The sequence below is a fragment of the Drosophila novamexicana genome, unplaced genomic scaffold, assembly GCF_003285875.2.
Source record: "Drosophila novamexicana strain 15010-1031.04,08,12 unplaced genomic scaffold, DnovRS2.1 tig00004555-arrow-pilon, whole genome shotgun sequence".
NCBI lineage: Eukaryota > Metazoa > Arthropoda > Insecta > Diptera > Drosophilidae > Drosophila > Drosophila novamexicana.
This window is the reverse complement of record NW_020825052.1, coordinates 4118214-4175783: the sequence shown is the minus strand read 5'-3', so window position 1 is coordinate 4175783 and position 57570 is coordinate 4118214. Positions and strand designations below refer to the sequence as shown.

The 57570-nt window shown below is 41.0% G+C and overlaps 1 long non-coding RNA gene across 1 annotated transcript; it reads left to right on the top strand.

Annotated features, from left to right (window-relative positions):
- Positions 1–26636: 26636 nt before the first annotated feature.
- Positions 26637–42121, top strand: LOC115770454. The gene is made up of 3 exons (XR_004018852.1): positions 26637–26923; positions 26988–27114; positions 40631–42121. It is a non-coding gene; the product is annotated as an uncharacterized LOC115770454 (long non-coding RNA).
- The last annotated feature ends 15449 nt before the right edge of the window (positions 42122–57570 follow it).

Below are 57570 nucleotides of genomic sequence, written 5' to 3'. Positions count from 1 at the left end.
CATAATTTGATATTAAACATGCGCCCCGTATGTAGAACTTGTAAATTTGCAAATTGCTAAAACACATGACAGGCGCAGAACGAAGGCAGCTGCCTGATTCTTTTGCTGCTCTCCTCCCCTTCTCGCTACCCCTGCATGCCCTACTTCTTGCACCTTTCTCTCAGTCCGAATGCTGTGCCACACAGTTCAAAAGGCATTTTGCCCGCCAGCGCTGCGTGAATTTGCATTTACATGGCTCGACCCAAACCCAAACCCAAGCCCAAACCCAAATCGAAAGCCGAACCCGCTTAGTGGCAGCAAGCAGTTAAATGCAGCCACGCCCCAGCCCGCGCATTGCCCACAAAACGTCGCTCAATTGACTTTCAATTGCAAAACAAACGCAACACAAAGCAGTCGAAAAACAAAGCAAAAAACAAACCAGAACAAAAAGCAGCTGAATTTATTTCAATTTTTTGTTTTCGTTTTTCGTTCTTTGCCATTGACTGGGTTATGATATGTTGATTTCCAAGTGCGCATATAGTATATGATTGACATACTCATGTTGCCCGATCAATTGAACGCCTGCGAGTGGATGTGGAAGCTGCCAAGTGTTTATTTTGCAATTTTTTTTTGTTTGAAATTTTATTTCTTAAAGATTTGTTAATACAACATTTTTTGCTTATATTACACTTGGCAGCGTTATACAAATTATGAGTCTCAAGTGTGTTCACGCTTTTCTCAACGGAAGAGTGTCTCGATATTTGGCTTAAAAGCAAAACGTAAACTGAGACTGGCTGATAGTACTTTAAATATCTGAAGAATTCATTTATAAGTTTTTGCCAAAGATAGAAATAATAATCAGATTATATATTTTCTACTTCTCTCTATATCTCTCTGATTTGTTTTTCTCTAATTTTCTCAAATTGTGAATCTCAAGTGTTTTCTCACGGGAAAGTAGCCCGGGACTAGCATTACAAACAAAAAAGTAAACCCATAAGATTGTCCATAAGATTAACTAGATTTTTCTCTACTTCTCTCTCCCTCTCTCTCTGTCTCTCTCACACTCTTTCTCTCTCTCTTTTTGTCTCTCTCTCTCTCTCTAATTAGTTTGTCGCCAGTTTTCTCCGGCTAGTTCTAATCTGCGAAAGCAGTTTTTAAATTAGTTACATTTCATTTGCTTGTGATTTATATGAACTTAGGCCCAGTTGCCACCTCTGCCCACTTGTAATTAAGAGCGTCGTGTAAATGGATAAATTTGATATTTGGGAGTTCTTTTCGGCTTATGTCAACAGGCGGCAAAACTTTGTTACTTTTCAAGCAGAGCTCCAGTAATTTTTCCAACCTAAAAAGCACGCAATTAGCCATTAATCATTTTTATGAGACATTTCTGCAAAAGGAAACATAACACAAACAGACGAATATTTAATAGTCACGCAATGTGGCAAAGGCACAGATCGCATTGAGGGGCAAACAAAACATGGCTAGAAAGCAAGAAAAGGATAGCGATAAGGTCAAGGCAGCCGCTTCGCTCGCACCAGCACGTGAGTGCTGCTTGTGGAAAATGTCAATCTAATGGAAAACAATAATCAATAGGCCATACTGTAAGGAAAAGGACAAGGACCCAGAACCAACTGTCAGACAGTTGAGCAAGCAGAAGAAAAACATACAACACACAAAGTCGTCGAGGAAGTTGCGCCCAGGATGATAAGAGACGTGTGTGTGTGTGTGTGTGCATGTGTGCGCGGCATGTGTGTTACGCACCCCCACAGGGTACACAGTCATGTGTGTATATGTATGAATGTGCTCGTGTGTGCACTTTTCTGGGTAGTTCATAACTTTTGTGACTTTTATCGTGACTGTTTGTGGTGGTTTCTTGGCCCAGAGCCGAGCAGGACTCACAGTTTGACTGCCATGTTTTTGCCGGGCCCCGTACACGCCTGTGCTCACACACTCGCACACATTTGTAGGCGTCGCCCAGACACTCTGTCTCGCTTGCACCCGCACAGTCTGGAAACTGTGCCAAAAACTTTGGCAAAGAACTTGCCAACTGACACACATGCCACGAGCCGCTGCAACAAAAAGCGGCTAAAAAACGTTGTACATGCGTACACAGCTCTAGTTTACCGAATACGCAATTTTTACCGGGTTTTTATTTTTAGAATACCCGCAACTCACCGCGCGGTTCAGCGAGATCGTTCAATCTTATCAGCGCCCACAATAATAGCACATGGTGTGGCCCGCGGCTTGACATCGCCGCTCGATGAGCAATTGAAAAGCAATCGGCAGCCGTTGCGAAATTTAAATGATGTCAGACCTGGGTCGGCAACGACCGATACTGTCGCTGATAGTCCACGCCCAAGCAGCCCAGGCAGACATCAAAACCCTATAGAAAGCGATACGAGAGAGAGAGGAAACTAACGGCCTATCTGCATATACAAGTCATTAGCCGGTGCGTAGGATTCCTCACAGCTGATTTATGTCGTAGGCTCCCATTGAAATTCATGAGTGATCAACAAGAATTATATTCAAAGTGAAAACATAATAGCCAACACAACATATCTACAACAAATTTTTGAAAATGAATACAAGAAAAAAATGAAGTCAGCTTGGTGATAGAGTTTGTGCTCAGCTAAAGGATACCCTGTAGTCATCAGAGTTAAGCTAGCCATTAACAATTCCATTTAAAGGAAAATCTGAAACTTTGGGTCTACCAGGAGGCACGAAAGCAGGCTCAAGATATCGTATCTTGTTTTCAATTTCAAAATTTGGTTTAAGAAAAACCAAATCACATCTAACTAGGAGGGTTAACAATTTTTATTTAAGATTGTTGTTTGATAGAGATTTCTACTTAATCTCAAATTTTCTCCTTTTCAAGTTTCTTATACAACTTTTTCAGTCGATTTTTTATGGACAATCAACTTTTTTGTTAAGCCATTGCTTCATTTGTGTCTAGTGAACAACACTATAATGCCCGTTAGGTTTATTCTGTACAGGGTATGAAGAGGCAACCGAAACGGGGCGTGTTACGAGCAATGAAAATGTGCGGCCGTTGTGGCTTTGGCTGCACCTACGCGTCGCCTGAAATTTATATATGTATATGGGGGAACAATCGTAGAGCATATACTTGATGTCGCCCTACACGTTAGCATATAAAACAGATTATAATTTATTTTATATATTCAAGTTTTTTAGTTTTTTTTTTTTTTTTTTTGAAAACAACGGACAGCAGCAGCCCGAGCATAATAAGTATAAAAAATAATAATAGTATTAATAATAAATATAAACCTGTCCATAGTTTATGAAAAGAACTGTTGATGTATGAATTGTATGCGACTGTATATGCAGAAACATAAATCTAATGGGCCCCGTCAAGGTGTGCGCTGAAGTGTCAGCCATAAATTACAAATTTATGTTCATCTTCTCTTTTTTTGGTCAAAACGAAAGCTAAAGCTAAAGAAAATGCTCGCTATATTGAGAGATATAGCAGAGATAGAGACAGAAAAAGAGAAAGAAGGTTCCGCTTTTGGGTTTATAGTTTTTCCCGCTGATTGCCATAAAATCGTATAATTTGTATTAAATGCTGCCGCATCAATTGCGTCATTTCGACTGACACATTGGCCCCCTTATGGCGTTAATTTCCTTGGATTTGGAGACGTTGTTGTCGCCCCCTCGTGGCCCAATCATTGTTATGACTTGGCAAAATTGCCGCTAATCGGCGGTCTTGTAGACGTTGACATCTCACATTTATCTTTGTCTTGCCGGCTTTTGGCATATTTCATGTGTACAGCTAGAAAAGCGAAACTTTTTCCCCAGTCGATGGGAATTACGCTATTCGGGAATTCGACAAATATTATTTAACCATGGGATACAATCTTAAGGCCTGCTTCCTTCGAAATGCACTAGTTAGAGGATAAGTAGCTTTTAATTCCACCTTTATTCCATTTCACTTAAGATCTCCTTTTACTTTCGGTGACTTCCAGTTACAAGCAAAGTTTACCGTTTCATGACTAATAAGTCGTGTCGTCAAAAAGTCAATTCTCACCCAATCAGCCCACATATTCACGGAAACGGCTCATTAAACTCTCAGGCCAACAAAATGAAAGAAAGAAGTAACAACTCAAGAGTGTCCGACCAGGAAATACTCTATTTCCAGAGAATAGACGTGACATACACTCAAAATTTCGTTCTGTTCTTTTTCTTTATAGCAATATTCCTAGGCTGTGTGCATATAAACAAAATGACGAGTATCTAGTTCTTATAACGTTAAGTTTATTAAATCTATGGATTCGGCGTAAAAAGCAAACTAGCTCTACAGTTTGTAAACTACACCCACAGATCGATACCCTACAATGAAAGACTGGCAGGCTGCAAAAAAGATAGACCAACCTTCAATAATGTCCAAGAGTAACTTTATGGAGACGAAGATGTCTCATGCAGCCTGTTACAACCAATGCAGCAAACCTTTTTTTAGTCATACAGGGTATATACAGAAAAAAGGCGAAGCCGAAATACATAAAATAAAAGTTGACCTTCAAAAACGCACAGAAATCAAACAGCAATTACAAAAACAACAAAGCAACTCAACCAAGCGAAAATCAAACCCAACAAAAATATAATAGTATGTGTGCGTGCGTGTATGTGTGCGAACGTGTGCTAGTATGTGTATGTAGATGCGAATGTATATTTGTATGTAGATACATTATATAGATGCTGTTCGCTTGGAAACAGGTTGTTGTCTGTGTCAGTTTTTTGTGTTATTGTTAACATTTATTTCATTATGCTTTTTCACAGCCAAAAAGTTGAGTTGAGAGCTACGCAAACTTTCGCACGCACACACACACGCACGCAGCCACACACACGCACACACACTGACAGACAGCCAGTCAAACAAACAAAGAAACTGAAATTGGCGCGCCAAAAAGTAGTGTAAAGCTATGTATGTATGTATGTAAATGTACAGGTAGATAAATATACCCCTGCATATATGTTCACAAAGATTCTAGAATGTGATTGCACTTCAATTTGAAATAAATTTCAATGATTATTTCTGTACAATCTTTGAAAATAATTGTGCAATGTGTGATGTCATCAGCAGCAACATTTTATATGTGCAATCAGAAAAGGGGAACAAGCCCACGTTTGCGAACTAACGAATATTAAATACTCTTTGGACAAAGAATTTAGATGCCGCTTCTTCTTATTGCCCCAAATGGAGCTACATATTTAGATGTGCAGGTAATGTGTCGTATACTCACTTTCTATATATCTCGTAGTTCCCACTATTTGAAGTTTTCTCTAATCCAAATTAACAAAAAAAAAAAAAACAAAGATAAAGTTCTACGTGGCAAAGAATCGGCAAAAAAAAAAAATATTTTCAAAGCGCCAATCAGCGACCGCGGCGAAACAGAGAAAAATGCGCCAAACATTTCTGTTTGACTCGTCAACGCGACGATTTTCTTATCAGAATTCTATTTTTTTCTTTTTGCCGTACTTTCCACTTTAAGAGTCGCGCGTTTTGCTCTGTGAGCGGCTTGTTTTCTTTATGGAGTCAGCTTTCGACGCCGACGGGGTGTGAGTACGCGTCTTAACGGTTAACAGTAGAAAAGCGCGGACGCGTATCTAGATAAATATCTATGACTACATAAATATTCATACAAATTTAGAAACTATTCAAAGTCCGTTATCGAATGCATTTCTATCCGTATACACACACACACACCCGCAGACAGACATTCCTCGGGTATAAAGAAAAGCTACACCTGCAGGCCGCACGTGCCAAATTTGCTAATGAATTGGCCAAAAATAAAAAAACAGCGGCTATGAGGTGTTAATCAGCGGCAGCAGAGAAACAAAAAAGGCGCCAAAAAATGTTTAGTGCTGGCAGAGAAACAAAATAAGGCGCCAAAAGCCGCAGGCAAACGTGCGCGCGTATCTAGATAAATATCTATGACAACATATTCAAATATATGTACATACATACGTACAAACAAACAGTTTTAAGTGTCAATGTGTGTGCATGTGTATCTGTGTGCAAATACACTTGAGGCGTGCTACTGTACATACGCAACGCCGACAGCGCGCGTTAACTGCGCTGCGAGCGTCGTGTAGGCCTATGTATGTACATACATACATATATGTATTTACACACGCTGATTCTGCTGCTGCTCGCGAAGGCAACGACCAACAACAGCAACAATAAAGAACCTCCGCAGCGGGCAATCGACGACGCGGCGAAAAACAATCGTAAACAGATCATCGAACTCCCTTTGCAAAGAGTTGCACTCGATGTTGTTGTTGTTGTTGTTGTTGTACGACTGCTCCTGCTGCTGTTATTGGCCTTGAAATGTGTGCGGCTTTTTATATTTGGTCACTATTTAATTTTCACTAATTAAAAGTTGCTTTATTTTGTTATTAATTGAGTTGGCAACGCGTGCGGCGCCCACGCAAAACAGCAGAACAGAAGCAGTGGGAACAGCAGCGACTGCAGCAGCAACGGCAGAAACTTCAAAGCGACAACCAAAAACAGCTTTCACCGTTTGCCTTCGCTTGCGTCATACTTGCGTGCGCGACAAAGCTACAAATACACGAAGCCGCTGCATCGGCATGTTGCTGCAGCAGCAGCAGCGACAGCCTCACTACTCAACACACTCGCTGAGGGCAACAAACCACCACCAAGCAGCAGCAGCAACATCAGCTACAGAAGCAGCAGCAATAGAAACGTAAGCAGCGACGCAGCAGCGCAGCAACGCAGAGGCAGCAGCAGCAACCAGCCAACCAGCGGCAGCGACAAACCGACAAGCGGCTTCGGCTTCGGGTTTTTGTAGCTTTGTGGCTTCAGTCGCATATTGACGGCGAACGTGCTCAGTTGTGTTAACGGTAAAACGTATGTTGCTGTTGCTTGTTGTTGTTGCTTAACTGGAATTTCTTGATCGTTCAGTTCGTTCGTTCGTGTGGGTGTGTTTGTGTGTGAGTTGCACTTGTAGCGCTGCTGCTGTGGCTGCTAACTGCGACTGGGGGCCCGCGCTGCTGCGTCGACTGCTGCTGCCGCTGCTGCTTACGTGCTCAAGTGAACGTCGACGTTTTCTAATCTGACGATTATCGATTGATAGCAACAGCAGCAGCAGCAGATAAGCAACCGCTGCAACGGCAGCAACACCAACACATACGCACACACATGCCGATCCCGCGGCCAAACAGCAACAGCGACAGCGACGCCGCCGCGCAGCCGCAGTCGACGCCGCACTCTGTGTGCTCCGCTGCCCGATTTCGAGTTATTTTCTGTGCGACTTTGTTGCGTTTTTCTCAGTTCGCTTTTGGAGCTGCCACTAAACGTTTACAAATCGCTCCGTGTTGCCGACGCGACGTTTTTTGCGTGTTCTCAAACATTTCGTATAAAAAACCAAGTTAAAGAAATTCAAATGCTTTTTGCTAAAATGCAAATGATAATATATTAAAAGAAACAAAAAAAACGTTTTGCAGTGTTTTGCTTGCTTTTAACTAAATGTCGTGTGTGTATTACTCAAAAAAAAAAAATAAACTTAATAAATTAAATAAACGAATAACAAATCAAATTAAAATTAAACTTTTAACAAATTTGACAATTAACGCAAATATTCAAAAAAATTAACAAAGAAACATTTTTCAAATGTATTCCCTAATAAATATTACTATTTGCGGAAAAAACGCACAAAACTAGCCGTAAAAAATTAAAAAAAAATGCATTCAAAGTATAGAATAATTTCATTCGAAACGTTAGTAAAATTTAAATTATTCTGTATAACGCTCTTAAATACATTTGTTAAAGTTTCAACTAGAAATATTTTAAACACATATCTTAAAAACTACATTTAAAATTAATTTCAATGACAGGAAACTGAAAATTGAAACTGTAAAAAAACAATAAGGACGGCAGAAAGCAGTGCAAAAGCATCGAAAAAATTCCCCCGAGCACACAAATCCCAAAAACAAAAAAAAAATCAAGAAAAAAATGTTGGATTTCTTAAGCTGTTCTGTGTGTTGGGAAAGAGGAAATTGCTGCAAGAAGAGAAGAATTTGAAAATATGCTACCTGGTTTTTGCCATCAGCGAGGTATAGAGTTCCTACGTTCAATTTATATACTCGTAGGAACTTCATACCGTGCTCTTGGAAGACCAAAAAACAACGAAGAAAACGCGCAGCATACGGAACGGAGAGTGCGAATAAAAACGCACACATAACGCTAGCGACTTTTGCATGCAGAAAACCACCTACGTGCGCTGTACAAAGTAGTCAGAAAATAGCTGGCTAATCAGAAAATTACGTGCTTCGGACCAGCATAACAAGTGCTAAACGAATATGAAATAAAACAAATTAAAAAAAAATAAACTTTCAATCGTGCAACACACGAAAAATGATTGAAATCCATGCAACCCGAAAGAATTGCAACACGAACTACGATTGAATTGAAAAGTCCTAAAGACAAAGACAAAAAAAGATTTATGTTATTATGTTGAACGTTAGAAGCATTAGTTTAAAGTAATAAGACTGGTGCAGTGCTGCCCATTTCCCTCAAAATATGAAGATCAACGAAAGTGCACTTGAAAAACACGAGGGGAAAGAAAGAGAGAGTTGAACCAAAGTCTGTGTTCTATGAAATAATGTTCCGAGAACTAAAAATCACACAAAATTTTAATTGAACGAATGTTTTTGTTTAAATTTGTGATAAGCAGGCAACATTTATTAAGTGCTACCAATGTCTAATTGGATTCCTAAGTGCAACCCATTCTATAAAATTGCAAAAAAGAATGCTTTCTTAGCGATAATCAGAAATCAGGAATAAGAAATCGTTCATAACAGAACTAGCTTTGTTTGGCCCTCTCAATGGATATTCGTTTGCCAATACGTATATTCGCTTAGATTAATGGGCTGTAATTTCTTGGCACAATCATTTGGAGCTTGTTTTCCCATTGCATTGTACATTGGGCCCTGCTATTGTGGCCTGTTGCCGCGCGGAGTATTTACGGCAACAGCAGTTAATGAAAAAGCTTGATTAACAAGAAAATTGTGTAATTACACTCAACACACACCGAACGTAAAGGGAATGAATCTATCTAAATGCGCTCACTGCAATAGCCTGATGAACGTTTTTTATTTAAAAAATTTGCTAAACTAAGACTAAGTTGAATATCGCCCACAAATACATGAAAGTCGCGTTGATATCTTATATTCTCGTATTTTATTTTTTAGCACTTAACAGAAATGAATTAAAAATGAGTAAAAATTTCTTGCAGTTTTAGTACGCTATCAAAATCTATTTTCCTATTCAATATATGTATATATTTCTAGGCAACATTTGTTGCCTGAATTACAGTCAAAGTTTTATGCTAGAAATCTGATAGCCGAGTTGCAAGCGGCGGCTGCAACGATTGCCGTTGTTGTTGTTCTGGTTGTTGTTGTTGTTGTTGTTTTTGTATACCATTCCAAAGACCTTCGAGCGTTGCAATGTCAAAAACCTTTTGGCAAAAACGTCGTCAGGCAGCTTGACAAAAAGACGCAAAAATAATAAAAATAAATTGTAGCATATAAGAAAAATGCTGCAAAAATTGCTGAACGAGTAGACGACTTTCAAAAAGCGCAACGCGCCAAAGCGCCCAAGCGCCCAAGCGCTGTTCGAGTTAATGGCCCAAGAATAAAACAGCAAACTAAAGGCAGGCACAGGGCACAACAACAACAGCAGCAACAACAGCGAAAGCAACTCCTGCAACAACTCCAGCAACAGCAGCAGCAACAGCAGCAACAGCAGCAACAACTCCAGCAACATCATCATCAAGTGCCAGAGACCGTCGCCAGCAATTGCACACGCACATTTTGCAGCTTTTGGGCTTTTGAGTACGTTCCTACCAGAGAGTCTGTGTAACGCACATGTGCCGAAAGCAAAAAATGAAAAATGAAAAAAAAAGAAACCAAAAACATAAGCAAAAGATATGCATTTTATAGATACGCCTCAAGTTGAGTATGGGCGCTGGGCAGCTGCTGCTCTTGTCGCTGTTGCTGTAGCTGAGCTGAACTGAGCTGATATGAACAAGCAAAATGCATACAACTATATTTTTTGCGCTATGCCGATAAGCGCGTTATAAACTATATGTACAAGCTATAACAGCAAACACACACAGATACACGAGCGCGCGCACGCATACACACAGATACTTTATCTATACTTTATCGTACGAAATGGGAATGGAACTGCGACTGCGAATGGGAATGGAAATGGGCATGGGGTACGAGCAGGGCAATGAGAATTGGTTTCCTTGTGGTTCCGAAAATGTTGCCGCTTGCAATTTTCGCAGCCTCGTCAGCAGCAGCAGCAGCAGCAGCAGCAGCAACAGCAAACGGCAAATGGCAAAAATAATAACAATTTCTGTTGATTTCTTTTCTTATTTTTTATCTGTTACTTTTTATTTTTTGTATTATTTTTCGCTGTCAGTTGGCGCAACTGGAACTGGACAACCCAGCTTGGACTTGAGGCATTGTGTTTTGTTGTCCATTTCAACGCTTGAAATTCTTGTGGCTGCTGCTGCTGCTGCCTCTTGCACTCTTGTTGTTCCTGTTGTTGTTGTTGTTATTGTTGTTGTCGCTGCAGCAGTTAATTTAATTTCAGCTCATAAATCAAAACTGTGCCGCGCAAAATGTTTGCTTTTGACGCGGCGTTTTTGTCGCCAGCCTCACAACAGGCCGAGACAATTTTTCAGTCTGAACAATTTTCGGCGGCACGACTGCCAGACAGCCAGCCGGAACCGAATACTGAACTGAACTGCGGCTGGGAACTGTTAAGTTAGTCAACTTTACAGCCGCTTGACGTTTGACAAACAATGGACACAACAAAAACAAGCCGAAATACTTTGGCTTCACTTGGTCAGCTGGCAAACTCAAATTGCAGGCAGCTGCAGCCTGGGCTAAACCGAGCGCAGAAAAAAGCTGCTTGCAAAGAAAGTGGCAAAGAACTGAGCTTAAATACAACAGTTAACTGATAATATATGTGCTTGAGTGAGATTTAGGTGAAAAATATTAGTTAAAGGTCAAGCTGCTGGATTAAAGTATTCTAATCTATCAAAGTATTTTTAATGAATGGCAGAAATAATTGCATAGCCACAGCAAACAACAATATGACAATTGATCTGGCTGCTTGGCCCAGCCCAGCCCAGCCCAGCCCACATGTGGCCCAGCCCAGCTATTTGTGCCCATCGTCAGCAGCCGCTTGAAGCGCACTTGAGAGCGTGACAGTAAATAGTAAACTAAATGACAACTACTGGATAGATAGCTGGTCAGCAACTAATACACACACACACACACAAGCACACACACACACTTGTGTATCTACTGGGTGTGTTCTGCTGCCTAAATGCTAACCCTAGAAAGCGCATTGGGCGCCAGCAGTCACAATGATAACTCAGAGTCGATACTCGAGACTCGTTAAATGTTAATCGCTGACACGACCAAAATGCTGACTAAGTCCACTTCCAATCCTAAGTGGACACTGACAGTGACTCGCAAAGGATGACGTTGGCCATGTTCACGTTGAACGTCGGCAAACTTCTATGAGGCGGACAAACCGAGCCAAATGTACAGAGGGCAAACGTACTAAAAAACTTAGTATATATGCTAAATATGTTGACAAGCGGCAACATTGAAATTAACAGTAAGGGTTTGCATAATGAAATGGCAATTAAAACTAAATAATATTCTATTTTATATTCTATCTAGGCACACATACAAATAAAAAACCTTATACAATTTCAAACAAATGCTTTTATTTATTTAGTTTCATCTCAGTTGAAAAACAAAACACATTCCAAGTTTCATTTAAATGTTTTGGCTCCCAAAAGACATGCGACTCTTCTCGGCTGAGTTGAGCTGAATTCAATACCCGTTCCCATTATCCAGCCCAACCCAGTTTTAGCACAAATGCTGACCCATATCAGCACAAAATATGCTAATTACCGATGGGGTCCAGTTAGCTGGGTTAGTTTACTTCATAGTCAGCCAGTTAGCCGGCCAGTCAGTTAGCCAGTGAACGACAACACAGTGTCGACGGTCAAGGCTATTGGGCAAAAGCTCTATAAAATGGTCTACAAAGTGAAGCCGACATTTTAACACACTCACATATGAACACAAAATTGTGCATACAATAAATCAGCCACGTGCAATTGTGTGATTCAGAGTTTGAGCTTGACTCGAATAATCCGTATGGCAGTCGTGCTGGTCCCACCGAGATTTTATGTAATTACCGCCGACGTCAGGCACGGCAATTATATACAAGAATCAATTTTCAATCTACCAGTTAACAAGTAAATATACCTATCTGCGACTATTATATACTAGACGCGATTGTAAATCGAGAGCCCCTGGGGCCAACATGCTGCTTGTCACATCGGAAGTTGACTCAGAGCAGCTTTCCGACTGTACGTAACTTTGACATGAAAAGATGCCTTTTCTAGCCCTACCGATTGCCCTGAATGAGAGAGAGAGAGAGAGAGAGAAAGAATTGAGAATGTATCTAAATGTTGCACACGCTGAGGAAGTCATTTAAATCATGTATAGCTGGCCACATTATTGCGCTGAGATACATTTGTATCTTGTATCTCACATGTGACTTGTACTATTTCGCTGTCGGATTTGGCCAGTCAAAGCTGCGCATTGTTTGGCATCGGCGACCTAAGCCGATTTTAAGCTATACCAGACCAAAATATACACGTATTACCTGCCCCAGCAACAGCAGCAGCAACAACAACAACAACAGCACACAAAACCCCTCAGTCAATCTTTACATATATATGCCTAACGGTCTACGTCTACGTCTACGTCTATGTCGCTGTCGATGTCTGCGTTAGCGGCGACATAAGCTTTGATGGATTTTGACATAAATATGAGTAGGAATTTAGTGCCAAGTTTGGCGCACAGAGAGCTTATCAGGCGAGCTCCATATATAGACGATCGCCACGGATCGATCCGATCGCTGGAACGCTGGATCGCTTGGCAGCCAAACTGTCGACCACTTGGCAGGCCAGAAAATAAAATCACAAACTTTGCCATGCCAACAAACTGGGCCTGAACCTGGCTCTGGCTCGGACTCAGACTCGGACTCTGAATCGGGGCTGGGGCTGGGGCTGGGGCTGTTCACAATTTATGCTAATCCGTGTGCCATAATTTGTGTTGTTGTTTTTTTTTATACTGCTGCCAGCCCTGGCTGAAGAATATGTTTCTGTGTTTTTTTTCTTTTCAGCTTTTTTTTTCTGTTAAGCGTTTTTAGCGGGCAAAGCGCGTGTTGCGCATTTCCAAGCAGGCATCGGTCCATTTGGGTAAAATGATTAATTTACATAAATATTTTTATGATTTGCCAAGGCAGCAACAGCAACAAAAACCAAAAAACCAAAAGCAAAAATAACAAAAACAACTGCTAGCTGGCCAGCTGCCAGTCTTATGCAATCAGCCAACAACAGTTTGGGCCCCTTTTTTGCCACGTGCCGCTGCCTCTGGCTCTGTGGCTCTGAGGCTCTGAGGCTCTGAGGCTCTATCGCCGTCTCTGGCCTCAAAAGGGAACTAGTTCAAGCAACTGTAAATACAATTGGTCAAAGGCTTGCCTGGGTGTCATCAACCTTTTCAAAACGTCCTTTGTCTTTAGCTGGCAACAGATGACAGCAGCTACTAACAGGACGTGCGCCACATGTGACTCAATTTCCCAATTCTCAAAGCTGCAAATGCCAATGAACCCATGACCAGGCAACCAACTACCAAAGCAGGAAGCAAAGTTCTGGCAAGTGCAACAGGTGTTCGCCGCCGTTTCAGGTTCTAATATATTGATCTCAAAAAGCCCATGTACTTATCCATAGACGCACTTTAGCGAGGCGCCAATGATGATTTCATTAGCATGAAAATTTATCGCATTTGTTGAGTGCATTTGTGGAAGAGATGGCGACGTGTCGGATCGAATCGACACGAACACGAGCCACAATTTTAGAATCAGAAACACGTTCAAAGCTATTAACAACACGCTTCGACACGCCCAACAAGTTATCTTTAAGTTTTCGCATAGATTTTGTTTAATGCAGTGAATTATTAACTAATATTAGAATGTATTTATTATTTTGCAAAGGCTATAGTTATGCTATTTTATTGTAATTTTTTTTAAAATTATATATTACATTCAAATAAGATTTCGTCGATCAACTGTTAACAAAATGTGCACTGTGCCCAGCTGAACTAAGGAAACTAGGGTCACACTGGAGGATTTAATGAATTGAACTTTATTTTCGACTTATATGATTTTGTGACCGTTCTCTTTGAAGAAAATAAGGCAGCCACACTTTGAATTTTTTGTGAAATGAATATGTAGAAGGTTGTATCTATTATGCATTTCAAGTTTTTGTAATTCAAAAGTAATTTATAACAAGGAATTATATAAGATGTAGAAAGGAAATGAGCTGAAAATGTTCAATCGGCAGCTAAAAATAATGGAAAATAAATACAATTCCTGTAAGCAAACGAATATTATTGAGAGGTTTAGAAAAACAGCTTTCTCTCCCCATTTTGAGAAATCTAACTAGTAATATACAAATAATAATAATTATAGCTATAATAATAAGAAAAATAAAAATATAGACTGCCTGGTGAAGGCACAACATCCTCGAAATTATTATGTCACGAGAGAAATCACGACATGGGGCCAACTCTAATTCAGGCAGGCACCTTAACCCACACACCGTCGCGAGTGCGCGAATGTGTGTCTAACGAGTGCAATTGCACTGTAAATGTTGTGATTGCTTATCTGCATAATAAAGTAAATATTGAATATTTATAAATATTTTTGAATACACAACGGGCACAAGCCCTGGAAATTTGAAGATTTTATTGTCCACAGTAAATATGTTTGATATATGCCCATTCAAATGTATCAAATAAAGATCTCGAGCTATTCAACTTACAATAAGCTGCGGCCTAATGCCAAATATTTAGAATACTCGTATATTTATGTGGCCTAAGCAGCTTTCGGCTTGTTATCTCTCGTTCAACAATGCACTAAGCCGGCAAGAATGCGACAACTATTTTATTTAGAAATTGGTATATAAATTGATTGTTGGCAAAACTTTAATTGTTATTTATATATAGATTTGATTATTAATTTCTCAATTTCCAAGAGCTTACATTGTCAGAGGCTGATTGCTCAAATGAATTTTAGTTCTTTCGTGCACTGGGGACTTGGCCGACTAGCCCAGGGGGTTTGTTAGGCCCCACCCTGTCCAGAAGAAGCCCCGCCCGAAACTGGCTGCTTTAGCTGTATGTTTTTGTTGTATTGCTGCCAGTTAATCTTCAGTTACTCAACCCTCTTTATGCAAATGCGGCTTTCAAGTAATTTAGAAAAAATACGAGTAAAAAATATACACACACAAGAACAACAATAACAAAAACAGCCACATCAAGTCAATGCTGTATAAATTTATACATATGCGAACATATATGAGTATCCATATATATATATATATATATACATGTATTTATAAGTTCATATGTGAGACTTGTAGATAAATTTGCATATTTCAGCCGTTCATAATCCAAGTCTTTCCTTAAGTTGAAGTCTCTCTCTCTCTCGCTGGCAGCGACTTGAACTGCGACTGGGACTGGGGACTGCGACTGGGAACTGAGGACTGGGCCTGGGTCTGGGTCTTGGGACTGGAACTACTGCGGGCTAACAGCTAACCCAGGAACAACAACAACAACACCAATAACAATAGCAACAACAACAATGACGACCCGCGTCACTTGCGAGGCGTCGAACCATTTGAAATGCCACACCTAACTACAATTTTGTAGTGTGTTAGTTTTTTTCTTCTTTTTTTCAAGTTTTATTTTTATTTTTGCGCCTACTACCAAGTTTGTCGCTTATTATTTTTTTTTTTTTAGCTTATCGTTAGTAGGTTTTTCTAGTCTCTGGCAACAACTTCTGCTCTGCGGAAATTTATGTTTAAGAACTCTCGGACTCTCCCCTCGGTTCAATTAGCATATTTGTCGCGTATTTAATTTGATTTTATTGAAATTCATATAAAATTATCTATCAACATGCTGAACCACTTAGGGCCCAAAGCGGGGCTTAGCCAAGCTGTGAGCGCCGTGCGTTTTCCAATAGGTTCGGCTGGCTCCTGCCAGCTTCATACCTTGACAGAGATATATAGAGAGATAGAGAAAGAGAGAGTTCTCTAGCTACTTCATTGGGATGATAAAGTGCCGCCTGTCCACATCATCGCGCCGTTTTTAATGTTTAATTAATTTTGCGGCGTCAGCTGTGATCACAATCTATGCAGATTTGTATTGACCACAATAAATAGCGCTGTATCTACTTTTTTGTCATATGTATAGCTGCAGCCGTGTGCTGAAAGGGGATTTACGCGAATATATATATACACTATAAAGCCAATACAAAGCCATGCTAATTAATTGTTCGATCAGATAAGGCTTTACTATAAAGACATTTAAAAATTGATATTTAAATGAAATAAATTTTTAAAACTGCAAGCATAGTGCGTTGTTTTTGTTCCTTTATCGTCTTTTTTCTTTTCTCCATTTAGTTTCTTTAACTGTGTTTGTTAATTAATTTTATTTATGGCCGGCGTTGTGCTAAACAAAATGAGCTGGCTAATTTTGTGATCCGCTCGATGTGATCCGCTGGCATGGGAACGTTGCATATGGAAGGAAGCAGCTATTGAATCTTGATTTTAAATGTGAAAAGATCTGAGCTATAAATTTCAACAGATTAAAGATAGACTTGGCATAAAAAAATATCAAGAATTTCCAGTTAAGGAAAACGATAGCAGCATTTAAAAAAAAATCAATGACAAGGCTATTGACTATGTTAAGAAACCAAACCGAATCCAAAGCTCTTTTTTGGAACACAAAAGAAAATGCTGTTATATAAAACTTGGATACTTCTAGTATTGCATCGTCTGGTATCGAAAGTATCGTATTATCAACACTATTAACAACTCGATTTTAGCCCATTTGTATGCTCGCTTCTAGCCATGCCACCTTCAGCAAAAGTAATTGGCAGAGCAGGCGAAAGATTTGGCAGCAGAGCGCACTAAATCACCTCAGCGCGGCGCATAGAAACAACATGACAACAAAATGAGCACTTCAACAAAATTAAGCAAACAAGAAATAAAGCAAAAATTAACAACAAAAAAGTTTATATAAATAAATCAAAAAAAAAAAAGAAGAAAAAAGTATAGTATAAAACGACAGCGAAACAAACGAAAACATTATTCATTTAAACGTCTATAAAAGCTGCGGAAAAAATATTTTAGAAATATATGTATAAAAAATAAAATAAAAATTATTCACACATATGCAGCACGCTGACAAGGGAGCTGTTGCTGTTGCTATTGTTGCTGTTTATATACCCTTGTATGGGGTATTATAATTTTGTCATAAAATGTGTAACGCGTGGCAGAAGTCTTCGCTAAAGCTAAAAAGAATAAAGAAAATATATTTTCATCAAAATCAGCATTTTCGAACTTCACTACTCTCATATATCTGAACAACCCTAAGGTAAATACAAGAGTATTACAACTCCGACTTGCCAATATATCCTTACTTTCTCGTTTTTTATTTATTTTTGTTTTTTGCTTAAATAAAAAATCTGCTTGGAAAACAAACTGATTATAAATTATGACCCTGCCAGCTGACTGACAACTGTTTAAGATTCATACATTTATGATTTATGATGGTGTGTGCGAGTCGCTTGTGTGTGTGTGCGTGTGTGACTTATATCCACACACTCTTAGCCGATATATAAAAATTTATATATATTATAGCATATAGCCTATAACTTAGCGCACTTCAAGTCCTCAAATTGGTGACAACATTTTGAAAAACTGACCAATCGCCAAGTGCAGATTGTGAGTATGAGAATGCGAGTGTGTTTGTTTTTATTGTACACTAACCACGCTTAATCAACACCAAAAGTAAAAATAAAAAAAAATGGCAATAAAAAACAACAACAAAGGCATTGTACACATCAATCATGCAAAAATTAGTCATTTGATTTGGCGCATATTTGGTGGCGTGTTCAAGGCATTCGGCTCGGCATGTTTTGGCTGCTGTGTAGCCAGCTTTTGGCAAACTTTTGAGACAGCCCCCGCACCCATACATTAAATACAATGTACTCATGCTTGACATCTATGGCTTTATAATGAGTATTTAATAGACCACTTTTACAAGCAAGCGACATATATGAAGCTGAAATCATGAAAGTCAAGTTCAAATTGCTTCACCTCCAAAAAAAAAAAAAACAAAAACAAAAGAAATATAAATAAATTATACAAATAATCGCATTTGTAGAAAACTACTACATTAAATTGGTATTTGATAATATGTTGAATATTTGAATTATTCGCGAAGATTAGCCTTTAGCTAACAATTCTTTCCCAGAGGAACAGCTTCCCATGAGCACAATAATTCTTGAACAAATTTAACGTTTGATTATATTTAACTTTTTTGTTAATAGCTGAAACCAAATTTTTTATGATACTCTTTATTGGACATGTCTTGCGGTTGGGAGCTCTCGAATATATAGAACATTTCTCAAATTTTGGGCGATTATTTTATCAAAAAAACTCAAAGAAAATCGGTTGCAGCTGTTACTTTACGTTCTCATATTTTTATGATATATATAATGCTGTGTTTGTGTTTTGCAAAAATACATAAAGACGCACATATGTATATATATTATGTATGTATAGATATATTGAAATCAAATCGTGTGCAGCTGCTGCTGCTGCTGATAAGCAGATAGCAACTAAGTTTTTCATTTTGTTTGGTTTAGCTTAAATAGTAATCAAAGTGATTTATGTGACTGGGGTCAATGCTGTGGCGTTCATAAATGTTTTGAAATTCTCTGCCGTATTTTATTTAGGAATTTGCATGACAAAAACTTGATTTATATGAGACAACGCTGCCAAAAAGCAAAATGCATAAAACGTATTCACAGAATGTGCTGGCCAAAAGTTTTGAAACGCATTCATGGGATTTAACCAGCTCCATTATTGATAGCTTGCCTAATGTTTGCGGCATTTGACGGCACGGTTCGTCAGCATTAAAATAAAGATGTTGTCGGCTGGCATACCAAACCATATTATTTAGCATTTTTAAAATGGCCAAATCCATTTAGCAGCCGGCCGTCTAACACACTGTTCTAGTTCGACACGCTTATTCGCCTGTCCCTAAGCTGATTAGCGGGGGGCAAGCGCCAATCGAATCCCGATACCCAGCACCAACTGGTTCACTGGAACGCATTTGCCCTGCCATGACAATGTTATCATACCAAGTATATAAATACATTCAGCAGGGCTCTTAAAATAGAACAGCTACAAAGTTGCAAATTGCATTTAATTGCGTTCAGGCGACACAGATTAATGAACCGATCGAACTGTGAAGTTGAATATAGCGAAGTGATTAAGGCAAGTCAGGGGCTTTGTTTATCACTTGTTAAAGGCGTTTGCCACATGTGGTGCAAAGCTACCAAAGCTGAGTATTTTTTTTGTAATGTATGTACGTTTCTTTCTTTGTGGTATGATAAGCCCATTGTGCGTTCCTTTTTTTAGCAAAACAAAAGACGCACAGTACAAGACTCAAATGTTCGCATGCGTCTTGAGATATAAGACAAACATCAATAACAACTATTTAGCTAGAAAGGTAAATGAATTGTTCAGACAGTTTGGAAAAGCTCACCCGGAAATGTGTCACGTGATTGACTTAAAATATAAAATAAGTCTAACAAACAAAAAGTTTTCAAATTGTTAATTAAGTTAGGTGACTCATTCGAATTGTTTGATTCACGAAGCATTCATTTTATTCATTCCCATTTATTATCTTCTGCAGCTAAAAACATTTGATTTTTCATGAGTTCAGGAAATTGCACACATTGGATTAATTATGTATTAATTTATAATTAGGATTACGTTTTTGTATGATTAGAATTGTAGGAATAGAATATACACGTTTACATAGGTTCGAGTCCTAGTTTCAATCAGCCGGCACAAAAACCAATTGTGAATTATAAATAAAAGAATACGATTTAAAAGATTCAAAGGTTTTAAACACTCAGATCAATCGTTTTTTTAGGTCGACAACAGCTTTGTCTTTCGTATTTCAACTTTCTTGCATAAATTGGGATGATGCTTAGTATCTGATATTCATGATTAGAATAATGGGAATAGCTAAGGAAAACTACATTTATTAGCAACTTACATTCACTCAAATTACAAATAAAATAAGACGAATTAAACGTTTGCAAATCTAATATGTCATTCTATCGCACATTCTTTTTTGAATTAATTTATAATATCCATGATTGAATTACCAAAAGACCATATTTTACCATATTTTCATGTTTGAATGTCTTTAAGTTATCGGAAATAAAAGCCGCATAAGCATGTGCGTAAGTAATAATATCTTTTAAGCCCAATGCCCCACCTGAAATGGACACAGTTACTCGTAATAACTAGTTGGCAAGAACACGCATACACCCAAGTGCAACTATCTGGAGCTGAAGCCCGCTTATTTGTTAGATGATAGATTGTTCGTTGAGGGCACAGGCACGGGCACTGGCACCGTTATTTGCACATTACTTTACGTTTTAACAACACCCAAAACATTTAAGCCCAAAATAAACAAGTCGAGCGTCATAAAACAGAACGACACGGATATGAACATGGACATGGACACGGACATGGCCACGTATATAGCGCTGGGATTGTTGGAACTGGAACTGACCGATTGCTGGCAATACGAAGAAATTTGCAACTATTCATTTTAGCGAATTTTTCATACTTTTAGTGCGCCAGCATGTTTTAGATGTTGTTTGTTTGTGCTCGTGTTTTTTGTTTATGTTTATGTTTGCATTTGAGTGTTGCTCTTGTTGTGCGTTGCATGTTGCTGCTGTCGTCATCATAATGTGTGCATTACTCTGTCCATTGTTGCTGGCCCCCTTTGGCCATGGCTTGTGTGTTCGCTGTTCGCGCAATTTTCAAATCAATTTTGTTTACTTTAATGCACACACACACGTTCACTGACAACAACTGCGACACACGCACCGCCACTTTTCTGTCCAACACCACAACTCTCTAAACGCAAAATGAGTTCGGGCCTGGTTGCACGTTGCCGTGTGTGTTTAACAACATTTTTATGGTTTGGCACACACCCTAAGCCAAGCGACAACAACAAAAAAGTCGTCAATGTTTGAAAAGTGCATCGGTAGGCGGGAGAAAGACAGGCAGACAGGCGGACAACCTGACTGACAGACAGACTGACAGACATGCACAGGCACATGAAAAGAGCAGCAGTAGCAGCAACTGCAGCAGCAGCAGCAGCAGCAGCAGCAGCTCTGTAACTGTAAATTATACATTTCATAAATTTGGCTACATATTTCGTGATAATCGCATGTAATTGCGTTTTATCTGCACCTTTCATCCGGACATGTGAGCAAACAAACGCGCTTAACGCAAAGCGCCCTTAAACAGCACGTTTTGGCCAACCCCTTGGCCAAAAAAAAGGTTAAAATATATAGGCAAAAACTGACCACAGTAACTAGCAGAGAGTAAGCAGCCAGTTACCAGTTTCATTTGGCAGTCAGCAGGCAGGTTTGGTTGGGCTTTTTTGTTGTTGTGCCCAGGCGCGCTTCAATGGGCTTTGGCCATGTCCAGCGATTTACGGCCAGCGATAGCAAATTATACGAACATTTTCTTAATATTTTACAATAATACAATATTTGGGTTACAACAAAAGCCAACACACACGCAACTTGGCAACTTGGCAACTTGCTAACTTGTTTCAACCCCTCTCGTAAACCCACTCTTGTAAATTGCATTAAAATGTGGCGACGGACAGCTTATGCATTTTTTCATGAGTGTATGTGTGTGTGTGTATGTGTGCGTTGTTGTGATAACAACTCACGCGATTATCAATTTGACACCCAAACATTGTGTTGTTCGTTGGCCGCTGGTCGCTGAATCGCCTGACTGAGTGAATGACTCTGGGTATACTCGTAACTGGATGGCTGATCACGACATCGGGCCAACAACCACAAGAGCAATAACAGCAAGGCTGTCGGCGTGTTGACTACTGTAGAATTGCAGCAGCAGTAACAACAACAACACTGACAGCGGGGATTAGGCAAATTTTGTGCAGTCTGCCCTCCTGCCACGTTTGCGGCCTAATATAGCAGTTATTTTAAGAAACTTTTTTTTGAAGGCTTAAAGAGTCGCAAGCTACACTCAAAAGCTCAAATGCCCTGTACTAAATGCTTGAGAAATAAAATATATACATAAATAAGCAATCAAATATGTTTAATATCTGCCGCGATAAGGCTTAGTCAAATCGTAAAAACAGCGAGACTTTACGTGTTTTCCAAATTAAGTTATACTTTTGTCTAACTGGAAGATATATGCAAAAAAGAAGATATTTCAAATAACTCTCCATCGAAAAAATTAATATCTAAAAATATTTTTTTATTGCTTTTTTAGCTACTTATTAATTTTATTATCTCATTTCCTCATTTCAATTTGTATCCATATGTATTTTTTATGTTCGCTCATTTTGTCAATTTTTGCATAAAATTTATGAGAATTTTATTTAAAGATTATTCACGAAATATGTTTATGTGCAAACCCATGTTTTTTTGTGCTCGATGAGTTGTGTGAATAAAAAATTTGCTTATCAATTTTAAGCGAACCAAACGCATTTCATATAAAATTAAAAAAAAACTAACTATGATACTCCGCCATATTACAATCTTCACACGAACTCGCAATTATTTCAGCGTAATTATCTAACACACATGTGCTCAGTTTCAGTTTCCAAATGCTACTTGACCAGCGTCGACAACATCGACAACTTTTACTTATCTACATAATTTGGTAAAGAAATTTGTTAAAAGCATTTTCAACGCTTTTGAAAAGAAAATGTACTGAGCGACAGCTACACCGGCAACAAAAACATGAGGCTTAATTATGCTGTCACAGGGGCTGAAAGAAGAAAAAAAAACAGACTTTCATCTTTCACCAACGGACAAGATATAAGGCCCAAGTTTACAAGTATGAAAAACAAATACGAATATATATTTCATCGCTTAAATCCGTATGACATGACATGTTAACGGAGGGGCGAATAGTCCGTGTATTCGGGCAATGTTCGAGTGGCATTCAAATGCATTTTTCATCAACTACATACATCAGCTTTCAAGCGTTTAAAAACAACAATTGGCTCGTTTGAGAACTGAGTTGATTCGTGCTTTACACTTCTGCTACCTGCTCTTCTTCTAGCGGCTTTAGTGTTGAGTAATGATTTAAGCGAAATGCATTCGAAAAATAATTTAAAGGCGTTGCTCTGCCGTTGGCTATGAATGTCAATTCGAATTAAAATCACTTTTTTATATAAAACACACGTGTGCATATGTAAATATGAATATGGAGCAATCGATACGCAGCTGGAAATTCATTTTAAATAATTGAAAACGAGAGGCTGGCACTAAAGGATTAAGCCTGTGCAAGCAATTTGCGCAGGCGCTTTCAGCTGATATCATTTATTGTATTACAAAAAAAGAAATGTGAAAAAAAAATGCATAAAAGGCCGAAAAAACAAAAGCCAGCCATGCTGCGGGCAACCGCAGAGTTATTATTTAAATGTGCATTACACACAAACCCACACACACAGACACATTAAATTAACACACAGATGCCTGTCGTTAAAAAATCGACAGTTGGCTGGCCATATTCCCAGTGCCAGTCCCAGTGCCAGTCGAAGCCCCTCTTCCTGTCCCTATCCTTCATACGACATGTTGTCATCGTCATCAACCCTTTTTCTGATGTCCTGACTGCGGCGGCGTCATAATTAATAAGAGAAATCCCTTTTCAATTTGACGGAGTGCATTTGTCATTGCATTTAATTTGCAGAGTACGCGGCCGAATACGGCAAAGAGGATGTCCGGAAGTAGTCGCTGTCGTTGTAGAGTGCGGTTGGTCCCCGGGTTGCGTCTGGATCAGCGTCTGGTGTCAAGTAGGGGCTGTCCTGTAACCGTTTTGATGTTCACACGAAACATATTTAAATGCATAGCGCTTGAGTAGGCAGCGAAATCAACAGCAGCGGTAGAGAAAGAGAGAGCAGAAGTGTGAGAAATGGGGAAGATAGAGAGAGGGAGAGAGAGAGAAGAGTTAAGGCCTCCGCAGAGAAATACATTAATTGATTTTTATATTTTTCGGCAAAAATAAATGGGCTTACAGGGGTTAAAACTGTTTTTAGGACCCCTAATGCTTCGTCTAAAGCTAATGTCTGATGGCTTCTACAAACGTAAGGCTTCTAGAAACATTATAAGAAATAACAATATAAACCTAGCTTATCCCTTAAAGTATGAACTAAACTGTATTTTACACTGAATTTCGGGAAGCTTAATAGATTCGATTATTTTATCAAAATAAATGTTAATCAATAAAGCTGATTTAAGAAATTAATAGAAAAAGTATTTCTTTAATACTTTATAATTTACAAATTAAATTCGAACTAAAGTCTAGATAGTATCAACATACTTTAGATAGATTGTAAATACAAAATAAAATATATATATATATATATATATACACATAGTATATATATTATTATGAATGAATTGTACTTCATTAGGCAACAAAGGCTTTTTGAAAAAAAAAAGAATATTAGCTTTTATCTAAGCTTCATTAAATTAAATTCGATTTAAAATTTAGAAATTATGTCTAGATATTTTCACACTGTTTTTAAATAAGTTATAATAATAAAATAATAAGGAAACTATCTAAGTGCCTAAAATTTTACATCACTACGCTTATGCACATAATATATTTTATTATATTAATATGAAATAATATGAATGGAAAATAAAAAGAAAAAGCTTGAATACAAATTGTTTTATGAAGTCTATTTTAATGCAAAATCAATTTCTTTATCTACGTTGCATATTCGAAAAGCAAATAGTAGCTCATTTTACTTGCTGTTTCTACTGGAATCTCAATGAAAACAGCCCACCTCCTTTATCCCTTAGTTCAAAAGCAAACTACTGTTGCCATAGGCCTTGGTTCTGTTTAATGCTGCATTTGCCCAAGGGCAATGGTAATCACATGCCCAGGCACAATCCGTTTGGAGCAGCGTTACTTTGCCGCCCACAATCGATGCACCCACTGTCTTTTGACGGAAGCGGATGCAGTCAGTCGAGAAGCCGTTTCCCACTTTTATTGACGCATCTCCCTGGACCATGTTGTTTGTATTTTAAATTGGCAGCGCGCTTAGCACATCCGCCAGTGCGAAACGCGAAGAAAGATCGATGCATGTGAAGATGGGGATGTCGATGTCGATGTGGATGTGGATGTGGATGTGAATGTGATTGGCGAACCAGTGTGAGCTCCACGAATCACGCTTACGGGCCAATAATTGATTGCCTTACCGTTAGGCAGCTGCTCAAAATGCGCAAGCGGCAGCAGGTGAACGGGCCAATATCCCAAACCCGACCGCCGGCCACTTTGCACAGATGAGATTTTCAATTTGACTAGGGCCGCCCCGAATGTTTGCGTATTAAATTTGCATGGAAATCTGTCTATATTGACCGAGAATGGCCAATGCAAATGTTTGTCGGGCCAAATGAATGGCCGAGAACGAAGAGACAGCGGCAACTGCTGCTGCTGTTGCTGTTGGTCAGTCAACGGCCAGCGGCCATTGCACCCGGCAATGCCATCGCCTTTGCTGTTGCGATTCGATGATGCCTCTTTGGGCATTTTTAATACGCGTTTCCATTTGCGTTTGCCAAATGTTATCAGTGGAACGACAGCGGCTTGCGCCAGTCTCCCAGTCTCCTGTCTCCAGTCCCAGCCCCAGTCTCAGCTCCAGTCCCAGTGCAATGCCCCCCAATGGTCCGCAGCGATTGCTGTTATCGATGAGCCTACGCTATCAGTGGGGTACAGTTGAGCCCAATGCCCGTGACTGTGAATGTAGTCAAACTCACACTCGCACTCGTGCCCGTAATTGTGATTCTGACTCTCACTCTGACTCTGACTCTGAATGTGACTGTGCTCTGCACTTAGAATGAATGCAAAAACAAACATTTAACTTGAGTAACATTTGTTGCACGTTCAATTCTCTTTTTGTTTTTTTTTTTTTTATCGCAGCAAATAGTCCGGCGAGTCAGTTGCGCAGTTGATAAAATGCCAGAACAGCCTGCGAATGGATGTTTCTGGTTAGATGTGGGCACATATGCCACTCAGCGGACACCGGACAGCGGACGGAGGACAGTGGACAGTGGACAGTGGACAGTGGACAGTGGACAGTGCAATGCCGTCATGTCATCAAGCGTCAGACTGTGCACAAACAGTTTCAAATTAATTATTTGCCACTGCAAATTAAAATGAAGTCATTAAGTCGGACGACTGGATAGCTGTCTGACTGGCTAGCGGACTAGGTAAAAGATGTAGCTGGTCAATGGGCATGCGGATGAAGCTGTTAATTAAGCCAGCTTCGTTCTTGGTCAGATTCATGCCGACACTTGGCTAGCGTTTTTGCCGTAACTAAGCATGCTTCACAATCGAATTCAAATGTTTTAGCTAATTTTATAATATTCATTTAGATTCTAGTTCACCCTACACACTGCCCTTACATTTTTCCAAAAGTCGCAACATTTGTAAAATTAGTACCATTTTATACAAGTATATTGCATAGCAAGCGAATAATATTAGAATCTTATTAACTCCAAATTCCAAATCGATTTACCATGTGGATATTACGTTTACGTAACGAGATGACAAGCTATTGTTCAACTGAATTGAAAAACTGGACTCGTGAGACAAAACGTTGGGAAAGCTTAGGAAAGGCAATGATTGGCATTTTAGCCAAACTGCCTATGCGAAATGTAAGTGAATGGATATAACATGTATATGTATATTATATATGTAACTATATAGCTTTATACACAGAACTCTCAGCCAGAATTTGTACGTCTTTACACAAGTGCGCCGAGTGATCTGTGATGAAGTCAAAACTTATGTGATTTTCAAAATAAACATGTTGACATTAATGCCCCCATCAGGGTATTTGGTCCCGGTATGTGAATAACAAAAACTGCTTTAGTCATCTCGAAGTGTATAGGGCATCTGTGCCGATTAGACTCAGTTTTGGTATAACTCTGTGCAATTGATCTTTGTAGTTCCTTATAGTTGAGAATAGGAACCTTCTTGTGTTGTGTATGGTATATTTTAAGCTATTGACAATATCATAAGGCTACAGCTAGAACAATTGGGCTGAGCCAGGTTTTATTGTGCCCGATCTGTGCTTTAAAAGCTTTGGATCGAATTACCAAATCTTTCGACAGTCATGAGGCATTTAATGAGTTAGTAATGCATTATGGCGACATTGTTTTTCGCACAGCCTTAAAGAATTGTTGTTGTTTTTTTTTTAGCTGGAGCTAATTGTCTTATCAAAGAACGTGTTTAATGATCTTTAGACTTGTTGCAGCTGAATGCCATTAAACAATAGAAATAGCCGAGGGTTGCATTTGCTTCCTTGTTGACCCCAGAATTTGAACCCCAACACGTGCTTATCAATATTGCGGCTCATTGTTCGTGACACATTTGACAATTGCGAGTGACACTCGCACATAAGCACAATATTTATTCATTTTTATTTCTATTTATTTAAATTGATGACTTAATGGCAAACTGAAATGATTTCATTGTTGTCACAATTGCAATCATTAAACAAAACCCAACAATGAGAAGTTAAAGCAACAACGCACTAAATGGGAAGCTGCGACCGTGCAGCCCACACTCTGATAAGAGCATTTTGTAATTGAGCCAACTACAACAACAATAACAACAATAATTGAATAGCGCAAACATATTCATTGGCCAAAATGAAAGCCCTCGGAAAACAGCACGGGGGGCTCTCTCTTGAAAACCCAACAAAAATCTAACAAAAACCCAATGAAACAAAACCAAACAAACAAGCGAACAATAAATCAACAATGAAATTTATTTTCGGTAAATGCATCAAATGCAATTGGCTTAATTTTGCGTTATATACGATATCATATTTTGTGGAAAATGCCAACACACACTCTCCCACACACACACACACACTCACAATAATTTTCATGGTCGTACTTGTGAATGGAATATATATGCCAAAAAGTGCACACTGCCTTGCAAAATTAAGGTTCGCCGAAAACTTCTTTTTAAACAAATAAATTATAATCATTTTTAATTTGAAGAGCTTTTTAATATATCAAATATTTGGTATATCTTTTAATAAAAAAGTCGCCAAAACAAGTCTTGTGTGTATCTTCCACCAGCTCTAGACGCAAATTTAAAGAACTGTAAACTATCTTAAGATAATAATGATAACAAATTTATGCTGGCCAGTGTAATTTTCACGAAAGTATTTCTAAATTTAGCGTTTTAACCGCACAATTTTGCGATGAGCAATTAAATTTTGTGTATTCGCGTTTTGAGTGTGAATGGTCGTCGATGGGGAAGGATGAGTTGTGGGCTTCTAACCATACGCAAACCAAATCATTTTAGACCCCACACCCACAAACGCAGCAGCGAAAATCAAGCAGCCATCCACAGCCGGGCTTATTACCCTCCCCCCACCCAATGACCGAAAAGAGTTAACCCCAAAAACAACAAGAGCCGAGGGAACGATGGCGATGACTGACTAACGGACGATTGGACAAGTGAAAGACTGGACAGAAGGGTACAATTCAATTACATGTTTGTGGCAAGCCGCAATGCTCAATAATGCAGTTAATATTGACGGTCGGCCAGGGGCGGGGTGAGGGCGTGCCACGTGGGAGTTGCCCAGCTTGACAAGGCTGATGAAATACCAGAATGGCGTCTCTGTCTCTCGTCGGTCTTCCTCTATCTCTATCTCGGTCTGCCTATGTCTGTCTGTCTGCCTGTCTGTCCGTCAGTCTGTCTGTTTGTCTGCCACACGGTCTGCTGCATCTAATTCAATTTTCAAAACCGAAAATTCTGTTGACCAAACTGCGATGTGATGCGTTAGCCGGAAGAGGTTGACTGGCCCAAGGAGAGGGCGGTTCGCTCTCGACCAAAGTGTTTATAAGTTTTTAGCCAATGTTGTTGTTGTTGTTGTTGTTCCCGTGGCTGTTGTTGTTGCTGTTGCGGCTGCTGCGGCTGCTGTGGCTGCTGTGGCTGTGGCTGTGTCCATGTTGTGGTCCGAAATGGAATTTTGTTAGCTAATTGAATTTTAGTTGCAACTCATTTGCCATGCACAGGCCGATCCAGCGTCCGGGCTGAGGGAGGGGTGTGATGGGGCTTGGCTTTGGCCATTTAATTGCTGTTTTAATTTTACCAGCAACAACAGCATAAAATCAAGAGCTTCGCGCTGCCGTTGTTGTTTTTATTGTTGCTTTCGATGAAGGTAGCACAAAAAATCAACAACATTTTAAATCGCATAAAGTTAATTAATGCAAGAAAAAAACCACCCACGGGGCAATTGCAAAAAACTCAATACTGCGCCCCTGGGCGTTGCGGGGCGGGCTAAACAACATCCACATGCAAAATTCCCAACTGTTGCTTGTTCTGCGCAAAACGAATTGCTTACACAGAATATGGCTATATACATTTTTTTAGACTCTTCTGAGTGGGCATCTTTTTTCACCTTAGGTACTATTCACTTATGATTCTTTTCATCATTCTTCTAAGCATATGTTTTGAAAAATCTGAATCAATTGCCAAGCCTTTGAAGCTCGCTTCGTACAAGAAAAAAACAAGAAGTATTATGATTTTCTTAGATCCGAGCAACAAGTTTTTGCGCCTTTTTTGCGATTGGGCGCGGATTTTTCAGGATCTCTGAAACACCTATTCAGTAATTTTATTGGGATTCAAAGTTTGGATATTCGAAAGTTTAGCTTTCCTCTCTTGGATCATTGTGAAGAATTGAACACGTGCATTAATGATTTAGAAAGTGCATTTCACGTGCGATACAGACACACAAAAAAAAAGGAAATGGGAAAAATTACTTGGCCCTACCAAAGCTGAGCAAAACCATCTACAAATTTTTATTATAACTGCCAACCAATATTCATATAAAACAATTTCATTCTATTCATATGTCAAAACAGCTTGAATAATAATTTAGACCCGATAATTCTGGCTTGTTCTTGGCGTAGCCAATGTAAAAAAAATGATTTGAATACGCGTGACATGCGCATGACTTCTGCACTCGGCGCGCGCCGCCAAAAAAATCGAAAGCAAAAAGCGCACAAGCCAAGGAAACGTTTGTCCGTCCCTCCCGCACACACACCACACACACACCAAACACACATATGCAGTCAGTCAGTCATCAAAGCTTGGTTCGCCTTCTTTTGGTTTTTAGGCTTTGCCGTTTCGTATTTGTTGTGCATTCTCGCGTACGAATATCGTGTGACTATTTTGGTTTTATAATACCCTGTAGCCATTAATAGCAAGTAAAACAGGCATGATGGTCCTGTATGCATCCAACCTTCGGTCTAGCCGCCCGTCAGCTAGCGTCAGCTGGAGAATTGAAATAATTTATATTCTCATATATTAAGCACAGACAAAAGTTATCTATTATAGGATAGCTCTTTCATTCCATTTCGTTAATGCAAACAAAATGCAGACAAAAGAAGAATAAATGAAATAATTAATACAACCCCAAAAATTAATTAAAGTATACATAGCATAAAATTAATAAAAGTCGTTCCACTTATAAAAAACGTAATGATTCAAGAATTTATCTGCCAGAGTGTGGGGCTATGGGAAGAAGAAGTTTGGATTCTTAATATTTTGTATGCAAATGTGTTTTTGTGCATGTTTCTGATAGCCGCCGCTATGTACAGGGTATTTGGTAGTCGACCATTCTTGACTAAGCACTCTTATTTTTATTTTTTTGCTGGACTCGCGCTGTGCGAATGATTCATGCTGTGATTTCCTGCACAGCCTCAAAACGTGGCCTGAGCTTTGGCTTTGGCCAACAACTAACAGAAACCGAGTTGACGTGACTATGACATGACGCGGCTAATGTTGTTGTTGTTGCTGTTGTTGTTGCGGTTGTTGTTGTTGTTATTGGTATTGCTGATGTTGTTGGTGCTCGCTTGGGCATTATTATGTGCAATTGCCCGTTTGCTGTTGCTGTTGCTGGTCGTTCTAGTTGATATTGCTGATTGCCATTGTCTGCCGAAAAAGCAGCAGAAAAATAAATGTATAAAAACGCGGCACAGCTTCGTCCGCTTTCAGCAGCAACAGCAACAACAGCAATCGCTCCGTCTACGTCTCTGTCTGATTGTGTTGCTCGCTTTGATTGAAGCCTTTCACTCCATGCAAGGCAATTGTCGTTATTCTGTGCTGCAGTTGTGAATGTTGTTGTTGTTGCTGTTGCCGCTGCTGTCTGCTTTTAGTTTTGTAGTTTTATTATTGAAATTACCAGCACAGGCAGCCGCAGCAGCAACATCAGAAATAACAGCGTCAGTTCTTTAGCTACTAAACATAACTTAACGTCTATGAAATAATTAACGAAATGCACCAGCAACAACAACAGCAGCAGCAAAAGCAACAGCAACAGCAACAGTAACAACAACAGAAATTGATGTCAATATAATGGCAAAATAATGGCATAGCTCCCCTGTCCGTAAGCCTCAGATCTCTTAAGGCTATTGATGACGCTGATTGCGGACTGGCAGCAGCACGTTACTGTTGCTTTGACGTTTCAAAATGATTGCAACGAATTACACACAACAGCTTTAGCTGCAATTCTAGCCTTAGCTTTAGCTCTAGCCAAAGCTGAGGCAACTGCAACCTTTCATAAAAACAATGCCAAGCTGACAACGAATCAATGTAACTACCACGCTGTAGAGAATCGAGCTCCAAAGCAGCAGTTAGCAGCACTAGCAAAAAAAAAACAGACGGCACATTAAGCATGCATCCTGTCTGTGCCAAGGTTGCTGCCGGCTCTGGCTCACTGGCTGCCACAGCCACAGCCTGAGCGTCAGCTACAGGCTGCTTGGCCTAGCCACCAACGCCGACGCGAAGAAGCAGGTGTTACCAACAATTACTTTGCACACGGCTGGCTGGCTGGCTGGCTGGCTGGCTGGTTGGCTGACTGACTGCCTGCTCCCTCACAGATGAAGACAAAAAGCAATGTTGTCCATGTTGTTGCTGCAACGCCAGTTGTTTACAACTAGACGACGTCGACAATGACTTCCATAGGCAGGCTGGCGGTTGTGGAGACTCCATCTCTTGCGGATGCTGGCGCATATTAAGCGCAAACTATTAAAAATAAATCATGACACAGTATCAAGATCAACAACGTAGCAGCCACCAACCTTAGTCCCGGCTGTGCATGGTGCTGTTGCTGCTGCTGCTGAGGCTGCAGCTAAGGGGCTCGTTGCGCGTTGCTGTTGCTGTTTCTAGAGTGGCATGAAAAACAAGCGCCGTGTGGCGCTTTACATGTAGCCAACTGACCAGGCAAGCAGAGCAGTAGGAGTTGCCAATAATGTCATTGTGTTGCAATTGCAACTGCCATGCTCGACCTGCAGCAGCACAGGCAACTATGTGGAGCAGTTGTTAAGGACAAACAAAGGGACAAATGATTGCTGCTTGCGGGCAGCATGTGGCTCTGCTCTATACGCAGACAGCAGACCTGATATTGTGCCAGCAGCAATGGGGCTACATGCTGCTAGTTGCTCACAAATGTTGTTGCTGGAAACGCCGAGAAGCGGTTTTTAAGATTTGATAATAGAATTTGTAGTTTCTGCTCGCAGGCAAATACACGAGGCTTGCTTTGTTTTTCTTGCAGCAACATTTGCTCATTATGAGTGGATTGAATGGCTAGTACGGCCGGATATTAATGTCACATTTAACAGTTTTGGCTGCCAGCAACATGTTGCTGCGGCATATCCGGCTGCCTACAGAAACAACAGCAACAAAAGGTAACAGAAACAGCAACGGCGGCATTTAACTGCCAAATCAGCGTTACTTATTGCCGATACGAAGCATGTTGCCAGCAACAACAATTGGTAATAGTTGCAGCCGTTCAACAGCAACAGAAACAGCAACAGCAACATGCAACAGGCTGCTACCGTCGTGCCTTGGACATTTTTAGCTGGACACAACAAAGAATTTATGGTTTCCCTATTACGGCTTTGACATGTATTGGTAGAATTATTTTTAGATTTATTGATTACGCGCGCTCGTCGCGTTCCAGGCAAAGGCCGAGGCAATTGTTGCTGCTGTTGCTGCTGCTGCTGTTGTTACTGTTGCTGCTACTGTTGAGGTTGCTGCCTGTAATCGTTTGGCTCTATTAAATACAACAAAACGTTTATGCCTTGTGGCGCTCTGGACGGATGTGTGGGCCGCAGTGGCAACTGTGGAACACTGAACACCACATCAACATTACTTTAGCTTTTTATGTTGCTCTTGTTGTTGTTGTTGTTGTCGTTGATGAAGGACTACGCAGATGCGTGGTTGCCACTGGGAGCCACCTACTCTTGCTGGGCCTGTCAGTCATTTAATATAGGCAACTGTTGGGCAAGGGCGCCCTAAGGAGGACAGCTCGGACAGGCATACAATGTTGCAAGGACCGGTTCAGGCTCGAGACAAGCAAATTTGTAATAGTCGAGTGCGTTGATAAGCAGCAAAAGATCTTACATTAGCCGGAGACAGTTAATGTCCAACAAAGAGCTTTACAAAGTTTTACGATCTCAATTAAATGTCAAATGAAATGCCAGAAAATTGCTATTTATGCGACAGGCCCCGACCACAGACAGACAGACAACAATTCCCAAAGCGAACCGACACAGTCAACGATAATTTCTAGGCAAATAAAATCAAATACAAATACACGGCCTTAGCGGGTTGCGCAGAGGGACTTTGGCGGGGGGTATACGGGCACACGGATGCCGGTTACCCCTACTTTGGATCGCCACGTTTAATATCACATTTTGATCATGACAATTTCTTTGCAATGTTTATGCAACTGGCTGCGTTCAATTGACAATCGTCGACGCGGCAGAGCGACGGCTCTGAAATTCGATATTTATGCAGCAGGTTTTGCATTTTATACTTATCAAAATTGCTGAGACCATATTAAGTTTCACACAGGTTGCATGCGGGCAACTGCGAAATGCACAAAATGCATGACAATTAAACGACTGCCGATAAACGAACTGTCGGACGGTGGGAGGGGGTGGACGGACAAACATGGGTCAATCCTTAAACTGTTTGTCCCGGCACGATGTGCCAGCCTCCCACTTCTGCTCCTCACTTTTCTTTCTGTCTATCTATATATCCATCTCTTGCTAACATATATATATCTATCTCTGTCGGCGTTGCTCTTCTTTCTGGAATTGTTGGCAAAACAAAAGACTGCCCTGTTGCCTGCTGGGGTGTGTCCGAGACACACAATGTTAACTTTACAATTCAATTGAAAGTTATTCAACTCACGAACTACTTAAGATCCGCGCGTTGCAAAAAGAAGCGACCCGACTCTGGGAAAAGCAAATGCAACACACCAACAACAACAACAACAGCAGCTGCAACTGCAACTGCAACTGCAACAGCAACAGCAATGGTAATAGGAACAGCAGCAGCAGCAGCATATTGCACACGTACAATGACTGTTGCTGCTGGTTGCTGGTTGCAGTTGTTGCCCGCGGCAGCAACAGTTGCCGTTGCAGTAGCAGCCGGCCAGTCAGCCAGTATCTGTGTTGATCATTTGTAAGGCGCTCTACGACAGATATGTCGTTGCAGCAACAAACGAACAAAGGCCAAACTATATTTGGCAAGTCGAATTATTTATTCGCTTACGGCACATATTAGAGCACAAATAAAATTAGCCAGTAATGCAGCCTTATCCTGCAATCAAACTAGACATTGTTTGCGCCCATCAGAAGACTGTGAATTATTTAAAGATACAAATTTATTTTTTTCAACAGTTCTCAAAATAAGGTACATTTAAGCAAGATACTAAAATAGATATTTAATGGTAGCAATTGATCGATTGTTTTTGTAGACAGAAGCGATTTTGCGCTTTACACTCATGTCTTTTAATTGATGCTTCTATAATAATAATTATATAATTATTAATTGTTAATAATTTCCTTGATAGATCAGTTTATCTAACGACTTACTATATCTAACATAGCCAAGGTCCATTAGGGTATATAAATGCTAGCTACGATGGCGACGACGCCAGCAACATGACAATCGATTTGTGCTGCTCTGTATGCGATTGTTGCGGCTACTAACGTGCCAATGCAAAGGTTCAAAAGGGCTTCAAATGCTTGTACTTGCAGCAGTACACGCACACACACATGTGTGCTCCGTAGGAAAACTGGAAAACCCGTGGCAAATATAAATGTGTATGTAAAATAAAAAACCATAGAGAAACCGCTCTGATCTTTTGGCTGGCCCTGTTTGCTCTGTTGCTTTGCTGTTGCTGTCCATCAGATGCATTTGAAATTTTTGCAGATACTTAAAAGCAGTCAAAACACAACCTAACTGGGAAATGGCAGCAACAGCTAGCAAGGAATTTAGATGCCAGCAACAACAGCAACAGCAGCAGCAACAACACCATGAAACAAATATATGGATACCGCTGGCAAGTCTGCAGTTAGTTCGGGTTCGGGTTGCTGTGTTTTTTTTTTTTTTTGTTTTTTCTGTATTTTACAGTTGCCGCAGCAAAATGTCATTGTATGATAATGAGCAGCTCGACCAAGTCCAAGTCAGATGCAGCTGAATGAATGATAAAATATACTTTAAATGGTCGTTTCGACTGTTGTCTGTCTCAGCTAGCGGTTTCTCTGCCAGATAGCAACCATTTTAACTGGTTCACATCATTTTACAAAGTAGCTCACAGGCTTTGACTCCAACTCTAACTCCGACTGCGATTGCGACTCCGACTCTGAATCTAAGTCAGACTCTGACTCTGAATCAGTCGTAGTTTTACAGATTGTCAGCTCAAGATGCCGGAGATCTCTGTTTTTGTTTGTCAAACGTTTTGGGGTTAGGCAAAGTTCGTTTGGGTCGATGTCGCCGCTGCAGTGACGTTTACCCCGATGCAGCGCGTGTTGCGCATGCCCAAGTGACAGTGCTTGCAACTGCAACTGTGACTGCATTTGGGACTGAAACTTGAACTGTGGCCTGAAGTGCTGCCAGCCTTTGTGGGCTATCACTGTTAAGTAGCTCTGTTCAGGTACTACATAATTTGGCAGCAGGCAGCAGTCAGCAGAAGAAGTGAGTGATTGGCATTGGGCAACCTAACGGGAATGTAGCTACCGACTGGCTACATAAACTGATCCGATGTTGCAAATAGATTGAGTTGCTTGTCAAGAGATTTTTATTTTTCAATTACTGTGAGGTTTTTTTTTGGCCTGGTAATTAAACTAGTAACTGGCTAAAATTTTAAATGGATTTTAACCTGTTTCCCAACTTACGGCTGAGCATAATTTCGTAGGCAGGTTTTTATCATTGACTACTTGCATAGTTGGCTAACGGTTCGAAGATCAAAGTCAACCGCTAACTCCCGGTTAGAGTCTTCAGTTAATAAAAACACTTGCGTACATAAATTAAACGCACCACCAAATGCCGCCCAGAAAAATTCTAATTTGCAGTCGACCAACCGCCACGTACCAGAAACAAATGCGTTTCATTTCTATACTCTTCCAAAGCCTAAGGTACAATTCCCTAATGCTTACATTTGATACTACATGTTATCTTAATGCAATTCAATTAAAATTCTTTTGTTTTAAAAGTTGTTGTCTTGCTCTTCTTATTACAAAAGTATTTATAATAATTTAAAAAAAAACAGTAAGAAATCGGTTTAAATTTCGGGAGTTCCAAATTCCTGCAAATATTTAGCTATATTCCTAAGAATTTTCTTCAATAATATTTTCGTTCAAAAACTTTTCTTAATTGCATTTGCCAAAAGTTTATAAATGGTAGAGTATTTGACCTTCGTAGTCGCGATCGTCCAGCCCTTTTCTTATTTTATACCTTTTCCATGGCCTTTTGTGTTACTAACTCAGAGTGCGCTTAGGTCCGAAGCCAAAGTACTCACAATATAGTTGGTCCGACTGGGACAAGGAATGGGAGTGGGTTTGGGAATGGGATTGTGGACCGGGTTACGTGTAACGGGCCGTGGCTGGTTAGTTTGTATGAAAATTGAATTCTAAACAGGTCTCGCCCGCCAACGCCTAGGCGGCCCCTCAGTTCTCCGCCCTCCCCACACGGCACCAGCGCTTATTGTGCGCTGAAGCACGCACGCCAACAAAAGCAACAACATTAGCAGCAGCAGCAGCAGCAGCAGCAGCAGCAGTAGTAGCAACAACAACACCCGACACACAATCGTACATTTGGCGTTATAAAGTAGCAGCGTGACCGAATCAGATAAGAAAGTTGACACATTTTCACCATATATTTTGACATTTGACATTCCGCATTAGACGCGGGCCGCTGGTCAGCAGCGCTGGTCGCACCACCCTTCAATCTCCCGCTGCTCGCACCTACCTACGGCAGTGGGCATGACATGAACGCTGTTTGTGCTCCGGTTGGGATTTCGCATGTTGCGAGAGTGCCGGGGACATGATGAGGGTTGACCGGACGACCCTAGACTTCAGCCTTACTCTGGCTTTGGGTCTGGCCATGGGCCTAAAGCCGCGGTCGCCCGCTGAGCTATAAAGGTTACTGAACCTACAATTAAACACGAAGAACGCCTACAACAAGCAGCGCAAGTGGCAGCGAGCAGAAAGTTCAGATGCGGGCACTAGTCAAATCCCGGAATCCCCCAATCGCGGCACCCTAATGAATTCTACAAATTATATTTTGTTTTTATTATTATTTGTTGATCTTGCGCCCTAATTGCTGACAAATATTGCATTTGTTGCTGCTGCTGCTGCTCTCTATTTTGGGCAGCGATATTTTATGAGCTATTAAAAATGATTGTAACGCACATCGCTCCCAGCCAATGTCAATGACATGTGTAAATATGTAAATAAATATGAGCGTGTGTCTGTGCGATTTTTTATTAGGGCGCTGAAAGCTTTTACTGTCGACTTATAATTCCAGATACCCGCCGTCTCAATGTTATCAGTTGGCATTTTTAAATTTGATTGGTGTGTCATCGTTAAATGGTAAAGTCAGCTTATGACTCGGAAAACGCTGTATCCACAACTGAAGCTGTAATAAACTTTTAATAAGTACAGCTCAGAGCAAGTAAGAGTGCTATAGTGGGGTATGCTCGACCAGCAAATACCCTGAATCTGCTGAAGAAAAAATATGATTCAAGAAAAGAGTGAGATCTTAACACATTCAAAACAAGAAGGAATAGTTATCATGACAACTAATGGCTTTGCTTATATGCTAGAAGGGCAGAAGAAATAAAAGAACCCATACTTGCTATGAAAGCTTTTTTATATAGTGTCATAGTGATAAAAGACGGAATCAAGCGGAGATTCATAACGCTAGGATTAAAACTGAGGTTAGCTAGTTTGCATGGAAACAGGCGGAAGAATATGTCTATATAGACTCCATATAGTCAAGAATATATGTACTATATTACACATTTCATGTCAAAATTATAATAGCTTCTGCAAAGGTATAAAAGCAAACACAAATTATATGAAGGTGGCAACAAAAGTTCATATGTAAAGTATTTGCCAAATATTTTAAACAAATGCCACACATCATTATAATTATACCATGCTGAGAGACTGGGCCACGCAAAGTGGGGTTATTCAAGCTGGCAAGATCATAGCTTGTCGTGTCTGTCACATTCACATTGAAATAGTTGAAAGACTCTATATCACTTAAACATAGAGCTTTTAAAGAGGTCAGATAAGCGTCGCTGTTGGCGTTAATGCCGACGCCTTATTTATGCGGCTGGCGAGTGTTTGGTGGGTCATCGAGTTGCCCGGCCCGGGTATAACGATTAAAAGTGTCGGACGTAGGGTGGGGAAGGCAGCCAAAGGCGGGCCAATGCGACACCAGAAACTGAGTGCCGTCTAATTGCTGGGCCGGGTTCTATCCGTTGCGTCGTTGAATGTGCCTCATGTGGCACTAATTTGTAAATTGTTGCCGTAATCGTAACATGCTTGCTGCTTATTAATTTGTATGAGGGTGGCAGCCATAGTAGGAGACGTCACGACTTCTGTCTCTTTAATTATGCTGATAATTGATTACGGCCAGATGTAAATGGTGTGGGTTAACTTTGGGCAATAACACTGAGAGATTTATGTTAAAGAGTCATACTCGCAACATGTACTTAACGATAGGGCTCCCATTCCCCTGCTCATCCCTATTTCTTTTCCCGTCGTTCCAGCTGCAGCCACGCATAACCAACACAAAGACTGAAAATTATAGTATTGCGAAATATGACAGAGAAGGCGAGCCAAAGTCTGGGCTTGTGCCAGGAACTGGGGCTCGAGCTGTTACCGGGGCTGGTACCAGGGCTGGGCTGGGTCTACGACTGCCATCATTCATGGCGTGCTGGCAAGCGGAAGTGCGTAGCATGTTCATTAGAAATGCAAACGCACCTTTTTATGCCCGCCACCGATGCCGCCGCAGCTCTAACTTTTACTCTTACTCTTACTGCTGCTGCTGCTATTGTCAGCTGCATTTAAGTAGTTTACATAGTCATTGAAGTCGCAATTCTTTTCGTAGGGTAACAGTGCAATGACTTTATGCCGTTGCCCACGCCCACAAATTATATGTCTAAATATTTGGCCGGCACTTTTGGTAGCTCGCAATCAGCGCGGCCAATTGTTGGTCTGCTTTCGAGATTGGCCCGATTGGCTGTTGTGGCATTTCAATCCTCGATTTCCTCGATACAAAATGGTGCAAAAACAAAGCACCAACTATGCAGCTACTGTTAATTGCATATTTGTCTAGGGTTCGCGGGAGCTGCTCAACTGTTGCTGACGCTAAGTAGCGACGGCTTGGGCCAAGTTTGGAGCGCTCCAACAAACGCGAGGCCTTGCAATTGCGGCAAACGCGTGGAAATTGCAAAACTAATTAGAGCCTTGGCCTGCTGTTGTTGCTGCTGCTGCTGCTGTTGCTGTTGTTGCTGCTGACGCTAGAAATTGCTGGTTTTATACGCAGCAGCAACTTGCAACGGCAACGGCAACGGCAACCTGCCCAGTTGCCGCAAAATATTGCACGTTGAATAATTGCACTTCCGCTTGATAATGCATTGTTGGATTTTATAAATATTTTTATGCTACCATGCCACTTTTGTTGCTGCTGATTGTTGGCTGAGAGGTCAAGCTGCAGCCCGCTAGAGAAGAACGTACTTGACAGGTGAAAATGCTGGCCAGCTGTATTTATGCATGTTGCTAGCCGAGATGTTACATTTTAAAACCCTTTCACAATGTGGCAAGTGAAACAAGTGATGTAAAAAACGAACTGTCAGCAAGACTAAATCCTTTGGAAACTTTAGAAAGCAATGCCATATGTATTGCGTATTATTATCTTCCATAGATATCGATGGGCACAAGTGATTTTCTTAAGCCAGTATACACCACTTATTACACTTATTTTTCACACAGTGCAGTCCATAATTATATGTTTTTTCTCCTTTGCCACAGGTCGGACCATAATTATAACGCCGCTAACAAGGCCTCAAACCGTACTCGGCTAATCATTCGCATTCATATTGCACAGCTGCCAGCAAATATGCAACAGAGTGCCGCACGCCACGCCCATAAAACACATGCAGCACTCATCTAATTTTGCATAACGGAGCTGGAGTCAAAGTTGAACTCGAAGTTCTTGTCATTATCGCGATGCATGCAAATTAAGCAGTGCGTGTGCCTTACCCCGACCCCAAATGACTTCTTGGTCACGGTTCCATGTAATTTGTGGGCGTAACGCAACAGACACGCCCCGAGCTATTTGTTTAGCAGCCAGCTGATGGAAAACTCAGAGCTCTGAGCTGCTTTCTGGTCAAGTGTTGCATATAAAAGACGGTCTGGCTAATGACAAGCGACACGTACGTGCCAATAGCCATTTGTATCTATTTGTCATGGCTATTCCCCTACCCTCTGGCGACCATCCCACTGCCCACTTCAGCCTGGCCCCGATCCCGCTCAGTCAACATAAACAACACTTTGATTTAATTAACGTTACATTGACCAATTTTGGGCGCGAGCTGTGCACCAAAAACGCTCAGAGAATAAGATAGTGTGAGAGGAAGAGAGAGTGGAGTGGAGTGAAGTGGATGAGCAGGTGGAAGAGAAGCCATGGAGCTGCCACCAATGCAGTCATTACCATCATTAAGGCAATATCATTTCCAGGCCTCTCTGGTCGCTTGGTATGGCCGGAGCGCATTTCCCAGAAATGCATTAGCCCCGCTCCAATATGGTCTAATAATTCATGCCACATAATATAATTATGGTCCGGTGCGCAGCTCCATGGCAGACGGTATGGCACGGTACTGACCATGGCCACAACTGGTCTACAGACAGAGCTACTGTATCTCGAATATGATTGATATCTGTGCGCTGCAGGCAACGCGCATTCATCTTCACTTAGTTATGTCAGTCATTTATGGCAGCAGCCGGCAACGCGAAATGGAGCACATGTCTCAAAATGATGATGAAATGTGCACATTTTCTAGGAATTTTCAAGCAGCAAGCAGCAAACGATCGAAACGCACTTTGTATCGCCAATGGAGCTGCAATGGCACTGGCCGCAGATCTCCACTGTTTTAGTCAGAGTTTATGTCTTGAGACCGCGACCGAGACCGAGGCTGAGGCCGAGTCTGACCATCGCCAGCATTGACTATGCAACTCATTCCGTTTGCCCAAGTTGGTCATCGTCAACGGGCCATAATGAGTCGCCGCCAGTGGAGGCAGCTGGAGCTCTGGCTCTAGCTGTTGCCTGTCTGTCAGCTGTTGACAGCCGTGGCATGTCAACATGCTAAAATGTAAAACATTCAACGAGGCATTGATTAAAATTATTTTCCTATACAAATTAAATAAATAAAGTGTTAGCATTTAGGAATACCTCGAATGAAATCGATATTGGCAAGTCGAATTGGCAAGACACTCCATATGATTAAGCTGACAGCTTATATGAAAATAATAATAATATTATCTTTACAATATGTCAGAAAATTTCGATTTCAGAAGAAATATAAGCTTCTAAATTTGAAACACACATTCTCGTATAACATCATTTCTTTGAGCTCTTGTTTTTATATATCCCTACATTTCCATAATATCGATAAAAATCGCTTCTGGAAATAGGTTTTATAAACAAATATCATATAGAGTAAGCTTTTGAGATAATAAAATGGTATACAGGCTCTCCTATAGATAAACTATCCTCACAAATTGATTAAAAATGTTTCACATCCTTTTCATAAGAAGGGTAGCTGATGATATATAAATTACAAAAATTCTGCAACAAAAGATAAATATAGATGCATTATTCAACTTATATTTACACACACGTGGCTAAAATATTTGTCTATCATTAGCATTTAGCTAAGTTGTATTCCCCGAAAGCTAGGTTTAAGAGACGTGTGCGTAGTTCTACATCAACGTGAGCTACTATCACGCGGCCATCTCTAGTCGCAGCTGAACTTTAAGTCTATTTAAGTGGCCCGTAGGGCGCGTCTGGTCTATCAATGTGTATATGCAAAAATATAGCCTCTACCGGCGCGCCGTTGCAAATACTTGAAAACTGCAATGGTCCACGGCTGCCCATACAGCATTCGATGGCCATTCGATGGCCATTAATATGCGCTCTAAGTGATGTGAATTACAGTAATTTTTGCAGCAGTGCTTTGATGGCCATACGTCGGCCCGACTTGGTAGCTGCTGTGGGCCTTTGGCCGCCGGTAGCTGTGGTGGCCGTAATTGAAACCTCTTTAGTGTGGCTAAATGCCATGGCAGGGAGGATGAAGGGGGCGTGCGGGCTGGGAATAGAGGCCAATATTGAACATCCTCATGGTGCCCCATTCAAGTGCGCTATGAGCCATAATTTTTGCATAGTTCTTGGCACGTTTTTGTTTTTTGTTTTTTTTTTTTCAACTCAGATCTTGCAAGTGCCCGGCGTCCCACCAAACTTGGTAGCTAGTTGTGCCATTTTGGCCCCCAGCCTTGAACATATTTGCGAAGCATTTTGTGTGGCCAGGCAGCAGCAGCAGCCGCCACAACAACAACAACAGCCGCAACAGCAGTCGCAACCCATTGATCTGCAATGAATTATGCATGCCAAGATACGGATAGTCGGATAGTCGGGTTGTGAAATAATCGGATAGTGGGGGAGTTGCTTTGGCTGCTCGGGTGCGATTTATGGCGCGGCAGATCGCATGCAATGCATATATAATCATGATTATAATATATTATAAAGCAAATGTGTATATTACACGGCGCCTGAGCAAATTGTTGAGGATGTGGATGTGGCAATGAGGAGCGACTGCAGTGGTCCGAGGGGGCAGACCGAGAGGGTGGGTGGCATCATTTGTTTGACTCGCAGCACCGTTATTTTGCAATTACAATGCAATTACAATAAAAGGAAGTGAAGTGCATTTAAGCGTGCGCTGCACTCCATCGCCTCCCACCAAGCATTGCACCTTGGCATTGCACATCCGGTCGGGCGGTTGGTTAAACCTATAGCAACTTGGCCAACAATAGCAAATGCTGTTAACTTTTGTGCCTGATGCGTTAATACGTTAATAAAGTGTGTAAATTGCGCAGCTAGCGCTTATCGCCTGGCCACGGGCACGAGACGGAGGCACGTTACCTGCCCCAAGGCCCAGTTCAGTTCACTTCAGTTTAGGCCAGGCCAGGCCAGGCCAGCAACCGACAACCAACAACCGACAGCCGGAATTAATAGAGCGTGTTAACAGTTGTGCAAATTATAAACATAATTAATATGATGGCCCATACATGCTGCCAGTCCGAGTCTAAGCCAAGTCCCACTTCGAGATTCATTTTAGCGATAATGTTTACTTTTGGCTTGAGGTTGTTGTTGTTGTTATTATTAATGCTGCTGCTGTTTGCTAGCTGCGTTGACTACTTTAGCTGATTGATACTTGTTAGCTGATTGATTTGCGCTTTGTTTGCCGGTTGGACATGACCAGAACGGGACATCAATTAGTAATGCCTGGCAGACACAATTATGCATATTGAGTTTGAGTTTTTGTCTTTCCCAGATAAGTGCTAGGTAGTGTGTTTGGTATGCGGCCTAATCAAGAGTGTGAGTTGCCTGTTATGGCAGATAGCACATCATAAATTGCCAGCTCCTGCAATGGAAATGTTTCCATTACCAGCGTCTAATTTGCTTTGCGCTTAGAATAAATAATTAAACTGATCGAATATTATAAATGTCGATTAATACTTACAACTAGAAAAATAAAACAAAATCAGAAAAACTACTCAATAATGAACCATTTATAATTGCTTGTTAAACAAATGGTCCAATTTGAAAGCTCTGATTTAACTAAACAGCTCTCGGTCCTAATTCCTACATCATTTTAATTGGAACACATGTCACTCAAGTTAATTTTATCTGCCACAATAACTCATTCCAAGCCGTGCTTTCCCACAGACATCACATTCAACGTGGCGGCAGCCATCAACTGCAACATATTGGCATTTGTCCATTTCAGAAAACCCCGCATAAATAAGAAGAAGCTGAAAAACCTTTACAAATTATTGCTAACGGCAGGCACACACACAGAAGCACACACACACAGAATCCAGTCCAGTGTCTGGGACAGACACGTCCAGAAAATTATATTTACACCACTTACATATGAAATTAGTTTGTATAACTGCAACAGCAGCTGGGACGAGCGGACAGTCGGACAGCTGGGGAGCTGGGGAACTGGTAAGCTACTAACTGCATTCAGCATCGCCATCGCAACCCCACAATCGCATTCGGCGGTTGCCAGAGTCCTCTGTCCGAGCCACATTGACTTATATAAATACATTAAGTCACAAATCACAATTTTCCGATGCTTGAAATGCGCAAACGGAAGGCATACATTTTAAATGTGTGCACAAGCTTCTGCACGGAAGGTGACACTGGACAGCAGCTGGTGGCGGGGCGAACGAGATAGAGAGTGTGAGACAGAGAGAGAAAGAGAGACGGTGGCCAGCAAATAGCCTGCGGGAAACCGACTGGACTATCGAACCAATGCCAATCAATTGGGACCTGCCACGTCTGGCCCCATATGATCAAAGTGGCTGGCCAGACGCGGACACAGCCGCGCTGTCGCATGTTTGTTGTCGCCAAGTGGCTGTGACTGTGGCTCTGACTCTTACTCTGGCTGGGAGTCGTCCACATTGTAGCGCCTTGCTGCGCCTCCCACCTGCATCAGCCTCATCAGCAGCAGCAGCAGCGGCAGCAACAGCAGACACTAGCCACTGTCAAGTGGAATAGCAACCTGTCTGTAGCTGGCTGGCGATCTGGCAGGCTGGCAGGCTCGCCGCCTTGCGTGAGATTGGATATCAATCTTTTTGCAATTTGGTATGCAATTTAAAATTCATGAAACACATTCCTTTGACTCAAAAGATGCAGGCAAATGTGTGAGCAGCGGGCTGTCTGACCGCCCCTATTCCCCTATCCCGTTTCAAGCCGCACACCTCGTCTACCTTCCCCGCCAGCCTGCTCCTAGACCAACACAATGTGCATCATCGTCCTGCGCGCTGTGACTCAAATTGCCGTTTGCATTATTTATTTGCCTCCATTGATGAGCCTCTGCATGGCTGATGTCGGTGCCTGTTGACGTGTCCACACTGTCCACTGGTCCAGTGGTCCGTGGTCCGTGGTCCGCTGTGTGGTTGTCTTTGCGGCGTCAGCTCGCCATGTGCCTGCCAGAGTAGCTTTGCTGCTGCTGTTGGCCGCTCAGCAACCGTTAGTTGTTTAAAATATTACAAACAAGTGGGCACAAAAAGTTTGCCTAGCATTCAAAATGAAATCCGCTGTCGCGCGGCCCACTCCTCTGCACATCCTGCTCTTCTGGCCAGCCCATCCCAATGCTCCGCTATTAGTTTAATGTTTTGTTTATTGTTAGTCACGACCACCGCTGAGCCAGTCCCTTGACCGTGCTGTGCTTCGTGTTTGGTGCGTCTGAATGGCACTCCATGACCATTATGTTGAGTAGTTTTACAAATATGTTTGTATGCCCAGCCAGAACGCCAGACCTGCAGACTACCACACCATCAGCCCCGATGCCCAGTGTCGATGTCGATGCTGATGCCGATATGTACGGTCGATTGGTCAGGGCATGGTGGCACAGAGCTGGACGTGCCACGGACTGTGGCAACAATTGAATAGCCCTCTGGCTACTATGCTGGACCCACTCCCAAAAGCCAACACGCTCTTATTTCGTTCAATTGCGTTTGTCAAACCCAAAAGCTTTTTAATGCCACTGCCAGATGCAGGCCAGGAAGAGTTCGCGGTTTTCTTCTGGTTGGAAAATTTGCAAATTGATTGCGTATAAAGCTTTAAACTGGGACAATGAAAAATTAAGTATTGAGTGGATATATAACGAGGGGAACATGATAATATATATATTTTTCAATTTATTACAGTCATAGTGGATTGTAAGTAATTAAAGGCACATGTAATTGGGCTTCAGTTAAATGTGTGGGACTAGGAAATACCCTGTATCCAGCGCTAAGCTTATACCAACGTCCAATCATTTAATATATGCATATACACAAAAAACGCATGCTAGAAAACACAATATCTGAGCTTGCTTATAAAGAAAGAATTCTCCAACTAAGTAGCCAATGGAACCGAATGAAAGAAAACAGGGGTTAGAATACCAACGGAATGAAGCAGACTGAAGAGGATTCACCCTGCCCTTCTATTTGATAGATATGAATCAATATAAAATATTCTTATCTTATTAATTAATATATAAAGAGAATGGCTATAAAATGTTGTATCTTCACTTACCAATTGGTTTTTGTTTAAATAAATTAATTATTGAAATTGGAATAATGTGATCTTAAAAATTTCCTGAACATATTGATTTAAATCTGAAAATAAATAGAAATTCATAAATAATAATAAAATAATTTTAGTTTGTTTTCAAGAAAATTTGGAAGGTATTTAAATATTCTTAGTCTATGATCTTTTGTTAGCTAATGTCCTTTACTCAGATGTCCTTAGCTGTCCGCTTAATAGAACCCTAATCCATAGCCCCATTCGACGGATTATCATCAACCCACCTCTGCCTAGTCCCCGACCCATTGTGTACATTTTCTATCTTGAACCAAGATCTTTTGTTGATTTTGGTCCCTTCAATAAATGTATTATTATCGGTGCAATCGCCTTGTTACTTGCTTGTTATTTATGCAGCCTTCTAATGCAAACCTAAACTTTGTCCATTAGAGATCCCTTCAGCATATACATCAGCTCCTTTACCAAATTCACCTGCTTATTGGATTATATGCATTACACCCTCGAGCAGTGCGCATTAATCCGGCAAAACACGCCAACTTTAAGGACCGGGAGCAGAAGGACATGAAGAATCAAGACCATTATTACTGGGCACCTAACATGTGAACTTTAAACGTTGCATGTTGCACACAGCAGTAGTCGTCTCGTAGCAACAACAACAACAACAACAGCAATAGCAACAATAGGCACTGTTTCAACAACAATAACTTGCAAACATTTCGCTTATCTGTGAAGGTAACCCAACTGCTTTGCAGGGGGAAGCGTCGGTGCCGGGTGGGTGGATGGGGGCTACACCCATGCAAAACTTGGCAAGTTTTCGACGGATTAAGCTGATTAATTTGTCGCGATAAGAATGCGGCGACTACCCTAGCTCTCTGTCCGCGGGGTCTTGGGGCTAATCCATGTGGTTCGAAGGGTAAACAAAAATATGTAATGCCGTTAACCGGCTTTGCCATATCACAATTTAGTGTAGGTAACAAAAAACTTAAGTTTCCTGTCTGCCAAGTTTTGGTTTTTTTCCTTGAGGCACGACTTCACTTCTCTCTATCGCAGCGGTAAGCCAAAAAATTAACTGCTTCTTATGGCGCACATTTTTGTATAAAATTTCAAATTTGCTTAGCATCAAATTACGTACATGTTGAGCATGTCCACAGACATAGGGAGAGGGAGAGAGAAACAGAGAGAGCAAGAGAGAAAGTGCGAGAGCGACTGGTTAGAGTTAGGAAAGGTGGGCGGCATAGGCGCCAATTAAAAGCGTTTCGTATTACCCAGAAAATATCATAATTCCATGGAACTAACATGAGTTCGGCCCCAACAATGTTTCCAGACTCAATTGTAATGCGATACTTTTTTGGGAATGACCGCCAGAGCAGCTCCAAATTCTTTGCAATGAGAAACCAAAGTCAGTCGAGTGCATGCGCTTTGTATATAAACAAAAAAAAAATAAATAAAATATGATAAAAATCAGGCAAAAAAAATTAATAAGCTGCCTTGTTGCAGACTCCTCTCGATGTTGGGAATCTAAGTCAGGGCCTAATCCCGGCTTGGCTTGCCTTGGCTTGGTCGAACTGGTCTGATCTAGGCTGAAGCCCACTTTACATGCAGTCAACATGTTGTTGGGGCTGGTGCCGGGCGTCATTTACATGACCAAGTCGCCTTCCTCGTTGTCCACATTCAGCACATACAACATGCAGCATACAACATGTTTACATTTTTGCACTAATTTAATTTTCTGCCAATAGCCAAAGCCGTTGTTGTTGTTGTTGTTGTTATGTGTTGGCTTAAATTGCTGTTGAGTTAATTTAAATTGGTATTTGATTATATTTGGCTCTTGGTGAACGTTGAGCGCTCCGCCTGCCCGTTTATGGCCAACTCAATTAAGTGCAATCAACGGATTAGTGAGATTTTTGCATTCAATTGCATTATGAGGCTGGCCAAATATTTTTGCAACTTGGCTGCTTTGGCATTAAAGCCGCAACGCCACCCAAGACGAGACGGCCTAGACTATGGAAACAGGCAATGGTGTGGTGGCAAATGTCTGGTAACATGTTTTTGGCCCTGGCCCATTGCATGTCAAATGCAAATTAATTTTGGCACTTAAACAAAAGGATTTGACTTTTAATCCCTGGCTATAAATGGCATGTGTGCACATATCTAGCGCATACATCGAAATACATTGCCTCCCTCTGTGCTTGTGTGTGTGTGTGTGCGGCTTAAGCTAAAATAATGAAATTTTCTAACAAAGCAACACCTTTGCCTGGCTTCAGCTCACATCGCAGTCTGACACAGGCAGCAATTTGTACAGACTTAACAAGGATATGAGTTGAGCGGAGATGGGGCGAAATAAGGCTTGGATATATTGCCAAGCAACAGGGAGCTCGTATATGGTCAGCGGCATGCAATTATGCTTTATGGTATCTATAAACTTGCCAAAAATATATCTTCAAACATATGCATAAAAAAGTGCTTATAAGTATATATTATGCGGACCAAATATTAAACATCCACAGCTGTTGACTAAGCACAGTTTGACAAAGCGATGATTAAAGTAAAGGTTAAGTGACCATGAAGAGCTCGGGCTTAAATAACAATAGAGTTCAGATAGTCGTTAAAAATGGTCCAAAAGGGCGAACTAACTTCCCATTGACATTCAAACAGCTTACAAAATAGTTTGTTTCAGATTGCAGATTGTAAAAGAGCCTCTAGACCTAAGAAGCAAATCTAAGGTCGTAGTTTTCATATTTGCCAGGGTAAATAAATAAGGGTTTTAGCAGCTGAGTTTGCCATCGCTTCATATGCGATAGATGATATCAATGTGGTCTTTGAGGCCATTGAGTGAACGAAATGAAAAGTGTCATAACAATCACAGCTGTGGGGATGCTTCGTCGTTCGTTTTAATGACTCACTAAATTATTCATACGCCATGGGTGCCCAGCAAGTGAAAAGCGTTTTGTTTTGAGCATGCCAAGCGCTAAAAGTAAACAAGGCGCAATGAATTTTCCAGCCAGCCAACAAAATGAAAAGTCAACAAACTTGGCGAACGTTGCTTGAGCATTGAGAAGGGTTTGGTTGCTGTAGATGGGAGGCGGAAGCCAAGCTGTCATATGAATATACAATGAATATGAATGCACTGCCAAGATGTTGTCGCTTCTGCTCGTGCTGCTGCTCTTGCTGTTGGTATGAGTGTTAGTTGTGTGTGTGTGCGCGTGCGTGTGTAGAGTGTGCAAGTGTTTGGTATTTCAGGCTAGCGGTAAAGTCACTTTCTACCCTCGCTTAAATAGAGGGATCACATGACTGGATTGCTTGCACAGTCGCCATAGAACATCGGCAGCAGCAGAAGCAGCAGTCATGGAATATGCCATCAACAATTGCTGTCTGACGTATTAATATGAAACGCTTTTGAGCACGTAGCAACACTTATGGCCAGGCATTACATGCTGCAAGTGCCCCAACCTGAGCCTGTGACTGTGACTCTGCCTGGGCTATCACGACACTCATAACGACAATGCAGTATCTGGGGGACGTGGTAGGCAGATCTGAGCTGAGTTGGCGTCATGCGTGCTTGCTGGCAGCCATTCAAGCGCCCCATACAATTCCATTACCAAAAAGCAGTGGGGATGTTGCTGCTGCTACTGCTGCTGATGATGATGTATCATGCATGAAGCATAAATTCATTTTCAAGTGTTGCCTGCTGCACTTGTGCCTCAGTCAGGCAGAAGCTGCGAGCTGCGAGCTGCGTCATCATCCGGAGGCTGGCAACAGGCAGCAATTGGAGGCTGCCGCCTGGTTATCCTTTTTGTGTGCGCACATTTTTGCACTTTGGGTTCGAGCTAAAAATATGCAATCTTTTTTTATTAATTTTTTTTTATTCCTTTAGCGTACACTTCATTTGGCTTGCAGGGCAAAGCGTTGCATTTATTGGTTGAAGTGTTTTTCTTTTGCCCTTCTCTTTTTTTATTTTTTTAATTTTTTTTCTCCCTGCTGCAGCCTTCTGCCTCATCTTCGTACTCATTATCAAGTAGCGTGCAGGTTCTTGAGTGATTGCAATGATGCTGCTGCTGTTTGGCTTTGGGGCTGGGCCTTGCTGCTAATTAGCAAAAAGGGCAAAAAAAAATATGGGTGGTGGTTGCAGAAAAAGCACAGGGTTGAATCGAATTTTTAACATAGATAAACTGTTAAAGCGTCAAAAAGAAAAAAATTAATATATCACAACAAAGCTGAGCAACACAATTTTCTTAACTTTTTTGTGTCCTGTGGATTAGCTTGAACTATTTTTCTTCATTTAAAGCAAGACTAAATGATGCTCTACTAAACCCTATTATTTACTACTTTTCTTCGCAATTCTCATTTTGATAAACAACTAGTAAGAGGTTCTAGTCGGGAGCTCCCGACTAAGGGGTACCCTGAACCAACATCAAATGAATATATATATTTTATTTTAGAAGCTATATGTCAAGATTGGTGACTCTAGCTCTTATTATTTACCAAAATTGCCCAAAAAACAGAATATCGATATCGCTTTTTATCGATTGCTTGTAAACGGAGTAAGTTATCGATTATCGGAAACAAACTCGATGTGCGCAGGCACTAGGAGCACCTACATTTCAAGTCTCTAGCTCTTATAGGGTCTGAGATCCTTGCGTTTATACATACGGACGGATGGACGGACGGACGCACGGACGGACGGGCGGACAGACAGACGGACATGGCTAGATCGACTCGGCTATTGATGCTGATCAAGAATATATACACTTTATGGGGTCGGAGATGCTTCCTTCCGCCTGCTACATACATTTGGATTTTGCGCAAATACAATATACCCTTATACCCATTTTTAATGGGTTCAGGGTATAAAAACCAGAATATTTTGGGCAACACTTATGTATTATTTGTCAACAATACCAAGACTAAGGATACAACTATAATTAAGTTAAGCCATCTACTTTCATAGTTTTTCTATTAAAAAAAATAAAATGTATACTATTTAATTTTTACCGGTTAGTCGATAATAAAAAGAACGGTCATTGTTGAAATTGTTTTTGTAACCTTTACTAAATTAAATTTTCATTTTTAATTAGCCATTTTCGTAAAATTTAATTTAAGCTTATTCCATTTTGCTATGGCAGCATTAAATAATAAATAAAATACACATAAATGCCAACACATTTGCCACTTACGTCTGTTGTTGCATCTAAACGTGGCAATTATAAAATCTATGCAGAGACACAGCTACATATCTAGACGTACATATGTATGCATGTGTATGAAAATATGTTTTTCGCGCACTTTATGAAGTTATTAAAGAAAAACATGACTAGCAAAATATGGTAATAAATGCCATGGCATTTAAAATGTTATTAAAAAAAGTCGAGCCGCGCACGTAAATTGTTTGGCTGCAAATGGAAACCAATAAATAAACATATTCACATACAGACAGATATATGCACGTACATATAGTAACAGATATTTGTTTTTAAAGTAATCTGTAGAATTATCATAGAGGAATGACGTCTGGCACAAACAGCTGCCAAAATACTGCAAGACCAAGTTTTGCGTTACAACAAAATCACAGCACTTGCAATTTGTTTGTTGTTGTAAGAATAATAAACGAGAAACAACTTATAAAAACAACTTTCATTTTGTACTTGTCTCGAATCGAAATCGATACCGATACCATTGCCGCTGCCGATAAGCAAAGCGAATAGCTGGTTAACTCACTGAAAACGAAACCCCAAAAGAATTTGTGTTTAATTTTCCAATTGAGAATGAAATGCGTGGGGTGGCCAGAGGAGAGTAACTGCTACCAAGCCTTGGCTGTAATTAAGTTGAAGTCGCATAATTTAATTAACTTCTTATTGACTTAGGGGCCCAGTTTCATGGAAGGGTCGGCAGTGCTTCCCCTTTGAATTGTACCTACTAAGTGGAACTGGTCACTGATCTGGATTAGCAACAACAACAAACGAGAACAACAAGAACAACAACAACAGCGACAGTAACAACAAGCTGTAGCCGTCAACACAATCACCACACACAGAGAGCGAACCGCAGCCAGAGTCGCAGTCGAGTCTATAGGAAATGTTGTGGGGACACCGCTGTACCAAAGCGTGACAGGCATGAATTAACAATTTGAATTAATGTCAGTTACTCATGGCATAGCTGCTGCTCTTGCTGCTCAGTGGGAGAACGCGAGAGGGGCAGCTTGCCCCACTACTGATACAAATACCTCAACCAATACCACTAACACCAGCACCACTACTAGCACCACCACTAGGTGAGTGGCTTGTGAGTGGGCGCCCTGGTTGCTTAGTTGCACTTACTAATTTCTGGCTATCCGACCAACTGACTGCGACTGGCATTGATCTTTGCGTTTGCTGTTCGCTTGTGGGCACAAAATGAAAGGAAAAGTAAGTTACGACTTTGTCGAGTTACTTTACGGCTAGCTAGAGGGAAAGGTAATTGCATTTTGCAGCACCACCATCAGCAAAAGGGAAAGGTTTTTGTTGTTTTTTTATTTTGCCTCTGATTTGCTCGGCCAAGTGTCAAAAATGTGTGGCACCAACTGAGGTAGCCTGAGAACCGCTGTCACAGATCCCGAGTGCCCGACTCCAATCCCGGTACCGGTAACAGCCAAGAGGCCCGTCTAAGCTGGCGCCAAATTAACCGGAAACGTCACAATGGGCGACGTGCGGCCCGCTGCCCGTTTGGAAATTATACAATTTTGTCACGTGACATACATTAGAAGCATACGTACACACGCACACCACACAGTGGGAAAGGCAACTGAGACGTGCCAGACAAGAGTCTCAGTTCAGACACCCAACGAACCAAAAACACAAAACGACAAACAATTAAAGACCGTCCAGCAGGAATTAGGAAAAAGTTAGCTGAGAATAAAAGGCAATAATTCGCCAAAAAAATGGTGCCTCACACGATTATTCAACGATATCGGCTTTTTGCGCGGCGTTTCTTCATTTTCCACCAACCTGCACTTTCGAGTGAAAGTCGAGTCTTACGGTTTGGGCTGTACGTTGACAACCAATTAGTTGTAAACTCCCAAATCCCAAGTATGATTCTAATTGAATAATTAGAATTTTTTAAATAACTATTTAAGCAAAATATTGGATGGTTCACTATAAGATAATGGTTACACAAAATAAATCCTGCATATGCCTTATCTTAAAATTAATCAGTACCTTAATATTACTGCTTTATATTTTTATTAGCCGGTAATAAGCTCCGCCGCACCTTCGAATGAATTACCCAAATATAATCTTTAATAAGGTATTTTTCAAAATTACAGGCCCCATAAAAAGGTAGACGCCCCTAGATGTGAGTGGACATGTCAAGTCGGCTAAATGTCAACTAAGCACGCGAAATTCCAGGCTAAAACTTTCACTGTTCAAAGTCATAACTGAAATAATTGCATTTAACAACGTCCAACGGACGCCTGAGTCAATGGCCCCAGTGGAAAATGTAGTCAAAGGGACGCCGCAGCGAGAAGCCGCAAAAGCGCGAGAATATCGGCGAAATGTAAAACCCGCTTTGAAGTCTGGCCCAAACTAACTGAGCCGTCCAAAACCGATTTGCCTTTTCATACGAAAAACTGTTCTGTTTTGAAGTGGCGTAGTTTTCCTTTTTAACGCACTTTCTTATGGACCTTGGAATGGGCTAACAATCACCTTTATCCCATACCATCTTCAAGATGGCGGAAATGCTTAAATATCAAAGGCAAAAAGCCGCCCAACCAAAGCACACACATGATTATAGATAGAGAAAGAGAGCGAGAGGGTGAGAAAAATGGAGATGGACATAGGCATGCATGCGTGGGGTGTGTTGTTTTTTTTTGCCCTTTCGGGGGTTGCTTTTGTGTGTATGTGGATCCAAGGGGCACTTTCACTTTTCTTCACACCAACATTTCATGTGTTTCTCGCATTGATTTTTTCTTTATCTTTTTTTTCGGGAGCATTTTATTTGTGTTGTTGGCGTTTGATTGGAAGTGTTGGCGAGTGTGGGGTGAGATTTTGATGTCTCATTGCTTTAGGGGTAGCAAGCAATGGTATCAAAGCAAATTTGACAAAGGTTTGACTTTGACTTCAAAAGCAAGCAAATAAGGACACAAATGGGATGACAATTGAAAAATGCTCGGAGAAATTGGTAGATAAACACCCACATATATAGTATTTAAGAAAAGTAAAGCATAATAAGTCAGTCGGGTGTCACTGCCAGCGCAATACACTGTTTACAATGTTACAACAGCTAAGAACAATTTCCTCGATAAGCGAAGATTCTAAGATCCAAATTTGAAACTGTGGCAGACACAGTGTTCATTCTAAGTGGGTATAAAAGTGTACATCAACTGAATGTCTAGACTTTTTCTTTTCTGGATGAATATTTAAGCTAGCTATTGAAATGTAAATCACATCACATTTCTTCAGTGTTTGATAAATGATCGCGTCACATTTAATTGCACTTTAGTCTAGACTAAAAATAATAAATCTCTGCAACAAATTTTAAATTTCAAATTAATTTTTAATTATATGAAGCGGCGCCTAAGCAACCGCTACCGGAACCCAAACCCGCTAAACGAAACCTCAAGGTCTGAACGGGTCGGAATGTGTTTGGTTGTTTGTAGGAACCGTTAACTCATCGCAACTTAAAACTAAGTCATACTTGTTTCTATATTATTTTAAGAGTCGCATCAAAAACAAATTAGTTCCAAGCGTTGATTTTCTTCAATAAAAGTGTGCGTGTTTGTGTGTGTCTGTGTGTGTGTGTGTGTGTGTGGCGCTTCATGCTCGTTGATTTCCAGCTAATTTTGCGCAGCCACATAAAAAAGCATTCCGTATACGAAATACACACAATGAACAGTAATTATAATGCGATGTGGCGCATTTATCGCCCCGATCAGCACACATCCGTTCAGTTCTGCTCTCTTCTATTATATATTGTGTTATTCAGTATGGTATGCAAGGTCTTGTAATTAGCTCTCTAATTTACATGAGATTCAAGCGAACATCCTTAGGTACAGACTATTGCTATGAAATGAGTTGAACATAATCAGTTGGCCGCTGCTGTGGCAAAGCCGGACGCAGTGGCGAGCCAACTCAGGCAGCATTTCCCAAGAAAATTTACCGCAAATAGCTGTGTGCCAAAGTAGGCGCAGAAAAATGCGACGACGTTCGCTGAGTTGGCCTATCAGCCAAGTGGCATCATCATCATCATCATCATCATCATCATCGCCATCATCTTCAGAGCGGAGGCAGGCAGGCTAGGCCATTTGGCATGGCATGCCGTGGCGTGGCGTGGTCACGTCAGGGCCATGAACTTGGCCATCGTTGCTGACCATCAGAGAATACCGGACGTGGCCAGAGCCTGTGCCTGAGCCTGAGCCTCGACCAAAGCCAGAGCCTTAGCCCGATTGTCAATGATAAAAAGTCGTGGCCAACAAGTGGCGCGTCCTCATTTGCATTGGCAGCGTAGAAATTCTTGCAATGCTTAGGCGACCCAAAACCGCCCACACATGACATGACACGCTCTAACCCCTCTGCTATCAGCCCCCTTCTACACCGCCCCCTGTAGACGTGCCAGCAAAACCTTGCAGAACCCTTGTGGCAATGTGGCTGACTGCCTTTTGTTGTCATTTGCCGGCTGTTTTTGTGCATTTGCTGCAAATGGTCAAATTATTTCCTTTTCCGTATTTCTTTGCCCGGCTTTTGGTACGCTTTCGTTCCATTTTTTATTTCTATTTCGAATTTTTATTTTTTTTTGTATTTTTCCAAAGCATTCACGCGCACGAAAGGATTTCTTGTAATTTGGCTGAGACTTGAAAAGCAGCTGGAAAGGGTTCGCTGCCTTTCCCTTTGCCTCAGTCGCAGTCTTTGAGCTGATGAAAGGGATTTGTGGCTGCTGCTGCTATTTGGCGACTTTGCATTTTTATTTGTGATGCTTTTGTTGTTGCTGTTGTTGTTGGCGGCTGCTGCTTTTGGCGGGTTAGCAGGCAGCTTTTGTTTTAAAAAAAACTGCTCGTAGTACGAGTGCACATAAATACATATGTATATGTACTTGTACTTGCATTTGTATTTGTATTTGTATATGCATATATGCAAAACACGGCAGATTGAATCCATCCGCCGCATGCGCGACGTTCAATGGGAATGGCTGCTGCTCCTGCTGCATATGCATTATGCACACTCATTACCCGCACCTCCATCCGCCATTATCCTTGTGCGCTCGTTCACTTTCATTTCGCATACTCATTCGTATGACTGTGTAGATGGTGTGTGTGTGTTTGTGTGTGTGTAGCTGCACTGTACTTTTTTTTATATCGCATTTCGTTGTTGTTGTTGTTGTTATCGCAATTTTTGTGCCTTACCCTTGCCACTTGAGACATTGCTTTGTTCTGCTCTGCACTACAATGAAGGGGTTATGGCTATGGAATACACCAAAAGCTTTTAGGCCCTTTTTTTTGGTGTCCTGAGTGCCGCAGCAAAAGCGTAAAAATCCAATGCATTTTGATATACCAAAAGTCTAGAAAAAGGCCCAACTTTAAAATGCATAGCAAAAAAGCACATGAATATTGCAATTTTTTTCTTCTAACGCC